Source organism: Sceloporus undulatus, chromosome 4, assembly GCF_019175285.1.
Source record: "Sceloporus undulatus isolate JIND9_A2432 ecotype Alabama chromosome 4, SceUnd_v1.1, whole genome shotgun sequence".
Classification (NCBI taxonomy): domain Eukaryota; kingdom Metazoa; phylum Chordata; class Lepidosauria; order Squamata; family Phrynosomatidae; genus Sceloporus; species Sceloporus undulatus.
In genome coordinates, this window is record NC_056525.1 from 5,190,982 (window position 1) to 5,263,070 (window position 72,089).

The window sequence follows — 72,089 nt, forward strand, 5'->3', positions numbered from 1 at the left end:
GGACTACAACTCTGGAGACCGGAATTCGAATCTTTGCTTGACCATGGGAACCTACTGGTTGATTTTAGGCAAGTCAAGTCACACTCTCTCAGCCGCTGAAGAAGGCAAAGGCAAACCCCCTCTGAACAAATCTTACCAAGAAAACCCCACAATACGTTTGCTTTAGAGCTGCAGAAATGACTTGAAGGAACACAACAAATGGGAGCAGGGGTCTGAGTGCTGGATTATGACTCTGGAGACCAGGGTTCAACTCCCAGCTTGGCCATGAAACCCACTGGGTGACCTTGGGCAAGTTACACTCTCTCAGCCTCAAGAGAAGGCAATGGCAAACCTCCTCTGTACAAACCTTGCCAGAAAACCCCAGGATCATTTTGCCTTAGGGTTGCCATAAGTCGGAAATGACTTGAAGGCATTCAACACACACGCCTCTAGTGAAAAATTGGCAAGGAGGATATTTACTAGAAGATAAGTAGCTTTATTGCTTCACGGAGCTCTTTTTCCCTCTCCAAAAACTGCTGAAACAGATTATGCAGAACGAGCAAAAAATAACCAACTGATGAAACCTGTTGCATTACTTAATCTGCATACTGTGATTTAGTTATGAAATAGAAGGTATTTGAGGACAGAGTTTTGGCTCCTTAGGACAGGATAATCTACCCTCTGGATATGCATCCCCCACCCCCCAAAAAATCACCCTTTGGCAGAACTTGGAACAGTTATTTTTTTGGTCCATGAGTCACAGATTTCCCCAGCTTGTTAGGGGATTCTGGGAGTGGTAATCAAAAAAGTAATTCTGCTCCTACTTTTGTCCTGCATTGGGACATCAGTAAAGAAAAGTTCATAACAGAGCTCTGTAGCAGCCTAGGCTGTATCTGCACTGCAGCAATAATACAATTTGACACCACTTTAACTGCTACGGCTCAGTGCTATGGAATTCTGGGGCTTGTAGTTTTGTTGGATATGTAGCCTTCTCTGTCAGAGACCTCTAGTGCCACAGCAAACTACAAATCCCAGTAGTCAATGAGATGGGGCTATGACAGTTAAAGTGGTGTCAAACTGCATTACTTCTGCAGTGCAGATGCAGGTCATACAAGTGAGCCTGGCTGCATGTCACAGGTGAATGTACAGGTCTGCCATGTTAGGGCTGACTCTGAGATGGCTCTTTCATAAAGTGAGGACACTGCTCAATTCATTTTTTGCCTCACATGTCTATGTGCACATGTACACATCCACAATATATGTGCATCATATTTGTTGTCGTGTGCCTTCAAGTCATTTTTGACTTATGGCGACCCTATCGTAGGGTTGTCTTAGCATATGTCTCCAGAGGGGATTTGCCACTGCCATCCTCTGAGGCCAGGGTTGCCATAACTGTCAACCTCCAAACTGGGACAATGTAAAAAATGTAGGACAAATGTAGGACAAAATTTACCAACCCCCAATGTAGGACATATTTTTAAATGGAGGACACACGAGCAACTAAAAAAAATTAATAATTTACAAAAGCATTAATATAAATGCATGTTTCTTAGGCATGCTCAAAATGGAGGACGTTTTGGCATTATTCCTAGACAGATGGCAGAAATGTACTTCCCTTTCTGGCCAAACACACACATCCCTTCCAAAACATACACAACAGCATATTTGGGCATTTAACATGGCTTTATTTAACATGGCCTCTTGCATATTTCAGAGGCTTATTCTATAACCAAACCTTTTGGGTTTAACATTTAGCATGGGTTAACATGGCTATGCATACTGAACATGTCAAGGTGGTTTAACAAGAAGTGGATTTGCCCTCGGTTTCAGGTTTCTTTCACCAACTGTACTTCTCATGAGTACTCTGTAAAAATCAGAGCAACTGGCCATGCCTGAGAGGCTTGCTGATATCAATAACACCATCATCATCATCACCATCATTGTCAAAACAAGACAGACTTGTCTTAGCATTAAAAGCATAAAAAATAAACTAAAAACACACTTTGGAAAGTCACACTCTCTCGGCTTCAGAAAGAGTGGGCCCATGCCTCAGAAGCTGACTGATATCAATATCATCATCATCATCATCACCATCATCATTGTCTAAACAAGGCAGACCTGTCAGCATTAAAAGTACAAAAATACACAAAAAACACACTTTGGAAAAAATATACTTAGGAAATGGTAACACGCCTCCTCCTCCTCCGAAGCTTCTCCTCCTTAGAAACTCCACCTCCTCCATGAGGCTGGCCAATGGCACACTGGGGCTGGAAACAACCCCGCCCCCACTGTTCTGCCATTGGCCAGCCAGCCAAAGGGGACAAGCTCCTCTTTCGTAGCCCCGCGCACCAGCACGCAAGTGGGGCGAGTGTGTTCTGCCACCGGCCGTGGCAGCCACGTGGAGGAGGAAGAGGAGGAGGTGGGTGGCGGGCCGGCTGGCCGGCCGCATTAACAGCCGTGGCGATGGCCGCATGAGTGGGCCCAGCCAGGGAGCCGGGCCCAAACCCGGGATTTGGCGGCAACTGGGACGGGACCGTACAGGTACCACCAAAAATGGGACTGTTCCAGGTGCAGGCGGGATATGGCATCCCTATCTGAGGCTGAGCGAATGTGATTTGCCCAAGGTTGCCCAGTGGATTTACGTGGTTCAGGTGGGGTTCGAACCCTGGTCTCCAAATTCATAGTCCAATGCTCAAATCACTCCAGCCACTGGGTGACCTTGGACAAGGCACACTCTCTCAGCCTCAGAAGAAAGCAATGGCAAACCCCCTCTGAAGAAACTTGCCAAGGCGATGAGAGTGATTGCTTTTATTTTATTACATCTGAAGCCCTGAACCTGCCAAGGCTAGTCTCTGTCACATGCACTCCAGCTGTAAAGAACCATCTAGGCTTGGTGATTCACTTGTCCTGGCCACCGCACCCCTGGACCAGGAGAGCTTTTCTATGCATCCTCAATATGAGGCTAGCCTGGCACACCCCTCCCACTGGTGGAATGATGCGGCCTTGGCATGAAATGTGTAATGATTCCTGCCTGCTTGGCAGAAGGTTAGGCTAGAAATGAAGGTTGGGAGGGTGCTGTTTTGCAAGTTGCTGCCCTGTGTAAAAACTCTTCCTGCAGCTAAAAGAGAGAGCGAAAGAACCATCAAGGAGAAATGGACTAGCCTGGTTCACTCCCTGCTCTCTTAGCTTTCTGCTTGCAAGTCCATACTTGATTTGCGCCCTGTTTTCTGCTCACAAACCGTAGCTTGATTTGCTCCCTGTTCTGCTAGCTTTTTGTGTCTGCATGTCCTTAGCTTGGTTCGCTTCCAGCTCTGCTCCTTTTCTTCTTGCAAGTCCCAGCTTGGTTTCCTCCCAGCTCTGCTAGCTTTTTGCCTGCAAGTCCTTAGATTGGTTCACTCCCTGCTCTGCTAGTTTTCTGCCTCCAAGTCTTAGCATGGTTTGCTCCCAGCACTCCGAGTTTTCTGCCGGGTTTGCTCCCTGCTCTGCTAAATTTCTGCTTGCAAGTCTTAGCTTGGTTTGCTCCTTGCTCTGCTAATTTTCTGTTTGCAAGCCCTTAGGTTGCTTCGCTCCCTGCTCTGCTAGCTTTCTGCTTTCATATCCTTAGCTTGGTTTGTTCCCTGCTCTGCTACCTTTCTACCTGTGAGTCCTAGCTTGGTTTGCTACCTGCCCTGCAATTTTTCTGCTTGAAAATCCTAGCAGCTTTGCTCCCTAGTTTGCTAATTTTCTGCTTCTGGGCCATAGACCTGCTCTGCTAGTCTTCTGCTTGCAAGGAGTTGTCAGTTCATGTTTTAAAATAGGACTCCTCAGTGTGTAAACTGGATGGTGGCTTCCATTTTCCCCCAGCAGTCCTGCACCCAACAATTCATGCCTCGTTCTGCTGAAGGTGCACACTTGAACACGACCACCTCATAAGTGTGGGAAAACATCCCAATAAAATGATGGCATTATATCTGAGGTGGCATGTGAGGTGCTCTCAGGGATATTTATTTTATGGAGGAATCAGCCAGTCACAAACAAGGTGTGCGCCAATTTCCTCCTCCTAGGCCAAGTTCAGAAAGTTCCTTTTATTTATTTATATTTGAGCTGTATCTCTGTTTTGGAGCTTGGAAGTACAGTCAGCCCTCTGTATTCACAGATTCAGCACCCATAGATTCAACTTTCCATGGCTTGAAAATATTCCAAAAAGATACATATCCCAAAATGCAAACCTTGATTTTCTATAAGGGACAGCAGTTTACTATGCTGTTGCATTTAAGGAGGCTTGAGAATCCATAGATTTTGGTATCCACAGGGGGTCCTGGAACCAAAAAACCCAGTGGATACCAAGGGCCCACTGTATTTGTTTTTTTAGTCCAACTCTCGGAATCTCCCAGTCAGCTTCTGGGATTCTTGAAGCTGAACTCCAAAAATGGGAATGTGTCCAAAGTCTGGACAGAAAAGTGCATGAGAGAGAAGTCATGGAGAGCCATTGTTTGATGGAGTTTGTAGTCCGTTTGCTATGCTGCCTGGCCTGGGGAATTCCAGGAGCTGGGGTGCCCAAAAGGAACAACTCCAAACCCTGCCCTTGCAAAGTCACCCATGGCGCAAATGGAAAGATGGCTGTAGTAAGTTTCTTTACTTGTAGGCAAGAGTTGCCCGCTGGCCTGGCACTGGGAGCCCTGGTGGTGCAGTGGTTAAATACCTGTACTGCAGCCACTCACTCAAAACCATAAGGTTGCGAGTTCAATACCAGCTAAAGGGCTCAAGCCCGACTCAGGCTTGCATCCTTCCGAGGAGGTCACTAAAATGGGTACCCAGCTTGTTGGGGACAATTAGCTTACAGTTGTAAACCACTTGGACACTGTTAGTTCAGTATGAAGCGGTATATAAATGAAGCTGTTTGTTGTTTGTTCTCTCTGGCAAGTGGAGAGGGTATAGCTCTTTCCAGACCATGCCAACCAAAGGGGAATGCACTCATAGCATCTTGCCTTGCTGTGGCTTCACAAGTCACAGCTTGGACTTGTCTTCTGTCTTTGCATTCTCCTCCTCCTGGCTTGGCAAAGTTCAGTCAAATTGCTCCTCCTTGGCAGATGTCTTCATTTGGGCAAAAGCTGGGTAGAGTTCCAGTTGTTGTTGCATGCCTTCAAATAGTTTCTGACTTGTGTCAGAATAAGCTCCTGCTGTCGACATTTAAAGCCCTCCATGAGCTGGCCCCTCCTTACTAATCAGACCTTCTTTCTCCTCACCTTCCCACCAGGGCCCTCCGTTCTGGTACTCAAGGTCTGCTGTCCCAGCCCAGGATTTCCTCTGCCCCATCCCGGATTCGCCCCTTTTCACTTGCTGCCCCTCACTCCTGGAACCTTCTTCCCCCACAAGCAAGAGCCATCACTTCTTTAACTAGCTTCAAAACGGAGTTGAAGACCATCCTGTTTAGAGAAGCATTCCCAGCCATTGCATAATTGTCACTTGCTATTTGATGTTCTTTTGTTGTCTGTTTTATTGAATCATTTCCTGTATTGCTATGTACTTTATATGTATTATCCTACTAGAGAGTCCCCATCCCCACCACCACTCCCTTTATGTCGTGTCTTTTTAGATTGTAAGCCTGAGGGCAGGGAACTGTCCAATTAAAAAGATTGTATGTACAGCGCTGTGTAAATTTACAACGCTTTATAAATAAAGGTTAATAATAATAATAATAATAATAATAATAATAATAATAATAATTGTGTTGACCCTAACAGGGTGATTTCAACAGGAAGAAATGTAAAGTATAGTGCACCCCCCCACCTACGTTGGGGGTGATGGTGGTTCTAGAACAGATCCCTATGTAAGGGAAGAGCCAACTGTACTTCACTTAGGGCAAAATAGAAAAAATGAAATGCACAGATATAGGATGCAGGACACATGGCTTAACAACACTACATGTAAAGGGGATCTAGGAGTCCTAGCAGACCACAAGGTAAACATGAACAACAATGTGACACAATGACCAAAAAGGCCAATGTGATTCTGGGTTGTATCAATAGACGTATAATGTCTAGATCAAGGGAAGTAATAGTGCCACTGTAGTCTGCTTTGGTCAGGCCTTACCTGGAATACTGTGTCCAGTTCTGGGCACCACAATTTAAAAAGGATGTTGAGAAACTGGAGCGTATCCAAAGGAGGGGCACCAAAATGGTAAAGGGCCTGGAAACCATGCCTTATGAAGAGTGACTTAGGGAGCTGGGAATGTTTAGCTTGGAGAAGAGAAGATTAAGAGGTGACATGATAGCCCTGTTTAAATATTTGAATGGATGTCATACTGAGGCTGGAGCAAGCTTGTTTTCTGCTGCTCCAGAGAATTGGACCCAGAACAATGGATGCAAACTACAGGAAAGAGATTCCACAGTAAGAGCTGTTTAACATGGGAAAACACTCCCTCGAAGTGTAGTGGAGTCTCCTTCTTTGGAAGTCTTTAAACTCGGAACTTTATTGCCCACCTTTTTTCCCCATTAGGGGAACTGGAAGGGGACTCTCGGTCTCGGGGCCGCATGCAACCTGCAAAAAACAGATTTTATCACACAGCGAATCATCCTCAAAAGGGCCCCATTTCGTCCCCCGGCACCAAGCCATCCCCATTCAGTGCTGAGGGGCGCCATTTTCCTCGGTCAGAAGACTTCATTTAACACCCCTCAGCACTGAATGGGGACAGCTTGGCGCCAGGGGACCAAACGGGGCCTTTTTGAGGACGATTTGCTATGCAATAAAATCCGTTTTTTGCAGGTTGCGTGCAGCCCCAAGAGTCCCCTTCCAGTTCCCATAACAGGGGGGAAAAGTGTGCGATAAAGTTCAGAGACTGGATTGCCATGTGTCAGAAGGGCATGTGTTCCAGCATGGCAGAAGGGGGTGGACTGGATGGTCCTTGTGGTCTCTTCCAACTCTATGATTCTATGAAGTATTTAGCCCTCTCTGTGCCTCAACAAACTACAAATTCCAGGATTCAAAAATATTCAAAAATTATATACATTCCAAAAAACAAGCCTTTTGCTATTGGCAGTTCGAAGCCCAAGTGCTGCATGACGGGGTGAGTTCCTGTCACTAGTCCCAACTTCTGCCAACCAGCATTTTGAAAGCATGCAAATGCAAGTAGAGAAATAGGTACCACTTCTCAGTGGGAAAGTAACTCAGTGCTGCCCACACGACCACCAGAGCAGTCCTTGGATAATGTTGGCTCTTGGCTTAGTAACAGAGATGAGCACCACTCTCCCTACAGTCGGTTGCGACGAGGCTTCCATATCCCCGCCTGGGGCGGGACTTTCCGATTTTGGGCGGGTCCGCACGGTCCCGCCCCGGTTTGGCCCCGCCCCCGGGACTCCCCCCCCCAGCGAGTCCTGCAGGCTTGCGGGGCTTGGAGGACGACTGCCTTCCAAGCCCTAGACTGCCCTGGGGGCCCTCGCGATCACACGGAGTCCTCCAGGCTTGGCTGGGGCTTGGAGGACGGCTGAAGCCAAGCCCCAAACCTCTGCCTGGCTGCCTCCATCTCTGGGGGGGGGGGGAAATCCCGGGGGTGGGGGCAAAACGGCGATGGAGGCAGCCAGGCAGGGGTTTTGGGGCTGGCTTCAGCGAGGCCCCATTCCCTTGCCTGGCTTCTCCCGTTGGCGAAGGAGGCAGCCAGGCAGGAGAAAGAGCCTTTCCTCTTTCTCCTCCTCCTCTTCTTCTGCCGCTTTTCTTCTCCTCTTCTCCTCCTCCTCGTTTCTTTCTTCTTTCTCCTCCCTTCCTCCCCTTCTTCTTCATCTTTTTCCTCCCTCTTCTTCTCCTCCTCCTCCTCCTCCGCCTCTTTCTTCCTCCCCGTCTTCCTCTTCCTTCTTTCCTCCCTTTTCCTCCTCTTCTTCATCTTCTTCCTCCCTCTTCTTCCCTCCGCCTCTTCTTCCTCTTCCTTCTTCCTCTTCCTTTCCCTCCTCTTCTTCATCTTCTTTCTCCCTCCTCTTCTTCTCCATCTCTATTCTCCTCCTCCCCTTTCTTTCCTCCTTCGTCCATTTCTTCCCCTCCCCCTTATTACGCTTCTTTCGTCCCGCCGTTTCCGCCTCTTCGTCTTCTTTCTCATCTTCTTTCCTCTCCTCTCTCCTCTTCTTCTCCATCTCTTCTTCTCCTCCTCCTCTTCCTCCCCTTCTTCCTCCTCCTCTTCTTCTTCTTCTCCTCTTCCTCCTCCTCTGCCTTTTCCACTCTTTCTCCTCTTCAATGCCCAAATATGCTGTTTGGAATGGGGGGGGGGGAGGTTAGCCAGAAAGGGAAGTACATTTCTGCCATCTGTCTAGGAACAAGGCCAAAATGTCCTCCATTTTGATCATGCCTAAGAAACATGCATTTATATTAACATTTTTTTAAAAAGCATCAATTTTTTTGCGTGTCCTCCATTTTAAAAAAGTGTCCTACATTTGAAAATTTTATCCTACTTTTGTCCTACAGTTTGGAGGTCCAGAATTATGGCAACCCTAGTTGCGACTAGACATTCATGTCAAGGGACTATTTTTACCTTTCTACTGTATAAAGGACACCATTTCACTATGCCATTGTATTTAATAGGACCTGATCATACACTGATTTTGGTATCAATGGGTAACGGAGAGTCCTGGAACCAAACCACAGTGGCTACCAAGGGCCCACTGTAATGATCAGTTATGGTACCTTTGCAGAGGAGGACCATTGAAGATGAGCGTTTGCAAAACTAGCATTTGGGTTGGTGGGAATGTCCGGAGAATGGCTCACACCACTTTTTCATCTGGTCCTGGTGATACTCCTCCTTTTGGCCTGCCTCTGCCAGGGCGAATAATCTGCATCTGTCCTGAGCTCTTTATGCCTCTGCCAAGCATGACTTGGCTGCTGTTAGCAAAACCTGCCGCAGGAAATCCTGTATTAAAGGAGTCTGGTGCAATGTGGAGCTAGAATCCCATTAGCACTTCCTGAACCGTGGGTCGCTTCTTCTCAGTGAGGTAAAATGCAAGCCCCAGCTGTGCAACAGCTGGGCAGGAAGCAAGGCCTGTGTGTTAACAAACCTACAGTGACTCCATTGCACCCAAAGAAGCACAACTTTTGCAGTATGCTGGCTCTTTTCTGTTCCATCTTGGGATCTCCCCCGTGATGTAGTGCTTTGAGCATTGGACTATGACTCAGGCTTTGGATTCCTGCTCAGACATGAAATCCATTGGGTGATCCTGGGCAAGTCACACTCTCTCAGCCTCTGAGACAAACCCCCCTCTGAAGAAACTTGCTGAGAAAACTGCATGATATTTTTGCCTTCAGGTCGGAAACTACTTGAAGACACACAACAACAGTTGTCATATATCAAAGACATAATCCATATTTGCTCTTGTACTTTATCCATAATAACCAACAAGAATTATTTCTAGTAACATCAGAAAAGCTGCTTCTAAATTTCTGTTTAATTAACATACTCCTTCAAAATCTTCTTGAAATTTACTATTAATGCAGTAGCCACCCAGAAAACTTTCCACTTTCCCCATTTTAAAAAACAGTGTTAATAACAGAGATCACGAGGCCTGAATTTTAAACAGGGGCATGGCACAGGCAGCAGGCTGGCATCGCCAGGATTAGTCAGAGGGCAAAAATAGGCTTTAATGCGCATTTAACAGATTCCATATGATGTAAGATCCTAGGCAGATTTTGATTTTCCAAAAAAGCCCTGGTCCCAGGAGAGAAGCATTTCCTGACTGTATGGATGAAAGCGACCCTCTTCTGGAAGAAACAACACACGGCTTCAAGACAACTGGCTTCTAAAAATGCACAACTTGGCGGAAATGGACAAATTGTCCTGCCTGACAAGAGAAGGAATGATAGCAAGCTTTATTTTTAAAATGGAAAGCTCTAACAGACTATTTAAACCAAAACTGGGGGGGGGATTTATGGGTTTTAAAGATTAAAATGACAGCCAAAGGTGGCACGGATTAGACTGTGTAAAAATGTGTTATTGAGTGATATTTTCTTCACAGCTGTAAAGATTTCGACTTCAAAGTGACCATAGAAGGTTCTTTGAGGTGGAGGATAAACATTTTCAATTGGAGGCAGGGGATGATAAGAAAAATACTTAATGGAAATGAAAGATAGGTTGAATTATGTAAAGCCAATGTCCAGAAAGTAGAAAGTATTGCTTAAGGAAAAGCTGTAAACATGGAGATAGTGTTGTATTGCATGATATTGCTAACTTAGTGTATAGTAACATATATATGTCTGTGTGACTGTGTGACTGTGTGTGTATACACACACACACACACACACATATACACTGATTACATATGAATGTATGCATGTAATTACCCAATGTGTGTGTGTGTGTGTGTTTATCTATTTATCTATCTATCCTCTTCTCTTCCCTTTTCTCTCTCATTATTTTATTGGTTTGGAGCAGGGGTAGGCAACCTGCGGCCCGCGGGCCGGATGCGGCCCGGCGAGGCCTTGGGACCGGCCCCAGCCCAGTCCTGCCACCGATTGCCGCTGGGGCCTTTGAGGGGCAATTGTCTATAGAAGCCGCAGAAACATGCATTTATATTAACTTTTTTTAAAAAATCAGCAAATTTTTTTGCATGTCCTCCATTTTTTTTAAAAAAGTGTCTTCCATTTGAAAATTTTGTCCTACATTTGTCCTGGTTTATTTATATATTTAATTAAAAAAAATTTTTTTTTTAATTATTTATTTTTTGACTTCGGCCCCCCAGTTGTCTGAGGGACAGCAACCCGGCCCCCGGCTCAAAAAGATTGCCTACCCCTGGTTTGGAGGGTTTGGCAAACTCTTTGGGTATTTATTTCTATAACTTCCCTTCTTTCACTGGATCAGGAACAGACAGCAATGAACATAGAAAACAGACACAGGGGTCTATTCAGAAGTTGGGGAGCAACAGATTGGCCTAGCCAAAGTCCCTGGTCTGTTTTCAATAGCAGTTGCTGTTGTTGTTGTATACCCTCAAGTTGTTTCTGACTTATGGCAACCCTAAGGCCATATTGTGGCATTTTCCTGGCAAGTTTCTTCAGAGAGGGTTTGCCATTGCCACCTCTGAGGCTTGCCCAAGGTCACCCAGTGGGTTTCCAAGGCTGAGCCGGAATTTGAACCCTGCTCTCCAGTCAGTTTAACGCTCAAAACACTACATCATGCTGGCTCTTGATAGCGTCTTACACAGGTGTACGTTCCTATGGAGTTTATGATACTGGGGCTAATACCTTCGGCATTAATGAGAGATTAAAGCACATTTAAAACATCCCGCAAATAAAGCGAAAATGGTGAGTAATTGCGCAAATGATTATCACACTGCATGAACCAAGAGCTTTAGTTTTCCCACTCACAAAATGAAAGGACCAGAAAGGGAAGGTGTTATTCCATTTGATAACGGGAACTTCTTTTATTTGTTGTTGGAAAGACCAGTAAAAGATCTGGCAACAGTGCCTTATGCCAGAATTGCATCCCGGTTGGATTACTGTAATGCACTCTGTTGTGGGGCTGTCTTTGGAAACTGTTTGGAAACTTCAACAGGTCCATAATGCTGCGGCCAGAGTGTGCTGTTGTTGTTAACTGCCTCCACGTTGACTTTGACTTATGGCAACCCTGTGAATGAAAGACCTCCAAGACCTCTATTATCAACTACCCTTCTCAGGTCTTGCAAACTCAGGGCTGTGGCTTCCTTGATGGAGACTATCCATCTGGGCTTTACTCAGTCTGACACTACTTTAACTGCCATGGATCAGTGCTATGGAAATCTAGTTTGTTGTCGCACCAGAGCTCTCTAACAGAGAAGGCTAAATGTCTCGCAAAACTACAATTCCCAAAATCCCATTGCATTGAGCCATGGCAGTTAAAGTGGTGTCAGACTGGATGATTTCTGCAGTACGGATGCATCCCGAGTCTATGAAAGTTTAGGTCACAGCATCTTTTGCTCTCAAAGGTGCTACCAGGTCACTTTGCATACTAATATTCCAGACTAACACAGCTATGTCTCTACATTCTATTTATACATATTATTTAAAGGTTTTAATCCGAACTGTGTAGCCTGTCTACAGGATCATCACCCTCCCTTCTGAAAAGTGAGTTTATTTTTATAAGCAACCGCATCCCTCCGGCAACAAGTCACTTCCAGGATAACCTTCTGGCCGAGGCCAAAGAGGAAATTAAAACCAAAAGCCTTTTTTATTTTTAAAAACACAACTTTAATACAAATACGTTGACAAGGTTTTTGTATCTCCCTGTTCCAACTGGACAGTGGTCAGCAGAAAATAATGTACAAATGTAGAAAGACAACAGTACAAAGAATTATTATAAATATCAAGACTGGACACCTTCAATGACACAGGCATTGCCAAGAGAGTGGGGCTCAGTGTTTTGGAATACAAAGGTTTATACACAGACAAACTGACACACACACACACACTAAACACACAGAAAAAACTCTGGTTTGTTCTGCAGAGGTAGGTGGATGTCTGCATAGCTCATCATCCTATACAAATTTTGCTCTAGTCAACTGATCCATAGCTTGGAGGGGGAAACGTTCATTTTTGGACTGCAACTACCAGAATTCTGCACAGCCAGGTTGTACTTTGCCCCAGGTGGCTGGGGATTCTGGAAGATGTAGTCCAAAAAAGGCCCTTGCCCAAGCTCAGAGCCTATCACAGACCTCTATAAGTCCCCTGTCGGTGAGCATCTTCTGCACTAAATCTTGACTAGGAAAATACTCTTGTTTGGCTTTGTTCTATGTGGAACCACAGATACAGCTCATTTTGCCGGTGCATCCTTCCCAGTTCCAAAGGAAAATACACTACTAGAATGAGAAAAGTGGACAGACCTTTAATACCTCCTGCACACATCAAAAAATCAGCTAGATAACTCAAAAATCCGATGCAAACAGAGATCTTGAAGGAAGCACTGAGCAATCAAGACAAAAAAAGGATTCCTGTGTTGGAAGAGCATCAAAATGAGAGCATGTAAATTGGATCCATCTTTCAAGGACCAGGGAGGATCAGAATCCACTGTTTCCCAGCACATCATCATCATCATTATTATTGGAGGGGAGATTAGTTGCACTCTGTTCCCTGCCTCCCTTTTAGTGCTGGCTTGCAAATAGGAAGACAATATCCTTCCTCTCTTGAAAGCTTTGCACAAAGGAGATTTGGGAGCATCTTTGACAATTCAGAGGAAGTGGTGTTTCTGTTTAATGGGGGCACAGCTTTTTAAACTGCCTTCCCGTTTTAATTATATATATATATATATATATATATATGTAAAACAAGACGTGGACAAAGAAAATTACTCGTGAAAAGCAGCTGATTAACAATATTTGCAAGGCCTGTGGGTAGCTTGAAAACAAATGGATTGAGTGTGGAAACGTTACCTTTTGGGGACTACATTTCCCAGAATCCTCCAGCCAGCTGGCTGGAGGATTCTGGGAAGTGTAGTCCCCAAAAGGTAATGTTTCTAAAGTTATAAAACAGATGTTCAGGAGCAGGTCACAAGAGCAGTTGTGTGATGGAGGATTCCCCTCAATAGGCCTGGCACCAAAATCTCTTGGAAATAAGGAGTTTTTGCAAGAGGTGAGGGAAAGACGATGGGCTAGGTGGGTGATGGCAATGTTGGGGGGTACGACACATGGATGGATGGCCACCCTGGTCTCCAAATGTGGGAAACTACAGCTGCTTGTAAAATAATTTATCTATGTATCTATCTATCACATGGCCACTGCACTCTTGAGGGTTGATCTTGGTACCCTTTGTGTTCAGTATGTAGAGAGATCTTGTAGCACCTTTGAGACTAACTGAAAGAAAGCAATTGGCAGCATGAGCTTTTGTAGACTTCAGTTCTACTTCCTCAGGTGAATCTAAATGCTCTCTCTACGTACTGATTCTGCAGACTAAGATCTCTCTACATACTGATTCTACAGACTAACATGGCTGTATCTTTGAATTCTACCTTTGTGTTCAGTTTGCAATGCACCTGTCACTTTAGGGTCAGATTTTGTTGGCCTGCCTGGATCTGCTCCTCTTGGAAAACCGCCCTGCTACAAGATGCCACTCTTGGTGGGTGAGTCCACCTGGTTCTTTGCTGGATGCCAAGCCCTGGAGGTATTCCAGACAAAAAGCAGCTTGCATTCCAGTGCCTGCCTCACAATGTGTCTGATTTCTACAACTCTCTTCCCCCTAAGATTTCCCATTGTTACCCAACCCAGTTGTTGCCTTTGCTAATCCTTCAGCCTGCCATTCAAAGGGCAGGTTCCCAGAGCAAAGCATGCAAACAGGTTAACGGTTTGGACAGCATTTCGGATCCAGGGACTGTTGGGAACAGAATGCTAGAGGAAGGGACCACAAAGGCCACCAAGTCCAACCCCGCCATATAGCAATACACAACTAAAGCACTCCTCAAAGATGCCCATCCAACCTTTGTTTATGCACCTGCAAAGATGAAGAGTCCATCATCCTCTGAGGCAGTCCATTCCACTGTTAAACAGCAAAGAATTTTATCCTAATATTTAGGTGGAATCTCTTTTCCTGTAGTTTGAATCCATTGCTCTGTGTCCTAGTCTCTGGAGCAGTAGAAAACAAGTTTGCTCCTTTTCTACATGAAATCCCTTCAGATATTTAAGGACAGTTGTCATGTCACCTCTCACCAAGCTAAACATATTCTGCTCCCTCAGTCATTCCTCATAAGAATCCCCCTAATTCCTTCAGGGTTTCTCTGCCAGAGTGGCTCTGCAATGTTCACATGTTTTGATAGCTGCCTTCTTGCACACTTGAGCCATGATGCAAACTCTCTAGATCTGTCCAATACCAACACCTATTATCTCCAGGCACCCATGCTGTCTGGGGATGATGGGACATGTAACTAGACACATCTCGCAGTGGTGGGGGAATGTTAAAGAGGGAATAAATTCTAAACCACCTTTTCCATTTTATACGTACTGGTGGCCCACTTAGGATGGAAATGCCAACCTCCAGATGTAGTTGGGACTGCAGCTCTCAGCATCCATCAACAGCTATGATAGCTAGGGCTGTTGGGAATTTTAGTCCAACAACCTCTGGAGGGCCATGCTTTGTTCTTCAAGTGTTGAATGTTAATTCAAGAAGATGCTCAAATCACCTTCTCTTTTTGCAGAAGGATTTTTTCTAACCTACCTGACAAGGACCAGGTAGAAGAATGATCCCTGATCAGAATTACTGCACACACACAAACACACACACAGACAATGCTTCCCCAAAGGGACCCCCCCCCCCATAAAAAAAAAAACCATGCAACAGCTGCAAAACCTTCCCCACCACTGTCAATAGCAAAACATACACAGAAAACCATTGGGAACACATTGCTTTCTTTCCATTTATCCTCCTTTGGCTGGCTATACGTTGGATACCTTCTGGGACTCTCTGGCTTGCCGTAGTCCATACAACCACTTGATGACTCGGGCGTTGCGCTCGATGATGGAGATGCCATAGGGCATGCGCTCGGCCTGCCGCTCCTCTAAGGTGATGGCACTACGCCGGGAACGGGTCCCCTCCGAGCTGGCCGTGCTGACACTGTGGAACTTGACGGACACAATGTCCGAACTGGCCCGGGTGAAACGCTCCACTTCCATGTCCCCCACGTCCTCAGGATCCAAGCCGCAGTAATTGAAGAAACGCTCCAGGTCAGCTGTGGCCCGTGAATACCGGTCGCTCAGGTCTGATTTGGATCGGTGCAAGCAGGTCTGACGCTTGGCGCTCTCCGGCCGCAGCTCGCCGCAAGGGTTTGGGGAGTTCAGAGGACTTGCGGACAGGATCCGGGCTTGGGCCGGCGAGGTGGGGACAGGAGTCAGCTGAATAGTTGGGGTGACTCTGGCTCTCATTGCCCCACAGGGCCGGACATCCACCCTGCGCACGGCGACAGTGCTGGGGGGGCTTGGAGGAAGAGGAGGCCGAACTTTGCGACAACTTACTCATGCCTTCCGTAGGGGTCCCCTTCTTCCGGGGGGTGCCCGGGAAACACTTGGGCTCCAGCGGGCTCTTCTCCGGTTTGGGGAACGGAGAGAGGGGACTGTCGCAAAAGTTGATCAAATTGTTGAGGATTTCTAAGTTGAGGGAGGTCTTGGCCCCGCACAGGTCCGGCCGGCGCCCAGCTTGCGGGGTTTTCCGGCTAGGGGTCAGCATCACCCTCCTCACCCCTGGCATGAAGAGCGGCTGTTTGAGTAACAGAGGCCTCACTGGTTCCTGCTTGGTGCTGGCCACTTGCTGGCTCTTGACATACTTGGCCTTGTCGGCCTCCAGCCTTTCCACAGCGCTGAGCTTCTTGGTGGCAACTGGAACGCTGGCTGCCTGCCGACGGAAATATTCGGGGCCCTTGTTCAGGATTCGGAAGGGCATGGCCGAAGTGAAAGGTGCCATGGGAGCCGAAATCCCTTTCATGGTATGGCTAGCTTGGAGTGTCTCCACTGGCATGATGCTCTGGAGTGTGGTGGCCACTCACCTGGTCCCACAACGCTTCTGCCCCAATGTGTGTGTAGAGGGTTACGACGGGTCTCACATGCCAGGTTGCTTCATCCCAAATTCTGCCTTGTCAAAATCTTTCCAGCAGGAGAAAGGGTGTCTTGCTGCCCCTGCTTCAGTGGTTTGCTGCAAAGAAAGGAGGAAAAGGGGACAGATCAGTGCCGAGCCCTGGAACCACAAGCCTTGCAAGGATGGGCCTCATTCACCAGTGGTGTCTCCCTGCTACCCTTGTGCGTCTGGCTTGCTTGGCACAATAGGGCTGGTGTAGGCACTCAGGAGCAAACAAAGGCAGACAGAGAGGCTGCTTGCAGTCTGGCTTGTTGCTCTCTCTGTCTCTCACCCTCCCTCTCTGGAAAGGCAAGAGTGATGGGCTGTCTATTTCAAGGCATGGACCCACCCACCTCTTTCAAAGGGGGTGGCTCCATCAGCCAATGGGCAGCTGAGAAGGCACTTCAAATAGGACCTGTGGCCTATCACGAGGAATCAGGGAAAGAAAAGGAGGGGGAGAAAGTCACTGAATGAGAATAAATCCCAGAAGAAAGGCTAAACAGGCTTCCCCCTCCACCTCCTGACAGCTCCAGCCTCCACTTGGCTGTTATGATGCAGATTCTCTTATTCCATTTCCTTTCCTCCAACACACCACCTCCTCTTCTAGGCACAGCCTCCAGCTTCCCTTCCCAGCATCACCTGTGCTATTTCAAGGAACTGTTCAATGAAAAGATAGAGAGGCATTGGACCTGTTCTAGTGCCAAAACCCAGGAACAAACCAGGGTGCATGCTTCTAGATGCAAGACCAGCAGCAAGATAAAAGCTTTCATGACCAGCATCCATAGCTTTTGTGGGTTTTTTGGGCTGTGTGGCCATGTCCTAGAAGAGTTTACTCCTAATGTTTTGCCTGCATCTGTAGCTGGCATCTTCTCTGAATATGCCAGCCACAGATGCAGGTGAAATGTCAGGAGTGAACTCTTCTAGGACATGGCCACATAGCCCAAAAAACCCACAAAAAACTACCAGCAAGACTTTGAGGAAAAGCAGTTGCAACCACAACCTACCTGCAAAATAGTCTACTGGCTAAAGCCAAAAAGAGTCACCCCTTATGAGCTATGGAACAGTCAGAAGCCAAGTGTGGGACACCTGAGAGCATTCAGATCCAAAGTTTTTGTATATATTCCAACAGAGAGAAAAAAAGAACCAAACTTAACAATAGAACAGAAGTGTGGGATATGCATCAGGATGTAAAGGCACCTGAACAATGAGAAGGTTATAACAGCCAAAGGAGTGTATTTTGATGAGAGTGAGGGGCCATGTGCAGAAGTGCTGGATGGCCAATTCTTGACTGGCACTATTTTCATAGAGGAGCCACGTTCTTTGGGGAGCAAGCATCTCCAAGCCCCAGATGGTAGAGATCTCTCTATATATATCATCTGGGGCTTGGAGATTCTTCCTATCCAAATAATGTGGCTCCTTTATGGGAATAATGAGATTTGACCATCCAGTACTTCTGCACTTGGTGCATCACCAAAGGAGCATTTGCATAAGTCTCATTAGCAGACTGAGTCTCCTTGCTGCTGTCCTGCAAAGGACCAAATGCACAGATTGAAATGCACAAATCCAACACGCATTTGCACACACATCAGTTTGCACAGAATGAGAATTTCCCTAAACGTGTCGCAAAAGGAAAAGTATGATTTTTAAAATATATATGTTAAAAATAGCTATCTTTTTAAAATGGCTTTTTATGCTTTTAAGTGTAGGTTGGATTTTCCAATCTTGTAAGAGCTTCTGTTTCTCCACCAGGCCAAACAGCAGAAGGCAATCCATCTGTATCAAAACCTAGTTCTTCCAGTGATGGAACGCCATATTTCTCATCATGGTCATCAGAAACTGGAGTGGTGCGCTTTATTTTATTTTAATAAAGTAAATGGTTTAGTTCCCAGGTTTGTTCAGAGGTTGTTTGCCATTGCTTTTCCTTGAGGTTGAAAGTGTGTGACTTGACCAAGGTCACCCAGTGGTTTTCAAGGCCAAGCTGGGAATCGAACCCTAGTCTCCAGAGTTGAAAGACTTCCGGAAATGGAGACTCCACCATTCTCCAAGGAAGTCTATTCCACTGCTAAACAGTTCTCACAGTAAAGAAGCATTTCCTAATGTTTAGGTGGAATTTCTTTTCTTGTACAGTAATTTAAATTCATGTGATTCATGCTCTAGTTTCTGCAGCAGCAAAAACAAAACAGAACAGCAATGGAAAAAAAACAAGCTTGCTTCATTTTCTACATGACGTCCCTTCAGATATTTAGATGGCTATCCTGTAGGCTCTATTTTAGAAGCAGGCATTGGCATAATCACCTGTGAGTATTCCTTGCCTAATAAAACCCTATGAAATTAAAGGGGTCTCCATAAGTCGAAGGCATATACACACATACATCATGTCACCTCACAATCTTCTCTTCTCCAATCTAAATATACCAAGCTCCCTAAGTCATTCCTCATAAGGCTTGCTTTCCAGACCCTTCACCATTTTGGTCACCCTCCTTTGAACATGCTCCAGTTTGTCAACATCCCTTTTGAATTGTAGTGCCCAGAATCGGACACAAGATTTCAAGTGAGGTCTGACCAAAACAGAATAGAGTAACAATATTACTTCCCTTGATCTAGACACTACACTCTTATTGAAAGAGCCTAGAGTCATATTGGCATTTTTAGCTGCTGCGTCACACTGTTGACTCACGTTTAGCTTGTGGTCTACTAAGATGTGTACTGATTTCAAGCCAGGTACCACCCATCCTATATTTGTGCACTTCATTTTTCTTGCCTTTGGTGGTTGGATTGTTGGACTATGGAGGATTTGATTTGTAGCTTGGCCATGAAACCCATTGGTTGACCTTGGATAAATCACATGCTCTCAGACTCAGGGAAACCCCCTCTGAACAAATCTGGCCAAAACAACCCCATGGTAGGGTTGCCATAAGTCAGAAACGACTTGACAGCACACAACATTGAAATAAATCATACCCCCCACCCCCACCCCTTAACCTTCTCTTCTCCAGGCTAAACATACCCAGCTCCCTATGTCATTCCTCATAGGGCTTTATGGTCTCCAGACCCTTCACCATTTTGGTGGCCCTCCTCTGGACACCTCTCAGCTTGTCAACACCCTTTTTGAATTGTGGTGCCCAGAACTGGACACAATATTCCAGATGAGGTCTAACAAAAGCGGAATAGAGTGGCATTATGCTCTTATTTTACTTGCCGTCCTCTGGACACACTCCTGCTGAGAGGCAGCAGAGATGGGGTGGGCTTTACCTACAATATGGGTCAGAGAGCTGACAGGCCTCCTTGCCTGAAGGCTTAAGGAAGTCCTGGGGCTATCTCCATTTCCCAAATATGTGACAAGACCCTTTCATAGTCCTCTTGTAGGTTCTTAGCAAGCAGGAATTACCAGCAAGGGTTGCTCAAATGGTTCACCAGGGGGAGACACAGCCACAAAATCTTGCAAAGACACAACCAGACCCTCTTCAAGATGACTGATTTGGGATGACAGAGAGGAGTTTTCACATGAAGGAGATCAGGAGTTTATCCCGTGAATATCCCAGAAAAATCACGTCATTACACATAACAATTTCACATGACGTCGCACAAAACCCGCCATTAAAGTGGTCACAGAGGAGCATTAGTGTTCATCTTTTTACTGTCGGCATCTCAGCGACAATGCATTTCTGATATCACCTTATTTGCACAATTGCGTGTTATCATAATCCGCGTGACTTCATTTGCAGGATGCTTTAAATGGACTTTAATCTCTCTTTAATATTGAAATAAGCCCGTGTGATAAACCCCAGAGTGTTGTTGCTGCTGACAAGAGCAGGATATATCCTCCATCCCACTCCACAGATGGAAACTCGGAGAGTGCTTTGATCATTTCTTCAAAGAGATTGTGCCATCACTGCTACAAATATATTGCAAGAGGAAACTGTCTAACATAATGGAGATATTTTCCACAAAGCCTCAAGGGACTAGAAAAAGTGTTAGCCCCCATTTTTTCAGGGTTCCCACATTTGCAACAGCCCCAAATACCTTGAGTGCCATGCAGGAAGAGAATGCATTTTTCTATACCCAGGTGTGGGAATCGTGGCACCCTCTTCATGCTGTTGGGCCACAGTTCCCAGCATTCTGCACACTGTCAGTGCTGGCTAAGACTGCTGGGAATTGCAATCCTATACCTTGTGATGTAGGCCCATGTGCTCCCAAATATTCATCCAAAATAGATATCTGATGGTGGAAAGGATCAGAATCCTACATTTTACTACTGATTAAATCGGTATGTTAGGTTTCAAAGGAAAATGTAAGAGCAGTCCCAAAGCTAGAGAACTCCAACCAGGTTGGATTAAAACTCCCATCATCCCCAGGTTCCTCTGTCAGATTCTAAGGAAAGCTGATTTAGAGAATAATATGGCTGACAGAATCTGGGGGTTCCAGTTAGATAAAGTTTATATAATACCTTATCACTCGAAGTCTGTTGCATAAATGGTTCCCTCCATCACCTCCCTTTTAAAAAATCCTCACAACTATCCTGTGAGGCTGGTTAGGCTAAGAGACAGAGCCTTGCAAAAGGCTGGGCAGCTGAGAGGGCATTTGAAGCTGGGTCTCACCAGTGCAACTTTCACCTAGTGTCATACTTCCAGTGCCTCCAGACCCAACACTATAGCCATCTAACACCACTTTGAGTTGCCTAAATATCCTAAGGACACTAGATCCCTCTGATCTTGTGAAGCTAAGCAGGGTCAGCCTGGTAAGCACTTGGATGGGAGGCTGCCAATGAACACCGGGTTTGTTATTGCGTGCCTTCAATTTCCCACTTACAGCAACCCTAAGGTGAATGTATCATGGGTTTTTCTTGGCAAGATTTGTTCAGAGGAGGTTTGCCAATGCCTTTTCCTGAGGCTGAGAGAGTGTGACTTGTCCAAGGTCACCCAGTGAGTTTCATAGCCTGGTCAAACCCTGGTCTCTGGAGTCAAAGTCCAACACTTAAACAACTACACCATGCTGGCTGTCACTGTAGGCTACATTTCAGAGGAAGGAACTGGCAAAACCACCTCTGAGAATTCCTTGCCTTAGAAAAGGCAAGGTCTTTGGATGTTTTTAAGCAGAGGCTGGATGGCCATCTCTCCAGGTTGTTTTGATGCTGAGTTCCTGCATGGCAGAATGGGGTTGGACTGGATGGCCCTTGGAGTCTCTTCCAACTCTACGATACTATGATTCTATGAAAACCCTGTTGAAATTAATGGGGTTGCCATAAGTCAATCAGTAACTTAAATACATGCACACACAGGATATAGCACTTTAACTGCTATGGCTATATGGAATCCTGGGATTTAGCTTTTGGCAAGGTAATTAAGAGTTTGAACATTCATCTGTCCTCAACAATCTATAAATCTCAGGATTGCACAGGATGGGGGCTGCATCTGCACTGCAGAAATAATGCAATTTGCCACCGCTTGTAACTGCCATGGCTCAATGCTTTGCAATTCTGCAATGTAGTTTTGTTAGCCATATAGCCTTCTCTGTTAGAGAGCTCTGGTGGCCCAACAAACTACAGATCCCAGGATTCTGAAGCACTGAGCCATGGCAAATAAAGCCATGTCAGATTGCATTAATACATCGGTAAGTGGTATAGAAATGGACTTGCTATTGCTATTATTTCTGCAGTGCAGATGCACCCAGAATCATGGTGATTAAAATGGAATCAAACTGCTATAATTGTGCAATGTGAATGCACCCTCTTTCTCATGTTTAGATCCCTGTGATATCTAAACAAGAGCGAGCACAATATAGTGGTTTGAGTGTTAGGACTTTAAGAGGCTTGAGTTTGAATCCTGGCTTTAGTCATGGAAACCCACTGGGTGACCTTAAGCAAGTCACACTCTCTCAGCCTCAGAGGAAATTAAAGGCAAACCACAGCTGAACAAATCTTACAAGGAAACCCTGTGATATGTTCACCTTAGGGTCCCCATAAATCAGAAATGACTTAAAGATACACAACATCACAACATGGAAAGGAGAGAGTAGAGCTAAGGACAACCCTGCTGTGAGCTGAATGTCAAGGAGGAATCTTTTGGATCACTTCGCTTAGTAGGAACAGTACAGTCAATGGTTAAATGATGTTGATTTTGGCACTCCGTACTATTAACTGACTTACTGGTATGTCTCGTTTTTGGTTCCAGCTTTCGAAATGCAATAAGTCAACTGTAACATGAGTTTATGCCATGATGTAGCAGAACTGTGATTATGGGAACCCTGTTTATTTGTTTTGCAAATTGTTTTGGGCACAATAGACTGTGTCAAATGTGGTATACAAATAAACCACATGGTTTGTAAGAATTCCCGCAACAGGAAAAAAAGCACACTCATGAACAGATAATGAGGATATTTTTAAAAGAACCAACTGTCCAGGTGGCTTTAAAGAAACAACACTTCTTCCCTCCCATACCGTGAATAGGAGACATGCATTTGGCCGGTCACAGCATAATAATAATACTGTAATAATAATAATAATAATAATAATAATAATATTTGTATCCTGCTCTTTTCCCAGAACGGGAATTAATTTGGTGGTAATGGCAAGTTACTATCTCCCAGACTACATCTGCACTGTAGAAATAATCCAGTTTGACACCACTTTAACTGCCATGGCTCAATACAATGGAATTCTGGGAAGTGTAATTTTGTGAGACATGTAACCTTCTCCATCAGAGAGCTCTGGAGCCACAACAAACTACAAATCTCAGAATAATGGCAGTTAAAGTGGTATCAAACTGGATTATTTTTGCAGTGCGGATGCAGCCTAGTTGAGATATTAGCCTACCTTACAAGATTGTTATTAGGCTCACCAAGATAAAGGATGAGAAATGCTCTGCTAACTTGAGCTGCACTGCATGAGACTGGAGGAACTTGGAGGAATTTTAAAGCAATGAAACCACCGAGAAACTCTTCAAATTCTCGGCTCAGACTGGCCTGATTTCACATCCTTGGCTGCATCCGCAGTGCAGAAATAATCCAGTTTGACACCACTTTAACTGCCATGACTCAAAGCTGTGCTCTGTCAGAGATCTCTGACAGAGAAGGCTAAATGTCGCACAAAATTACAATACTCAGAATTCCATAGTATTGAGCCATGAAAGTTAAAGTGGTGCAAACTGGATTATTTCTGCAGTGCAGATGAAGCCCTTGTCTTGGGAAGGGCCACAAGTAGGTCACAAAGACAACAGCCATCTCTATGTGCTCAGTGAGATCCAGTGTGGTGGAGTGGTTTGAGTGTTGGACTAGGACTCTGGAGACTAGGGTTCAAATCCCGGCTCTGCCATGTAAATCCATTGGGTGACACTTTCTCAGCCTCCGAGGATGGCAATGGCAAACCCCATCTGAAGAAACTTCCCAAGAAAATCCTGTGATAGGATCACCACAGAAACAACTTGAAAGCACAAAACAACATGTACTCAGTACAGAAATACCCCAGTTAACAAAACCCCAATAAAGAAGATCCTTGCTAACATTCCTCAGCCACCATTCATCCTTGTCCTCTCTCCAGTTGGGTCTTTTGAGCAACATCAGCATTGGGAAGATGGTGAAAGGGTGCTGGAAAATCAAAATGCACAAAACCTATGATGCACGTTTTCCAAGCTCCACTGGCTTCTTCATTGGACAAAGGTGCTTGAAATCATACATGAGAAAAAAATGAACAAAGAAGCTAGTGGCGCTTCGAAAGCTTCTGACCTGCATTTTGTTTTCCAGAATTGCATGGCATTGAGCCATAGCAATTGAAGTGGTGTCAAACTGCATTAATTCTGCAGTGCAGATGCAGCCCTATCAACAGAGACAGTTTAGCTGGTCCTAAGATAACTTGAAGAAGAGCGAATATAAAGGCAGAAAATGAATGGAGGAAATCTGGCAACAGCTGCTGCAAGGGAGAACCAGAGAATATAATCTGAGAGACTCAGATAGCAACACATCTCTGTCTGAAGAATGAAAGGTGATATGATTCGTCCGTCTGTAAATATCTGAAGGGATTTCACACAGAAGATGGAGACAGCTTGCCTTCTGCTGTTCCAGGGATTAGAACACAAAGCAATGGGTTCAAATTGCAAGAAAAGGAATTCCATCTCAACATTAGGAAGAACCTCTTAACTGTAAGAGCTGCGTGAAAGTGGAATAGCATAGGACTGTGGAGGACTCTACTTCTTTGGAGATTTGGTCTGAGTGCTGGACTATGACTCTGGAGATCAGGGTTTGATTCCCAGATCAACCAGGGAAACCCACTGGTGACCTTGGGTCAGTCACACACTCTCAGCCCCAGAAGACCCCATAATAGGCTGACCTTAGGGACGCTACAAGATGGCACATAACGAAAACATGTAAACACAGAGCTTGGAGGTAATTTTATACAATATTTTAAAAATAATTTTGAACACAAAACAAAGTTTGTGTACACTGAACAATGATTCATTGGTGTTAGTATCTCAGCCAGCCATGACAAAAGTTTTGGGGTTTGGACTCAGTATTTTAGATTTTGGAATTCCGGATAAATGAGACTCAACCTGTACATTTAAAACATGATTAAAAACATACAATTTAAAAAAAACAACCCAATGTTCTGCCTAATGATTACTTGTAATTTGCAATGTGGATTTGAATGTCAAAGAAAGAGATGCCACCTAAACATGGGGAAGAATTTATCAACTTACAAGAGCTGTTTCAGAGTGGATTATAGACTGCCTTGGAAGGCTGTAGTAGCCTCTCCTTTGTTGTTGTGTACCTTCAAGTTGTTTCTGACTCATGGAGACTATCATGTGGTTTTCTTGATAAATTTCTACAGAGACATTTTGCCATTGTCATCCTCTGTGGATGAGAGAGTGTGACTTACCCAAGGTCACCCTGTTGGTTTACATGGCCAAGCCAGGATTCGAACCATGGTCTCCAGAGTCATTGGGCAATGCTCAAACCACTACAAGGTCTTTAAATAAAAGTTGGATGGGCATCTCTCAGGAACACTGTAATTGTGAATTTCTGCATGGCAGGGGTTGGACTAGGTGGCCTTTAGGGATATGTTTCTAACTCAGTGATTCTATGAAATCAATCCAATGGCTACTGAAATAGAAAGGTAGTAACCTACCATAAAACCAGGATAGGTTTGCCTTTGGGTTTCAGAAATGACTTGAAGGCACACAACAAGAACCATTTCCTCTTAACATCTTCCACGCTGCAAAATAGCATTTGTTATTACTTGGTGAGTAGCTAAACCCACTTCTCCTTCCAGCTGAAGACATAATCAAAGATTGCAACAGGGAAAGAAGGCAGAGATGTCATCATAGGGGTGTCTGCTGGCCCTGGGGACACGGAAAGACACAGGTAGGCGGATCCATCTCCTTCAGCCCCAGCAATACTGTAAAACTGACTAGGGAAAGCCTTCCCAAGGTCAGGCGATGCCATTGCAACCTGGTTTCCCCCCTTCTCTCTGTTAATTTATTAATTCAACTATTGTTATCCCACTTTATTATCATCCAGGGCAGCAAATTGATAAAAACCAATATAAATGTTTTCACTGTTGCGTGCCTTCAAGACATTTCTGACTTGTGTCAACCCTAAGGCGAACCAATCATGGGGTTTCCTTGGCGCAATTTGTTCAGAGGAGGTTTGCCATTGACTTCCTCTTTGGCTGAGAGAGTGTGACTTACCCAAGGTCACCCAGTGGGTTCCACAGCCAAGTGGGGAATCGAACCCTGGTCTTCAGAGTTGTAGTTCAAATTGTTGTTGTTGTGTGCCTTCAAGTCGCTTCCGACTTATGGAAACCCTAAGGAGAATCTATCATGGGGTTTTCTTGGCAGGTTTTTTCAGAGAGGGTTTGCCAGTGTCTTCCTCTGAAGCTGAGAAACAGTGACTTGCCCAAGGTCACCCAGTAGGTTTACATGGCAGAGGTAGGATTCGAACCCTGGTCTCCAGAGTCATAGTATCTATATGGCGGGTTCCACACTGCCAAAAAGTACGTCCTTTCTGGACGCCCCTAACCCTAGTATGTGCCGAGCACGTACAAAATGGCGGTGCCCATTCTACATGGGCACCGCCATTTTAACATAGCGGACGCTTAGCATCCGCACGTCGCAGGATGGAAATGACACCGCAAGTGCACCATTGGCGCCTTGTGGCATCATAATCACGCCGCAAAAAAGAACCCGCTTTTTGCAGGTTCTTTTTGCTGCGCCAGAGAATTGCATGGTTTGTCCGCTGCGGTTGCCTGGCGCAGCAAACACCGGCACTGGCAGACCGCCCTTTTGGGCGGTCTGTAAAGCGCTTATGGCACCTAAAAGTTTTTCCTGATATAACAGGAAAATTCAATGTTCTCTGCCTTAAAAAGGAGCTGTTAGGTTCACACAGGACAGGGGCAGCTGAATCACAAGATCAGTTACTTTGCTGCCAACAGAGCTTAAATTTTATTACTGGACTTTTATTGCTCTTTGTCTTTAGTCCACACATGGCTAATAGAGGGAATAGCCTCTCCCTGCATCAAAATCTCTTAATGCCATCTTAACTGACAACGTCTCAGACAGAATGCAGGTCTGTGACTCTGAACATCATCACCATTTTTTTTCCTGTGTGATTTTTAAAAAAACATCTAGGTGATCATCTGTCAGGGCTGCTTTGATTGTGTATCCCTGCATGGCAAGGGTTGGACTGGATGACCCTTGAGGGTCTCTTCTAACTCTAGTATTCTATAATCTTTGCCTTTTGAAGAAGCCAGTAAAACTTTGAAAGCCTGCATGAAACATTTTATGCTTAGGATTTGGCAAAGGTATCGCTGTTTGTGGATTTTGTAGTGACTGCTGTGTCTTGAAGTCATTTCTGACTTATGCTGACCCCAAGTTAAACATATCATGGAGTTTTCTTGGCAAGATTTGTTCTGTGCGAGTTTGCCTTTGCTTTCTTCTGAGGATGAGAGAGTATAACATGTCCAAGATCACTCAGTGAGCTTCAATGGCCAAGCTGGGATTCGAATCCTGGTCTCCAGAGCTGTAGTCCAACGCTCTGTGTGTGTTAAATTACACACAAGGGCTTTAACATTGCACCATATGTTGCAGAAATACTAATCCACACAGGCAGAAGAGTCCTACATTAGCACTTCAGAAGATGCATGGGACTTCAGGGACAGGGCATAGATGTCAAATGTATATGTATTGTTGCTAAAAATATAAATTGAGCTTTCAGGTACAGTACAGTTGTGTTTGCAAGATGCCATTATTGTTAGCCCCTGGTAAATGTACATAGGCACACCCTTACATGACCTGTACCACCTCTCATATTTACCTACACCTGTTGTTGTCGTGCGCCTTCAAGTAATTTCTGCCTTATGGCAATCCTAAAGCTTGTTGTCCAAAAGGTGTCTCTCTCTCTCTCTCTCTCTCTCTCTCTCTGTGTGTGTGTGTAAGCTATAGGATCACCTTAGGGTCAGCATAAGTCATAAATGACCTCAAGGCATGCAGCAACTACTACAAAGCCAAAATCCACAAAATCGCAGGCTTATCTCAGCAAGTTTTTCTGAGGAGGTTTGCCATTGCCATCCTCCGTGGCTGAGAGAGTGCTGCCTGCCCAAGGTCACCCAGTAGGTTTTCATGGCTGAGTTGGGATTCAAACACAGGCCTCCGGAGTCATAGTCCAGCATGCAAACCATTACACCACGCTGCCTTACCTGTGTGATGAACCGATAAAGGAACAGGAGACCTCAAAACAGGATTGAAAAATGGGAAGCCTTGTGCATGCATAGACTGGCAAGACCAAGCAACTGGTGAGATGCAGGCTTCAAGGAGCCCAGGAAGGGGATTTCCTGAAACTATTAATGGGAGTGGATTAACCACTGAGCTGCACAGCTTCAAAAGAAATCCAGAAAAATTCTGGTCTAAACCTCCCTGAATGCCCCAGTTAGTTTGGGGAATTCATGGGGGACTATAGGAGCCAGCATGGCAGAGTGGTTTCAATGTTGGACTATGACTCTGGAGACCTGGGTCTGAATGCCGGCTTGACCATGGAAACCTGTTGGGTGATTTTGGGCAGGTCACACTCTCTCAGCCTCAGAGGATGGCAGTGGCAAACCCCCTCTGGAGAAATTTGCTGACAAAACCCCATGATAGGGTCGCCCTAAGTTGGAAACGACTTGAAGGCACACAACAACAACAAAAGTGAAAAGGTAACTTTTCCAAGATCCACCCTTCCCTTTCTCCTAGCCAGTACCTGCTTGTGACTCCATGACTTTAGGAGCTGAGCTGTGATCTGTTACCTCCTCCTCATTCCATTTTCATCTTGGCATACTCTCATCTGCAACCAGTGCTGATGTAGGAGAGACTGGTACATACTGGTCTCCAGCAGTTTGGAAGGGAGGCTCAGGGCCTGACTATGTTGCAGATGGTTTTTTTTCCCCTTTATCATTATTGTCTGTTACTTTTCACATCCACTGTAAAATTGGTTTCAAAGGCAATAATGATACATACAATTGTTTCGCTCTGTGGATTTCCATAACTGAGCAGGGATTCGAACCCTGGTCTCCAGTCTAACCCTCAAATCACTACACCACGCCTGCTCTCAGTGGCATCATGGCTAATTCTAGCACTGTTCAGACAGAATGGTAAACCTATCCTAAAACCTTTTACCTTGAAAACCAGAAGATGAGATAATCCCAAATTCAACAGGAGTGTGATGGAAGATGAGAATCCCAGGCCAGACAGCTACTGGGGAAGAACAGAGGACAAATACAAGCAGTGCTGGGTCTAATGACACTGAAAAGATGTTTAGCTGCTGACATGCTCAGAAGTGAAACAGAAGTCCAAAGCTGAACAATGTACATTGTTTTCTTGTTGTTGTTGTGTGCCTTCCAGTCATTTCCGACTTATGATGCCCCTAAGGCGAATGTATCATGGGGTTTTCTTGGCAAGATTTGTTTAAGGGAGGTTTGTCGTTCCTTCCCTCTGAGGTTGAGAGTATGTGACTTGACCAAGATTACCCAATGGGTTTCTTGGCTGAGCGGAGAATCAAACCCTGGTCTCTAGAGTTGCAGTCCAACACTCAAATCACTATGCCATGCTCACCCTCTATTATATATAGTAAGAACATGGAATGTAAGAAACTTGAATTAGGGAAAGTTAGTTGGACTACAACTCTGGAGACCAGTTTTTCATTCCCTGCTCAGCCATGAAACCGACTTGGTGACCTTGGCCAAGACATATGCTCTCAGCCTCAGGAGACAGCAATGGAAAACCTCCTCTAAACACATCATGCCAAGAAAACCCCACACCTTAGAGTGACTATAAATCGAAAACAACTTGAAGGCACACAAGAAGAACTACTACGAGTAAATTGATTCAGTCATTTACAAGCCCACCTTGAGTTGCAACACCTGAGTAAGGCAGTTGATGCTCTGGGTTCTAGGAGGTTTCTCATTCATAGGGACGACATAAAACTGAAGTTGATGCCAGCACATAACAATAACTGAAACAATAATTGCGGACCCACCGTGGTGATGTGGTCTGAAGTCTGAATAATTGGCAAGGTCACCCCCTGGGCTTCCATGGCTAACCAGGGATTCGAACCCTGGTCTCTGGGAGACTCAAGTTCAAATCCCTATTCAGCCCTGGACACATCACATGCTTTCAAACTCAAAGGAAGACAATGGAAAACCTCCTCCAATTAAATCCTGCCAAGAAAACCATAGAATAGGATTGCCATAAGTTGGGATTGACTGGAAGATACGGAATGACAACTTGAAACACCAGCACTACATTCCAGAATTAAAAGATGCACCTTCACCCACACAACCAGGGATGGGGTCAAGACCATAACAACACACACCTCACTATCTTCTTGCTTATGTCCTGTGCCCGATATAGCCTTCCCCTGGAGGCCTCCAAACCAGTTAGACTTGTTACCAATGGAGCCCAAGAAGAGCTCACGCCATGGGTGGGAAGGACAACTGTTCTTTGGAAAGGAGTAATTACAGAGCTCAACCAGGTTCTACATGGGACAGAACGGAGCCAAGCTTCTTAAGGGAAATTACTTATTTATATATCAGTTGCAATCATAAGAATTAGGGACTTTATTTCCTTATGGTTGAAGAGTATTCCATGCCCAATTTCCCATGGAAACAGAAGGTCCCCTTTGCATGCTCCAAATCCACAGATGATGTGCAGAGAGGTAATGATAATAAAACCCGCAGATCTTGTGCAGAGAGATCATGCGCAACCTCCAGAATTTCAGGTCTCTCTCTGTGCATGGCTTTTCCCTCTTTCCCTTGCATGCTCCTGGATGATGATTGTGCAAAAAGGGTGCAGGACAGGTGAGTCTGAAATCCTGTCCTTTCAAAAACCCACTGTTCCGAAACTGGAATAAACAAGATTAATTTTGCTGACGCAACCTTCTCCTCCGCAGAGGTCTGCTTTAATGAGCTGAAATCTTTTGTACGTGGGTTTTGGGTTGCAGGTGAATGGATTGCTTTTGTTTTTAAATGAAAAGGAAACTGAGAGGTTTCAAGGGCATTTTGGAAGGGCAACGACGGGTGTCACCCTAGATCCTTCAACTGTCCCAGTTTGGCAGCAATAATCCTGATTAAACTTTTACCATCCCACTTTTTCAGCTGCTTTTAAAATGTCTCAGTTTTTCTCTCCTCCTTCCAATTTTCCCCTTTGTCCTCAGCATAGTTCAGTTGCTGCAAACAGTACAAAATGCAAAAAGTCATTTCAAATCCTTAAAGCAGACTTCCGTGCAAAAGGCCTTCAAGAGACCAAGGTTTGAACTCTGGTTCTGCCATAGAAACCCACTGGGTGACCTTGGGTAAGTCACACTCTCTCAGAGGAAGGCAATGGCAAACTTCCGAACAAATCTTGTAAAAAACAAAACACAAACCTTTCTGATATGCAGAGAGGTAATGATAATAAAACCTGCAGATCTTGTGCAGAGAGATCATGCGCAACCTCCAGAATTTCAGATCTCTCTCTGTGCATGCCTTTTCCCTCTTTCCCTTGCATGCTCCTGGATGATGACTGTGCAAAAAGGGTGCAGGTCAGGTGAGTCTGAAATCCTGTCCTTTCAAAAAACCCACTGTGTTTTCTTGACAAAGTTTGTCTTAGTATAGCCATAATTTGGAAATGACATGAAGATGCACAACAACAACATCTCAACCTGGACTGTACAAACTGAGGTCTCATTTGTGTTTGTTTGGTACCTTCAAGTCATTTCTAACTTAAAACAACCCTAAGATGAATCTGCCACGGGGTTTTTCTTGGCAAAACTTATTCAGAGGGAGTTTGGTCTCACCTCCCTGTGAAGCTGAGAATGTGACTTGCCTAAGGTCGCCCAGGGATTTGAACCCTGGTCTCCAGAGTCGTAGTCTAATTCCCAAACCACTACACTATGCTGCCTCTGTTGGGATGAGTACCTAGTCCTCATTGTTGTGCATTCAGGTTTCCTGAAGGACCGCCTCTCCCCGTATATTCCGCCCCGCACCCTCAGAAAGTCTGGGCAGCATCTACTGAAGGTGCCTGGGGCTAGATTATCCTTCACTACACGGAGGACATTTTCCACTGCTGCCCCAGCCCTTTGGAATACGCTGCCCACTGAGCTCCGCTCGACTACTACCCTGGCCCAATTCAGGAAGGACTTGAAAACCTTCCTGTTCCAACAGGCATTCCCCGATTAAGATCCTGTGGGCCTCCCTCCTCTTCCGTGGCCAAGAGGTTGGGCTATGGGGCTTTTTTTTTTGTCTGTTATTTTTATTGCTTTGATATGTCTGTATTTTATAATGTTTTATTGTACTGTTGTTTTTAACCTTGTTGTAAGCCGCCCTGATCGCAGGAAGGAGCGGGATAAAAATAAAAACTTTATTTATTTATTATTATTTGTGCACCCTCTCCCTATATATGTCTGCCTGATGAGCAATCCATTGTCTAAAGATTTGGGACAGGGTTTTCTCTACAGTGGCACCCTCATTGTGGGATAATGATGATGATGATGATGATGATGATGCCCTCCCCTTGAGGGCCCTAAGTAAAATTAGCATTTGGCACCATTCTGGAATCTGGTGAAAACATGGCTCTTCTTACAATGTTTAGACATCTAATGATTTCTTCCATAACCAGCATAGATGTAGAGCCAGCGTGGTCTAGTGGTTTGAACACTGAACACTCTGGGAGACCAGGATTCGAATCCCCACTAAGCCACGGAAACCTGCTGGGTCACCTTGGTCAAGCCACACACTCTCAGCCCCAAAAAGCCCTGCGATAGTTTTGCCTTAGGGGTACTGTACATCGGAAATGACTTGAAGGCCCACAACTCAGCTTGTAGGCACCCATGATTTTGAACAGCTTTGGCTTCTCCCAATTGCTAAACACGTTTTTGGAATGTTTACGTTATTTTTGCCTGTTTAATAAATAAAAACCATTTAAAATTTAAACTATGATTGCAACCTGCCCAGAGGTGTTATGAGACCGGGTGGGCCAGAAATATTTTAATAATAGTAGTAATAATAATTGTGGTGATAGTAGTTGCCGCCGCCAGGCAGTTTCTAAATCTTAAATCTATATTTAAATTGCATGTTTTTGTAATCACACCATAATTTTAATGATTTATTTAGTACTCATCTCACTCAGTTTGGAAAACACAGTGTCTGCAAGAACAATAAAGGAGGAAGAGGAGGATACTGCTCACACCCAAAGTACCTGAACTGGCAGGAAGTTTAATAAGTTGCTTAGGATGGATAATGAGACACTTCTTTTTCTGGTCTTTGCAGATTATATCTTTCCCTCCAGTTCCTGTCCCTCTAGTCTCAGCCTCTGCAAACTCACAGCCAACAGATACTCCTAGAAGGCAAAGAGAAGGTAGGGAGAAAATCCAAGTGCTTCTGCAATGTCTGCGGAATAAATGGCCTTCCTGGAAGGCAGGTCTGGAAGGATCTGGGTGGATGATTACAAGGGCAAAGGACCAGAGATACTGGCTTCCCAGTTCATATACATTTATTTACATTCCTCTCCCACCTTTTGCCCCAAAGACTGGAGACAAGCAGCAAAACATCTCTTATGACGAGCCACCGGCTGCAACAAAATGTTGCTGGACAAGCGCTTCAATGCAAAGTGCCAGTCAGCCATGCCTTTTCCAAGGCATGAGCCTTCAAGTCGTCTGTCGATTTATGACAACCCCATGAATTTCATTGGGTTTTCTTAGGCAAGGAATCCTCAGAGGTGGTTTTGCTACTTCCTCCTCTGAAATACAACCTGCAATTCCTTAGCGACTTCCCATCTGAGTCCTAACCAGGTATGACCCTGCATAGCTTCCAAGATCAGGCAGGATGTGATGCATTAATATGCTACAATAAACGAGGTTAAAGGTGCCACGAAAGCCCCTTTTTCCTTCCCTTTTGTCCCTTACCTAGAAGAGACGGGCTGAGAATTGTGAGGCCTTCTGGATGATAGGGACTGTAACTTGAAGCATTCCTCACCATCAGCCAGGGTTGATGTAGTAGAAGCACAAGGAGGGCCAGCAGAGAAATGTAACTTCTTTTAGGCTTGGTTGATGAGGCTGGGAAAGATTTCCTCAGAAGACAGGGCTGACCTAGGATTTATCATCCTATGGCAGTGTTGGCAAACCTTTTAGAGACCAAGTGCCCAAACTTAAACATGTTCTGGCACTGGGTGTTTTGCGTGTTAGAGAGGACACATGTGCCATTGGTTTGCCATCACAGTCCTATGGCATGGAAGCCAGTGATGCCACAGGCTTTCTTCCTTTTTCACATTTTGCTTCCCCCTCCTCACTGGTTTTCTGAGTAGAAGGCCCTGGGAAGGAAAGGGAAGAGATCAAGAATCAGAGCCCTAGGATGATAGAGAACAGTGGAAGTATTTGGTCAAGGGGACAGAGGAATGTGGTCAGGCTTAGAGAAGAAGGGCTATGACATGGGATAGAGAGCAGCCAACTTTGCCCATCCCAGATGCATCAGATCGCAACAGCCATCATCCCCAGCCCCCTCGCCAGTGGAGTCCCTAGGGTTGGTATCACTCAGCATGGTTACTCATAATGTCACATACCTCCATTGACTCCCTCCCATACCACACCATACAGAGTGCATAGCAATGTTTCTTGTACCTAAATATGACTCATAAATCATAATTCTCATCTACCACTGAATGTAATGGCATGAGTTGTGCCATAAAACTAGTAAAATTAAAATGATTAAAATTCAATTACACTATGATACACACAGCCTAAATGAACATAGGTTCATGTGGTCAAAGTGAACATTTGATAAGATGTGGTGTTTTTCTTTAAAATATTAAAATATAAATTTTAGCAATTTTTAATTTTTTAAATTTAATTTAAAAGGAGGGCTTCTCCTCCCACTGAGCATCACCCACATTCACACATCTCTTTAGCATTTTAAAAGGATAAAGGTGAATGCCACAGCCCATTTCTTCCAAAAGGCAGATGTTTAGGGACCAATGGTGTTACCCCACATTAGGATGTCACTGTCACTTGGTGTGGTCCGCACTTCTCACACACTCCTAATTACGCCACTGCTCCTTACTCATTTGCCATAGCTGCTGGGGATGGTAGATGTTGTGATCCAACACAATGTGAGGGTGCCAAGCTAGGGAACTCTAGTCCAAAGGAACATTGAGAAGGCCTAAACCCAGGAGGCTGGAAGACGAAAATCAGGAGAGAGAACAGCAGGAGAAGAAAGCTGCACACTGCAGGGAAAAGGAAAGACATTGTGGTGTCCATAGTACAAGAGCTTTTATTGTACAGTAGATCCTTGGTATCCACTGGGGTTTAGTTACAGGACCCTCTGTGGATATCAAAAACTGTGGATGCTCAGGTCCCATGAAATACAATGGTATAGCAATTTGGTATCCCTTATATAAAATAGAAAAATCAAGGTTTGCTTTTTGGAATGTATATATATTTTTAAAATATTTTCAAGCCGTGGATGCTTGAATCCATGGACAAAAATATCCACGGATATAGAGGGCTGACTGTATTTGTGGCCCTTTCCCTCTTTTCTTTAATGCCTATTCTAGCAATGTAACATTGCTTATCATGTATCTATTGTTCTTCTTTGTAATGCCTTTGAAGAAGTACATTTCAAAGGCATTACCCGATGGGTAATTTTTAAGAGTCTGATCAATTCCTTGCTCCTTTCCACAAAACCTGTCATTAATTTTCTGATTCTTGCAGCCTTCCTTCTTCTGTTTTCTCAACTTCCCTCTCTGGAGTAACCTGGGTGAGTCCTTTTCTCTCCCAATATAACCTACCTCACAGGGTTGCTGTCAGGATAATACTGGGGGATACACGGAACAGAATGGCATACTTTGAGATCCCAAATAAAAATAAGCTAAATACAAATTTCACAAATCCAGCCTCTAGAGCTTCTTAGCCCTAGCCACAAAATGCCTGCAAAGGGAGGTTCACAAATGGTTTTGCAATCTTGAGCGGTTACAAAGAAAAAATCTCTGACAGCTTCACATTCAAATGGGATGCTTGGATGGTATTTTTTTTTTAAAAAAAAAGGGTGATGAAATTCCTTTTGCAAAACATCCAGAGACTAAGATCAAAGGGCAGTGCCAAAAATAAAATTGAATAAAAATCGAATTAATAAATATAGGCAGAGTGTATGGAATTTCAGTTTGCAGGAATCTGTGTTCAGATCCCTGCTCAGTTTTGCAACTCCCTCATCCCCATTTCTTAGCACCTGCCTAGGCTGCTATCCCTTTGCAATTCCATTATACTAAGGGCATCCAAAAAACCAGAGGGCAATGGCACCTTAGATAGGAGCTATCTGTTAGTACTAACTGTCTATGAATTTGGGGGGTATCTATATCTATGTCTGGAGAACCAGTGTAGCATAGTGGTTTGAACATTGGACTACAATTCTGGAGAGCAGGGTTTGAATCCCTGCTCAGCCATGGAAACCCAGCAAGTGACCTTATGGAACTCAGACTCTCTCAGCCTCAGAGAAAGGCAAAGACGATCTGAACAAGTCTTGCCAAGAAAAACCTGTGACAGGCTAGCCTTATGGTCGCCGTAAGTCAGAAACAACTTTAAAACACATAACAGCAACAAAGGTAAACTTATCACAGGGTTTTCATGGGAAGATTTGGTCACGGGGGTTTGCCTTTGCCTTCCTCTGAGGCTGAGAGAGTATGACTTGCTCAAGATCACCCCGTGAATTTCCATGGCCCAGTGAGGATTTGAGCCCTGGTCTCTTCTCACTGCCCAACACTCAACCCACTACTCCTGACTGGCTCTCCCTGGCAATTTATTTATTTATTAAAAATGTTTTTATCCCACACTTTTATCATTGGTTCTGAAAATGGCAAGCAAATACAACTCTATAAATAGTTTCAACAAGAGATGGGTTAAAACTAACAATATAAATTTCACCAGGGATGAATACAAGATACTATATGAGAGTGCCAGCATGGTGTAGTGGTCTGAGCGTTTAGACTGGCACTCAAGGAAACCAGGTTTTGAACTCCTGCATGGTCATGGAAACCCACTGGGTGACTTTCTTCAAGACACATTCTCTCAGCCTCAGATTAAGGCAAAGGCAAACCTCCTCTGAGCAAATGTTAACAAGAAAACCCTGCCATAGGATCACCATGAGTCAGAAATGACTAGAGGGCAAGTAACAACAAAGTACAAGCAGGCAGGAAAAAGAAAAATGTAGAAATATAGGATAGCTGACACCTGGCTTGACAGCAGTGCATGTCAAAATGATTTAGGGGGGTCTTAATAGACCACAAGCTAAAAATGAGCCAACAGTGTGATGCAGCAGCTAAAAAGGCCAATGCAATTTTATGCTGCATCAAGAGGAATGTATTGTCCAGATCATGAGAAGTAGTCTGCTTAGTCCAACCTCACTTGGGATACTGTGTCCAGGCAAGGATACTGACAAGCTGGAACATGCCCAGAGAATGATGCCCAAGTTGGTGAAAGGTTTGGAAACCCAGCCCTATGAAGAATGGCTTAGGGAGATGGGTGTGTTTAGCTTGGAGAAGAAAAAATGGAAAGGTGGTATGATAAGAATCTTTTAATACAGTGGGACCTTGGTGTTCACTGCAGTTTGGTTACCCTGCCATGGATAATAAAAACTGTAGATGCTCAAGTCCCATTAAATACAATGGCAGATTTATATAAAGTGGCAAAATGAAGATTCGCTTTTTGGAACTGATATATTTTAAAAATATTTTCAAGCTGTGGGTGCGTGAATCCATGGATAAAAAAAATCTGTGGATATAGAGGGCTGACTGTATTTCATGGGATGTCATATGGAAGATGGAGCAAGGTTGTTTTCTGATGTTCTAGAACAGTGGTGGCGAACGTATGGCATCAGTGCCAGAGGTGGCAGTCAGAGCCCTTTCTGTGGGCACACATGCTGTCGCCCCAGCACAGTTTGCCAGAGTTTGTTACTAGAAAGCCAGAGGGACATGGCACTTTGTGATAAATAGTGGGTTTTCGGGTGCTGTTTGGGCACTCGGTCTCTAAAATGTTTGCCATCACTCCTCTAGAGACTAGGACATGGAGCAACGGATTTCAACTGGATAAAAGGAGAGTCTATTTAACCACTAGGAAGAACTTCCTGATGGTAAGAGTGGTTCAACAGTGGAATAGATTCCCCCAGAACAAGGTGGGTTCTGTTTTTTTGGAGGCCTCTATGCAGAGTTTGGATGACCACCGTGCAACTGTACTTCGGCTGTGAATTCTTCCATGGCAGAGCATTGGTCTTAGTGATCCTAGGGTACCTTCCTACCATATGATTCTACAATTCTAGACAGATACACTCATAGATATTGCACCATCTCACCTTAAATTATGGAGTTAAGCTTGAGTTTCAGGTCTTTGGAAATAGTCTTCCCATGTCTATCTCACGGAAACAGTTGTGTTAGTCTCTTGCAGCATTAAAAAGAAGAGGAAGCGGAGGGGAAGGAATGTGTCAGCACCTTTAAGACTAACTGGTTTTTATTTTAGCATGAGCTTTTGTGGATATAAACCCAAGTCTTCAGATGCAGTACAGAGCAATATATTAATGCTTCAGGAATAAGGCATATTTAACTATAAAGGATATTTAAACAGTAGGCCTGGATATCACCCTATATTGCATCTGAAGAAGTGGGTTTATATCCATGAAAGCACTTGTTAAAATAAAAACTAGTTAAAGGTGCTGCCACATATGTATATCTGGAGTATTGTGTAGTGGTTTGAGCAATGGACGATGATTCTGGAGATCAGGGTTCATGTAAACCCACCAGGTGACCCCGGACAAGTCACACTCTCTCATCCACAGAAGATGGCAATGACAAGCCCCCTCTGAAGAGACTTGCCAAGAAAACACCTTAGGGTCTCCATGAGTCAGAGATGACCTAAAGGCAAACAACAACAACAAAATGAGTACAACAACCTATTTTGGAATGATGAGGATGTATGTGAACCATATGGCTAAGGATCCTAAACATAATTTTATTAACAAAACAACAACAACAACAAGCAACTAAGACATGTAATTCAGAACATCCTACCGGTAGAACAACATCACCCCACAGGTAATATATATCTGGCACCCTGTAAACATTAAAACATCGTTCATTAATAAAAACCTCTCTGGCTGTGCTCACTACTCCAAATGCAAAGCTTGGAAAAGTCGACTTGGGTGGAATACAATCCCCCCCCCCCAGCAAGTGTGGTCACTGGCCACGCTTGCTGGGAGTTTTTGTAAGAGCCCCAAAAGTCCATTTTCCAAACTCTATTAGGATGCATAGAAGTAATAATGTAGAGATAATAATCTTAAGTACTGTACTGTAGCTCCATCCTATGGAATTTTTGTTGCTGTGTGCCTTCAAGTCATTTCTGATTTATAGTGAACCTAAGGCAAACCTGTCATGGGGTTTTCTTACCAAGAAGGGGTTTGCCATTGCCAGCCCCTGAAGCTGACAGAGTGTGACCCAAATGGGTTCCCATGACCTAGCAGGGAATCAAACCCTGTCTTCCAGAGCCATAATCCAACACTCAAACCACTAAGCAAAATTACAAATCCTAGGATTCTTCAGGATGGAGCTAGGGCAGTTAAAGTGGTGTCAAACTTCATTATTTCTACAGTGTAGATGCACCCCCAAATACCTGCAAATATGGGACATACCTGGGAATGTCTCCTCCGGAGGCCAACCTGCCCAGAGACAGGAGACTTAACTAGCAGAACATTTAATGGGCAAAAGTGTTTTCTTTGGTCTTTGGAGAGGTTGACCCAATGGCGCCTGCTTCCTAATCTGGCTGCCCCAGAGTTGTTTGGATTTCTGCCCCAGCTCCTTTTGCACAAATAGAGAAGAAGAAGGAGGAGGAGGTTTTATTTCTGTGCCAGGAAACTTTTTCTTGCAAAAACAAAAAGGCTGTTAATCAGTAACATGGCGTTCAAATGAACTCCTGTCGGCTTGATTCAAGAGCTCCCTTCAGACTTTGTTGTGCATGTGTGTGATTTTTATTTTATTTTCATTTTCTTGTACAGTAGTTTAAAACAGCAGAGGAAGCCCCCACATGCTTCCGGATACAGAAGATAGGAAATAAAGAAAACTTGCAGACGTCCCCCAGCAGCCTATATAACTTTATAAAAGGAGCACAAAAATTGAACAGCATGGCATAGTGGTTTGAGTGTTGGTTCAATTGCCTGCTCAGCCATGAAACTCCCTGGGTGACCTCGGGCAAGTCACACTCTCTCAGCCTCAGGAGAATGCCATGGCAGACCCCCTCGGAACAAATCTTACCAAGAAAACCCCATGATAGGTTTGCCTTAGGGTCATCATAAGTTGGAAAGGACTTGGAGGCACACAACGACAACTAACTCTGATGGCACAATGGGACCTCCATGCTCAAGAGCAGTCTAACTCTTGCACCAAGTGTGTCTGTGAGAAAACAAAAAAGGCCACACTGCCTTTGTGTATTTTTTGCAAGCTTCTCAGAAGCATCTAAATATTTGTCTTGGGGGAAGAAGAAGATACCAGATTTTACTGGACTGAGAGGAAAGAGCCCTTGTTCCCATTTTTACTATCAGCTCAAACCATGATGCAATCACAAAAAAGGTCACACCGCCTACATCCGGACATTCTTGGCTTCAGGGAAGATCAGAGAATGTCCACAAGCAACTAATAGGTTATCAGTTGACAATATCAGATGGTCATATCAATCTATCAATCCTAAGGATGACAGCCAAATGAGTTCCCAAGCCGCTCTCTGTTTTCTCCTTTACCTTCATGTCTTCCCATATGATGCAGTTTTGCTGTCTCTCTGAAAAATGTTAAGATCAGGGCCACCAAATGTCCTCCTTGTCCAGGGCATGTCCTACATTTCAACCTTCTGCCCAGGAGGCATTCCAAAGTATCCTCCATTTTCAGTATGACCAAGAAGCATGAATTGATCTTGACATGCATGTTTTTAGCTTTTATTTTGAAACAGCCTACGTTTTACGGTGCTTAGTCGTCCTTTGCGGTTAGGACATCTGTTCAGCCTGGTTAAGATCCCACCTTGAAAAGTAAGTGAGGAAACCTCCTGTGGAATCTTCCTCATCACAGAGTCGGAAGAGACGCCCAAGGGTCATCCAGCCCAACCTGCTTCTGCCATGCTGGAAGACACAAGCCAAGCACTTCTGAAAGAAGGCCATCCAGCCTGTTGAAAAGCTTTCAAAGAAGGAGACTCCATTGCCCTCCAAGGCAAGCAAGCCAGATGTTTATGGGGTGCACCAGCTAGAACAACAAGCTAAGAACTTCTGCAAAATTTTCTCATTGGAAAGCACAATCCCATACCATGCAGAAAACTCTATTCATACATTTAATCACTCCTTTGCATTTCATAGTCTGTTGCTCATCTCTTTTAACACTGGAGTTTCTCACATTGAAATGCAACTTCTCTCAGGCTCAGTTTATAGGGCTGGGAAAGTTTTCCTGGGAAGCCAGGGCTGGAGGGATCAGTAGAATTTCTTGATATGGCTTTCCACCTTATGCCTCATAGAAATGTAGAATGGAAGGGATCATTCAACTTCATAATATTTCTCTGCAGGACCCCCTTGTTGCCTCTACTACACGGGTAAGAATCCTGGAGCCCCCCAGATGTTGTTGGACAGCAATTCCCATCAACCCTAGCCAGCAATTCCAAACAGTGAGAAATGTGTGGAGCTGCAGTCCCTACCATGAGGAAGGCCACAACATTCTCAGCCCTTCTCTGCAAGGTACATGACAAAAAGAGATGGCAAAAGGACTTTCGTGGCACCTTAAACTAAATTTATTGCAGCATATAAAGGCACCAAATCCTGCCTGATCTTGGAAGCTAACCAGGGTCAGCTTGGGTTAGTACTTGGATGGGAGATGGCCATGGACTAGCAAGCTCTGCAGACTCTAATTCAGAGGAAGGAACTAGCAAAGCCATCTCTGAGCATCCCTTAATTAAGAAAACCCTACGAAATTCATAGGAGTCTATAAATGCCGCCTTGAGTCCCTATACTGGGGAAAAGGCGGGATATAAGAAAATAATAATAACAATAATAATAATGTGACAAGAGACTGACACATACACAGAGGAGTTTATCACACGGGAGGATTTTCTCTTAATTTCGAATGAAAAGAAAGTGGGGCCAGAATGCATAAATTCGCATGTTCAGCAAATTTACATGAATTTTAATTGCGTTCGAACTGACTTCCCATTGCCCAAAAATAGCTTGCAATTGCCCAAAATTGCGTGTGGTAGTCTATCACGGAATAATGTGGAATCCCCTAATTGTGTTTGGACTGACTTCCCATTGCCCGAAATTGTGTGTGGTAGTCTATCACGCAATAATGCGAAACCCCATGATTGCATTCAGATTGCCTTTGGATTATACTTCCAGTTTCCCTTGTCTGATAAACTCCACACTCATGCCTAAGTACCCTAAAGGCACCAGATCCTCTTTCATCTTGGAAGCTAAGCAGGATTCGCCCTGGTACTTGGATGGGAGACCACCAGTGATATATTTAGTTATATTTCAGAGGAAGGATCTGGCATAACCACCTCTTGCCTATTCCTTACCTAAGAAAACCTTAGGAAATTCATGGGGTCACCAAAGGTTGATAAGACTTGAAGACACCTACACATAGATATGCCTGAATATCTGAAAGGCACAAATCCTGTCAGATCTTGGAAGCTAAGCAAAGTTAACCTTGGTTAGTACTTGGATGGGAGACTGCCAAGAAATACCAAGTTATATTTCAGAGGAAGGAACAAGCCAAACCATCTATGCATATTCCTTGCAGAAGAAAACCCTATGAAACTCATGGGGTCACCACAAATTGACAGGGGACTTATACTCAGGTGCTTAGATACCCTAAAGGCACCAGATCCCATTTGATTTTGGAAGCTAAGCAGGTTCAGCCCTGGCTAGTACTTGGGTAGGAGACAGCCAATGAATATCAAGTTATATTTCAGAGGAAGGAAGTGGGAAAACCGCCTCTTGACTAGACCTTGCCTAAGAAACCCCTAGGAAATTCATGGGGTCGCCATAGGTCATCAAGACTTGAAGACACCTACATACTGACATGCCTGAATATCCTAAAGGCACAAATCCTGTCTGATCTTGGAAGCTAAGCAAGGTCAGCCCTGGTTAGAACTCAGATGGGAGACCACCAAAGAACACCAAGTTATATTTCAGAAGAAGGAACTGGCAAAACCTCCTCTGACTATTCCTTGCCTAAAGAAAAACCTAGAAAATTCATGGGTTTGCTATAAACCGACAGGCCAATTTCACACTCACACAAGCTTTCTGGGTCTAGAGCCTGTTTTCTTCAAAGGCAAGGAAAGCTTAGGGGGACATAAATCAGCCAAGGAGTGTTAAAGGAGCCCCAAAACTTGAGTTTCCATTCAGTTTCCCATTGCAACCAATTAGCGTTTGAAAATCCAGAGCCAGCACTCTCTGCCAGTTGGATTTCTGCCAGCCACACTGCTCTTTCAGACTTTCTAGATTGCATCCACACTGCAGAAATCATCCAGTTTGACATTGACATGGCTCCATGCTATGGAATTCTGGGATTTGTAGATTGCTGTGGCACACCATAGCAAAGCTAGAACCCCCCACTCTCTAAACCTCAGAGGAAGGCTGTGGCAAAGCACCTCTGAACAAACCTTGCCAAGAAACGACAAACAAGAATAAAAAAGCAAAGCTGTGGTTGCCAGAACAAGGTACTGTACAAAAATCTCAGAATGCCATAGCATGGAGCCAGGGCAGTTAAAGCGGTGTCAACCCGGATCATTCCAGCAGTGTGGATGCACTCTACTGGACTGATTGCGGGGGACAGGTCAGAAGAGAAGCCTGGCAGCTACTAAAAGAATAATGAGCTGAGAGTCTAAAAAGTGAGCCAAGGCACTTCTGCCCAGTTTGCCCACTTTGCCAACTGGTGGGCCAGTAATAGAGGGGCAGCGATGTGCAAATAGGCCAAGCTTGCTGGCATTTTACCTGTTCCAGTGCCAAGGCTGGGATGCCAAGGAGCGCTGCTTCTGTGTCCTGAAAGAGCCAGCTGGCTTCTGCTTTGCAGCTTGCAAGCTCTGCCTTGCCAAACCCTCCCAGCTCACCTGAGGCCCAGGTAACCTCCTTGCGCAACTTCCTGTTGACACTCACCTGGGGAATTTCCCTACCTGCAAGAGCCCTGCACTGCATTTGTTTTGTCATTTTGTGTGTGTGTGTTTAGATATATGCAGTGCATACACTTTGCTTGTGGTTGTCTTTAGATTTAGTTAAATAGATTTATTTATTTATTTATTTATTTATTGAAATCATTTTCATTGTTTTGCTGTCTGCAATGCTAGATGTTTGCATTAAAGGCACATTTCATCAAGGCAGGGGACGGCAGCATTACTTCTTTGCTTTCCTTTTAATTTATATCCTGCCTTTCTCCCAAAAATGGGACTCGAGGAGGCTAACCCCATCTAGAAAATAAGACATACTAAAAACAGTACAAAAGCATATCCAGTCTGATATGTAAGATGTATAAAAACAATGTATGACGTTAAAACACTAAGTATTAAAAATATTAAAATGTATGCAAAATGCATTTTCGTCCACATGAAATTCTGATTAGGGGCCATTTTATTATTTGATTATTTCTTTTATTATTTATTATCATATTAAGGGACAGTTTTCTCATTTTACCTCCTGCCTTCTAACTAAACCCTTATTCTGCCCCCTCTCATGAAATCTCATTAAGTCTTCTTTCACATGTTGTCTAGCCTTGCCAAAAGTGAGAGACTGAAAATAATTCACACCTAGATATATGGCCACTTTTTTGTGCCTTCAAGTCACCTCTGGATGTATGGTAGCGTGGTGTAGTGGTTTGGGCGTTGGACTCCAGCTCTGGAGATCAGGGTTTGAATCCTGGGTCCGTCATGGAAACCCACTAAGAACTCAAATTGCAGCAACTGGAGTAAGCTGAGGATGAGTCACACTTTGGGCAGGTCACACACTCTCAGCCAAGGTGACCAGACATCCTCCTTTTCCAAGGCATGTCCTACATTTCAACCTTCTGTCCCAGAGGAATTTCAAAATGTCCTCCATTTTGAGCATGACTAAGAAGCATGAATTTATATTTATATTAACATCTTTAGCTTTTATTTGGTAATGTCTTCCTTGAATGCCCTCTATTTTGCGGTGGCTTGTCCTCCTTTGCAATTAGGACTTTGGGTCACTCTGCTCTCAGCCCCAGAAAACCAAGTTGCGACTTGTAGGCCCACAATAACAACAGAAATCCCTGGATTCAGCAACAAGTCCTGGAAACAACATGAATTTCCCAGGACCTTCTTAGACAAGGAAAAACCTCAGAGGTGTTTTTACCAGTTCCATCCTCTAAAATAGAGCCTACAGCACCTGGTATTTTTGGTGGTCTCCCATCCAAGTATTAACCAGGGCGAACCCTGCTTAGCAAGATCAGATGGACTCTGCTGCCGTTAGGGCCCCCAATGCAGCTTTTTGTTGTTGTTTTGTGCCTTCAGGACATTTCCGAATTATGGTGCTCCTAAGAAGGGGTTTGCCCTTGCCATCCTCTCAGGCTGAGAGAGTGTGACATATCAAGGTCATCCAGTGGCTTTACATGGCCAAACTGGGATCCGATCCCTGCTCTCCAATGTCTCAATCCAACGCTCAACCCTCTACGCCACACTGGCTCACACCTTACAACCATTTTTTAAAAAACAGTACAACCCTGTAACTATTAACACAGGGTTCAGGTTTTTTACGAAAAAGAAAACAAGGTAGAAACGTAGCAAAAATGGTGTTAAAATCCCTTTTCTAACATTGCAGAGGGAGACACGTGCTCCTTGAAGTACTTTGCCTGCCTCCCTTTGTCTGGAGGCCTAAACTGTATTTCTCAGTGCTCAGCAGAGATTTTAACTGATTGCAACGCTAGAAATTTGAAGACTGAAGAAAAATTTCATTGGAGGTGGTGAATTATTATTTGGATGAGATTATATGCCCTCATTGTGCCCCTTGCAGCTATATCTCTGATTTGGAGATAATGTCGTCATTCGCCGCTTCTCTGTAGCTATTCCTCTGCTCACACCACTTTTGGAAACCAGTTTGCCCTTTCCCTTGGCAAGGAAATAGAGAAATGGGGTAGACCCAGATTTTGCAGCCAGGGTTTTGCAATATTTGCAAACTGTGCCCTCCAACATTTCACAGGTGAAAAGCAGACACAGGTGGCTAGCCAACATCAGAGTGTGGTCACCGTCAGCATGTAAAAAATTATAAATGACAGCACTGGAGCCATGACAGTTATAGTGGTGTCAAACTGCATTAATTCTGCAGTGTAGATGCACCTAGGAGGGAGCTGTGAAGTCTTCCTGGCCTTTTTAATGGTGTCATTGTTAGTTTACTGTAGGGGTCTTAGAGTTCTGCTTTCACTGTTCCCGGGAATCTTTAACCCAAACCTTCTTTGTCAGAACCATCAACAGCAACTACAACATTTAAGCCTCACTTAAACCCACTGGTGACTTTGAGCAGGTCACACTCTCTCAGCCTCAGAGGAAGGCAATATGAACCTCCTCTGAGCAAATCTTGCTCCTGTGATAGGTTTGCCCTTGGGTCGCCATAAGTCAGAAACAACTTTAAAACACACAATAACAACAATCCCTAGATTCTAGAACCAGGCTTCAGTCAGTCAATCCTGGGTTGCTAGGGGTTGGGGGGGGGGGTCTTCCCTTCTTGTTTATCCTGGAGGGATAGATTCCTTCTTGTGTCTGATGATGGAAGTGATGGGGTTTGCCAGACAGGGATGACTTGGGTGGGTGAGTGGTTGCATCTCGCCAGCCGATCTGACTGCCCCAGTTGCAAGCCTTCCATTCCTTCTCTGGCTGATGCATTCAGACAAATTGAACATTAAAAGACAGACGGCTGCCCCCTTCTTTTGGCTCTGCTTCGCCCGGGGAGGATTGCAGAAGCTGACCTAGAAAAGAAGCAAGTGCACGAAGAAGAGGAAGGAGGGAGGCAAAAGAGAGGGTTTGGGTAAAATTCTATAGATTTTATCATTTACAAAATTGTGGTTACAATCATGGCTCTATTATTGTAGAACCCTAAAGTTGGAAAGGACTGCAAAGTCCAATCCCCTGCCATGCAGGTAAATACAACTGAAGCACGCCAGAAATACAACCAATCCAAACTCAGAAGACCTGCAAAGAATGTGCATCAATTGTCTATTCCACAGTCAAAGAATAGTTCTTACAGTCATGAAGTTCTTCCCAATGCCCCTCTTGTTGTGCCCCTTCAAATCATATCTGACTTATTGCGATCCTAAGGCAAACCTATTATGGGGTTTTCTTGGCAAGTTTCTTCAGAGGGGGCTTGCCATTGCTATATAAATGTATTATAAGTTGATAACAATAGAAACAGGGAGGACAGATATATATTTATGGTGTAGTGCGCATGGAAGAAAGAAGCAGAAGACATTTGTGGATCATGGTGACTGGAAGGAATGGCTTGTGACAGCTCTCCCCAGGGAGTCCAAAGTCACAGCAGGCGGCAGGGACTAGATGGCTAATCGGAGCATGATGGAAACATGGCAAGGAAGCAAAGGCACTGTTACTACTAGAATGCCACATTCATTGGCACAGGTGAGCTCAACTGCATGACCTATTTTGAATGCCAAGGTGGCTTCTGCTGCTGGACCAGGGAGCATAAGAAGGAAGGTGCATATGTCCCAGGTGCCCTGATTTGGCAGGAACTGTCCCAATTAATCCTCTGCTGTCCCACTTTTTCAACTGTTTTCCAAATTTCCCAGTTTCTCCACTTCTCTCCTTTGTCCTCAGCTTACTTCTGTTGCTGCAAACTGAATTCAAAGTGCAAAATGAGTTTGCATTCCACTCGGCAGGGGGGAGAGGAGAGGAGGAGGCCAAATCATGCCCTTCTCAGGAGGCTTGGGCAAAAGCAAACTGCTGCAACCTCTCCTAGCTTGTTAGTTCTTCCTCATCAATGACTTTTTGCCATCTTGAACACAGTCTGATGTTCTAGGCTACATGTGTCCCAGTTTTCATCTGTGGATGTTGGATGGCATGAAGGTGCAGAAGACATGAACTAAAGAGAGGAGTGCTGGTTTGGTGCACTCCAGTGGTGTAGAGGATTGATCCTCCAGGACTTTTAGGTGATCAGGGACTGCAGCATCATCTGCCAACCCCATTATATGCCCATCCTTCCATCCCTGTATTTTTAGGCCATGCCCTTTCCCCAAACTGGGACCCATGCTGGCTTACAGAACAGAAAAAATTACCAATCAAAACTCACATGGCTAAAAAAGCATGCAAAAGGCTGCGATTAAAACTGTGTTGAACAACCAAATTCAAATAATATCAAACCCTGTTTGCTCAGGTTTTTTTGCTTTGTTTAATGAATATGCTGCTTTTCTTACAGTATGGGAACCAAGCCAGCAGAAGCTGAAGCAAAACGAAGCCGGTACAATGTATGGTGGAAAAGTTTTTTTAAAAAATTAAATAAGCAGCCCTATTAAAATGTTAAATTTGCTGTAATTCACACAGAAACTGGAGGAACAATGGCTTTGACCAGCAATAGTTATTAATATAAGCTATCCCTGTTGTATTCCAAAGTATTTTGGGGTGGTTTGGTATCAAGTAGCCTAGATCCATTAACTTTAGAAAAGACCTACTCTTTATGGATATTAAAAGTGCTAAAATTCGTATCTTTAAATTGTTGTGTTGGAGTCTCCTTCTTTGGAGTTTTTTAAACAGAGGCTGAATGGCCATCTGTCAGGGGGGCTTGGATCGTGTATTCTTGCATAGCAAAATGGGGTTGGACTGGATAGCTCTTGGGGTCTCTTCCAATTCTATGATTCTATTGTTCTATAAGCATGCAGTCCCACCAATGCAAAAAGGCAGTGCTATGGTAAGTCATACCCAGCTCAGCCATAAAACCCCATTGGGTGACCTTGGTCAAGTCACACACTCTCAGCCTCAGGGGAAGACAATGGCAAACCTCTTCTGAACAAATCTTGACAAGAAAGCCCTATCATTGCTTCAGCTTTGGGTTGCCAGAAGTCAGAAATGACTTGAAGGCACACAACACACACACACACACAACACACACACACACACACACACATGCTGTGGGTCTTTGGTTTGCAATGAATGAGGGTTTTCAAGAAGGGAATCCCACCTGGCCTTGCTAGGAATGAGATTGTGTGTGCGTGCTGGAGGAAACGTTTCTAGATTTTTTAAAAGAAAAACAACAACTCTCCTTTTCTTGCCAACAGAGCTCAACCTCCCAGCCATGCGAGGACCCTCGGCACACGCCTCACCCCAAGATGTTGCTGCTCCTGGCAAGAAGCCAGCCTTGGCACCAACCGACAAATGCCCCTCATCATTCCTCCTCCCTCCCTGCCTGAGAGTTGTACAAATAAGTCCTTTGTCTAGCAGTGCAAACACAGCACATAACCGTTATCGTGTGCCAGGTGCATTGTAGGGGTGCCTCCAAGGGAATAAATGGAGGAATGAGGTGTGTTTCCAAGCAGAGAAGAGAAAATTTTCCAAACACTCCTCCTCTGACCCATTCTTTTTGCAGTGATACAATAAAATATGAACTAGGCCGCTCCGTTTGCAAGAACAGAACAGGCCATTTGATTTTCCTGCAGAAGGGGTTGACTGGTGACTTCTTAGCTGTGGTTGAAATGCAAATCCCATCAGCCAAGGTCTCAATATGGATGAAGGGAGATGCTGTCCAACCATTTCTGCAGGGACAGGCATTGCTCAACACTGCTACAAGGGTCCTTGAGAAGGGAAAATACCTTACTACACCATATCATGTGCCTATTCCCTCCAGATATGTTGGATAACAATCCTATCATCCTCAGCCCTAGTGTTTGTGTTGATGGGAAGTGTAGTCCAACATGTCTGGAGGGAACCTGGCTGGGTAAAGTTGGCTTCTGGATGGGAGTGCATTCCTCTGCAAAGGGAAAGTTACATTTTCCGCATTTGGCAGTGGGTCAGACTAAATGACCCTTGGCTCCCCTGCCAACTCTGTGATTCCAATGCTCTGGGGTCTTCCAGGAAAAAGTGTGCTTTTTCCATCCTACCTGTCATGTTGAGGGTGCCAGGAGTAGTTTCTGCAACATACTTTCCCTCTTTTAAACTGCTGTTTAGTCTGTTTCAGCATTAAACAAAAGGGGGGGGGGACAAAGGAATGAAGCCGCACCTTTGGAACAAGCTGACATTTTATTGATTTATTATGATTTATTGTAAGATTTAGCAATGAAAGGCAAAGACCTTCCTATTCAAACAGGTCTCCACTCTTTAAATGGTTGTGACAGAAAAAAGATGAGCAATGAGCATGCTCTTTTTAAATATATAATGCCTAAGAAAACCTTATGGGGTTTTCATATTCATGAGGTCATTGTAAGTCAATGAGTCACTTGAAGTGTGTGGATCATGTGTTTTTAATTGTTTGAAAAATAACCTTTCATCTTAAACTATGGATCCCTGGATTACACAGGATGGAGCCATGACAGTTAAAGCGGTGTCTACAGTGCTGATGCAGCGGAAGAGAAGGAGGTGGAGGGAGAACCATGGATGTTTTAAAAGCAGATGAAAAAATTGCATGACAGAATATTAACTGGGACTCTCCCTGCCAAACTGAGACAGTTAGAGAGCATAGAATAGCAGTCTTTATGTTTGTGCAAAGAAACAGCCGTGCAACCTGGGACCCTCCCAGACAGGCCAAACCTCTGACTCAAAGATCTTTCCCAATCGAAGAAACATCTTTGTCAGTCCCTTTGACGAGAGCTGAAACGTCAGCCCTGGAAACCAGGGTTAGGTGGGACTGATAAGTCATGATGGTGCAACAGAAAGCCACAGACCAGAGGAGAACTCCTATGGGGCTCCATGGAGGAACCTTAACTTTAATCCCAAAACTGATAGTTCTTCTACAATGGGATGAGCCACATGGGGCACTCATTGGAATATTACCTTGTTTTTCCTATTGACCTGTTTGCAAGATTTTAAAAGCCATTCGGCCTTTGCTTGCAGGTCTTCAGATAGTTCGTGGTCCAGAAATGCCTGAACACTGATTCTGAACAAGTATAGACAGAATACAGTTGGCCCTCCATAGCCAGGGATTTTTCACCCACAGATTCAAGTATCCACAGCTTGAAAATATTTGAAAAATATATAAATTCCAAAAAGCAAACCTCGATTTTGCCATTTTATATAAGGGACACCATTTTACTATGCCATTGTATTTAATGAGACTTCATTCCTTTGTTCCCCAATTCGTTTAATGCTGAAACAGACTAACAGGCAGTTTAAAAGAGGGAAAGTATGTTGCAGAAACCACTCCAAAGAGGGTCCTGAAACCAAACTCAAGCAGATACCAAGAGACCGTTGTCTGTTGTTTTTGTTGTGTGCCTTCAAGTCATCTCCGACTTATGACAACCCTGAGGTGAGCCTGTCATGGGGAGTTTTTGGCAAGCTTCTTCAGAGGAGGCTTGCCATGGCCATCCTCTGAGGCTGAGAGAGTATGACTTGCCCAAGCCCACCCAGTGGGTTTACATGACCGAGCTGAGATTCAAACCCTGGTCAGCAGAGTCCTAGCCCAGTGCTCAAACCACTATGCCAACCTGGCACTCATCTTTGTCCAAACCTCTGCTAAAAGCTGACATCACTAAAACCATCCAAAATGCAATTAGTTGCCTAGCCCTGCTGCAAAGGTTCCTGAAAGAAGCAGCCTTAGGACCTGAGTGCTATGGGTAACTGCAGTGAGCATGTAGCCACCCAGCAGATTTAACTGCCACGAATCCATCCCACAGAATCCAAGGACCTGAAGCCTAGTGAGGCACTTACTCTGGTCTATCAGAAAGTTCTGGTGCCTCAACAAAGTACATATCTCAGGACTCTGCAGGACGGAGCCACAGCAGCGAAAGTGGTGTGAAACAGCATCAATTCTACACTGTAGATGCATCCTGAGCTTGGGAAAGTGGGCACTCCTTTGGACTCATAGAATCATAGAACCACAGAGTTGAAAAAGACTTCAAGTGCCATCCAGTCCAACCCTCTGCCATGCAGGAAGACACCCTTAAATCATTCCCAGAAGAGGGTCATCCATCCTCTCTTTAAAGACCTCCAAAGAAGGAGACTCTACCACCCTTCAAGGGCATGTGTTCCCCTGTTGAACAGCTCTTACTTTCAGGAAGTTATTCCTAAAGTTGATCTGGAATCTTTTTTCAGGGCTCCTATATACAGCCCTAAAGGGCCAGCCTGCAGCCACCCCATCCTCAGCTGGATCGGAGCCGTGACAACCTCATGCCACAGCCCTGATCCAGCCTTCCGAGGGTGCAAAAAAAAAAGCTGCTAAAAGCAGCTCCTTTTTGCGCCCTTGAAAGGGTGCCATAGCTGTGGCAGCGTGGCTATATGGCACCTCTTCAGCACTGTGTCATCCGGACGTAGCTCTGGAGGTGCATCATGATGCCGCGTGCCATCTGGAATGGTGCACAATGTCAGGGCGCCCTGGGGGTTGAGTTGGGCGTGCATCCTCAAGACGTTGCACCCTGTCTTTGCCCCCAGGCTGGCCTTTCAGGCTGATCTGGATAGCCTCTTCCTGTAGCTTGAATCCATTGCTCCACATTCTAGTCCCTGGAGCAGCAGAAAACAAGCTTGCTCCATCTTCAGTATGACATCCTCTCAAATATATAAGCAGGGCTATCATGTTCCCTCTTAACCTTCTCTTCTCTAGGCTGCATATCCCCAGCTCCCCTCTCATAGGGCTTCATGGTTTCCAGACCTTTCACTATTTTGGTGGCCCTCTTCTGGACACACTACACCTTGGCAACATCCTTCTTGAATTGGGATGCCCAGAACTGGATGCAGTAATCTAAGTCTGACCAAGGCAGAAGAGAGTGGCACTATTACTTCCCTTGATCTAGATACTGTATTTAATTGAAACAAAAATCCACCAAACAATAATAGCTTTATTGGCCAACCGAAATCCACAATATAGATATTACTATACCAATAAAGATATCAGTGTTTGGTGGATTTTTGTTTGAATTTACCAAATGGCTAACACAGCTTACCCCTGCATGTTTTCTATATTTTATTGATGCAGCCTAGAATGGCATTGGCTTTTTTAGCTGCCACATCACACTGTTGACTCAAGTTCAAGTTGTGGTCTCCTAGGACTCCTAGATCCCTTGTACTTGTACCCCAACTCACAGAATCCTCAGCCATACAGCTTGGGTCCTTGTGGTTGGGGGATTCATACAGAATATAGCCAATGTAATTATGAGTTTAGGTAGTGTGATATCATATATTTACATTTTGTCCTTTTTATGATTTGATAGAGCATGTGAAGAAAACCTTAAGGTGTGCACAGGTCAAAATACACCAGGCTTTTTCACTAATGAAATGACCAGCTTTCTGAGAATCTTGAGCTGTGTATCAGGTTTCTTTGGTAGAATACAATGGAGAGGGCATCATGGCGTAGTCGCATTTGAGCATGGCTATAACTAGTGATGGGCAGAGCTCAAGGATGTTGCTATGGGGAAGGAGACAATGGCATTGCCCTTAAATAAGAATTCTAACCCCCACCCATGAAATTTTATTTCAAAATTAAATTTTGTGTTGTGTACCTTGCAACTTATGGAGACCCATGGGGGATCCTTGGCAAGGTTTGTTCAGAGGAGGTTTGCCATTTTCTTCCCCTGAGTCTGAGAGCATGTGACTTGCCCAAGGTCCCCCAGTGGGTTTCATACTGGTCTCCAAAGTCATAGGTCAACACTCAAACCACTATGCCACACTAATCAAAATGTACAACTAATGTGGTTATTTCCCCTCCTTTTGTGTTTTTGTTTTCCTGCTTTTTTTAGACGGAAACTTAACATTTGTTACACTGGAACATTTGCCTTTGAAGGTAAATAAATTTGAAATTCAAAAAGAATCATTAATCTAAATAAATAACAGTCGTCATCATCATCGTCATCATCATCATCTTGGGCTGCATCTGCACTGCAGAAATAATGCAGTCTGACACCACTTTAACTGTCATGGTTCAATCATATACAATTCTGTAGTTCTGTAATTCTGATCTGTAATTTTGTGGGATACTCTTTAGTGGGATACTTTGGCTCCACTTTAAGCGCTGTAGCTCCATCCTATGGAATAAGAGGATTTGGTCTTCAGCCTTCCCTGCCAGAGAGCTCTGGTGCCCTACCCAATGACAAATCCTAGGACCCCATAGCATTGAGCCATGGCAGTTCACTTGGTATCAAACTGCATTATTCCTGCAGTGCAGATGCAACCTAGTGAGGATAGGCAGTTGGGAGAGCTGTTCTATCCCTGGTATTGTCATCATCTGCCCCTCCATCTGAATGTTTTTCTGCAGAACTGACAGTCAACCATCTGAAGGGCTTGACCTGATTCACCTCAAACTCATCCAAGGCCCTTTCAAATTGCATCACCCGGCTGTTGCTGGTATTGCAAACTCTTGCGCACAAAGGACAACTCGGAACCAGCCGGCTGGTCCCTAAAGCATGCCGAGGCAGATCCTACTGGAAGTGGGTGGCAGACAGCTTGGAGCCTTGATGGGGGACACCCCACAGCGAGGACACAGCTGTGCCTTCCAACGATGGGCCACCTTCCGGCACCCAGACAGGTGGAAATATACTCTAATATATCAAGCTCAGGCTGGGCTATTTTGGAGCAAACAGGTCCAGGCATGCATATTTTGCTTGACTAAACTTGGCCATGCTCCCTATCTTATTTTATAGAGATCGAGCTGCAAACACACACTAGCTCTGGCTTCTCTGTTTTCAAGTTAACCTTAGGACTTGTGAAGAGTGGTTCTTGGAGCATTGTGGCATGTGTCTTCCTCTGTGGGTGTCTTTCCACAGAGAGGGATACCACTATTTTAGCTTGCATATAAATATAATACAGGTTGAGTCTCCCTTGTATGAGATGCTTGGGATCAGAAGTGTTTTGGATTTCAGAGTTTTTCAGCATTAGGAATACTCCTTTGTTGTTTTGTTGCATATCTTCAAGTCATTTCTGATTTAGGGCAATCATGGGGTTTTCTTGGCAAGATTTGTTCAGAGGAGTTGGAACGCCTTAGGGAGCTGGGGATGTTTAGCTTGGAGAAAAGAAGGTTAAGAGGTGATATGATAGCCCTATTTAAATATTTGAAGGGATGTCATATTGAGGAGGGAGCAAGCTTGTTTTCTGCTGCTCCAGAGACTAGGACCCAGAGCAATGGATGCAAGCTGCAGGAAAAGAGATTCCACCTCAACATTAGGAGGAATTTCCTGACAGTAAGGGCTGTTCGACAGTGGAACACACTTCCTAGTGGAGTCTCCCTCCTTGGAGGTCTTCAAACGGAGGCTGGATGGCCATCTGTCGGGGATGCTTTGATTGTGATTTCCTTCATGGCAGGGGGTTGGACTGGATGGCCCTTGCGGTCTCTTCCAACTCTATGATTCTATGATTCTATGACTTTGACTCTGTCTTCCCCTGAGGCTGAGAGAGTGCAACTTGCCCAACATCATCCAGTGGGTTTACATTCCCAACCAAGATTTGAACCCTGTTCTCCAGAGTCTGAGCCCAACCCGCAAACCACTAAACCATATTGACTCTTGGAATACTTGCATATACATAATTTCATAACTTGGAGATAGGACCCAAGTCTAAACATGACATTCATTTTTGTTTAGTATACCTCTTAGACACATAGCCTGAAGGTAATTTTATACAAAATACTTTTAAATACTTTTGTGTATGAAACAAAGTTTGTGTACCCTGAAGCACCAGAAAGCAAAGGTGTCACGATCTCAGGCCATGGGGATAATTTTAAAATATTTTGGATTTCAGAATTCTGGATAAGGGAAAGCCAGCCTGTAATATTTTAGCCTGAATTAATAGCGTCTAGTCTCCAAGTCAAGGGAAGTGATAGTCCCACTAGATTCTGCATGTTCAGACCTCATCTGGAGTATGGTTTTCAGTTCTGGGTGCCTCATTTTAAGAAAGATACAGCTAAGTTGGAGTTGGTTCAGAAAAGGGTAAAAAGGATGATATGAGGTACAGAGAACAAAACCTTGAATCATAGAATCATAGAGTTGGAAGAGACCGCACGGACCATCCAGTCCAACCCCCTGCCATGCAGGAAATCCAAATCAAAGCATCCCCAACAGATGGCCATTCAGCCTCTGCTTAAAGACCTCCAAGGAAGGAGACTCCACTACACACCTAGGAGGAAAGGTTAAGGGAGAATGTACAGTATACTTATTGCTGGTAGACACCAGCAGAGACAGCCAGCTTCAGGGTGGCATGAGGGCATGGCGTCTGCATGTCACATACCCCGACTCTGCCCTCAAGCCACATGCCCAAACAGATGGTGGAAGTATTTTAGCATTTCGGCTGTGCAGCGTTTACACACTCTGTGCTGAAGAAACACTGAAGAAGCATCGCTGTAGCAACAAAAGCGCCCTTTCCCTGGTGCTAAAAGGAGCAGCTTTCTGCTGCTTGTTTTTCACTGGGAAAAGGCCAGATCAAGGTCATGGCATCTGCAACTCAGATCTGGTGCACAAAGGGGTGGCATGACGCTGCCCCTTTAGAGCCGTCTGTTTTTGGCCGGAGTTAGGTATTTTCAACCTAGTGAAGAGAAGACTGAAGGAATCCACCTCGATCCAATACAGGGAGTGGCAGGATACAAATCATCATCATCATCATCATCATCATCATCATCATCATCATGGAATCATAGAATTGGAAGAGGATTCATGGGGCACCTAGTTGAACCCCCGGCTCATGAGGGTCCTGTTTCAATACCTCAAGACTGTCACGGAGAGGATGGGGCAGGCTTGGTCCCTGCTGCCTCAGAGCAGAGGGCCAGGTCTAATGGTTTTAAGTTATAGGAAAATAGATTTCGATCAAACACAGTTGTCCCTCAGCATTCACTGGGGTTAGGGGTGAAGGACCCCCATGAACATGGGAAAAACGCAATTTTAAAAAAAGCCTATTCTTTTTACTTAAGAGAATACTTCTCTAGGAATTTCCAGTTCCTCCCATGCAACTCCATGGTCAACATCTGCCATAAGTTGATGGCAGAATCGTGCTGGAGGACCTACAAATGCTTAGAGAAGTCTTTTTCTTGGAACTTCTAGGTGCTCCAGAACAACTCTATGGTCAACTTCTGGCAGAGTTGCACCGGAGGACCTAGAGATTCCTAGAGAGAACAGATTAATCAAAACCACAAATAATCACATCCGCAAAAGTCAAAGCTGCAAATGTGGAGAGCCAACTTTATTTGAAGGAACGTCTTTATTATAAGAGCAGTTTGACCACAAATGAATGGCCTAGAGAAGTGGTAGGATCTCCTTCTCTGGATATGTTTAAAAAGAGGCTAGACAGCTACTTGCTGGGGATTCTGGAGCTGGCAATCCTGCACTGGGCAGGGGTTTGGGTTTGATGGTCTTTTGGGATATCTTTGATGGCCTTTTGGGATTCTATGATGTCTGTCAAGTGAGTCACACTTGCCACAATATCCTCCTCCCTGCCATCTGTCCATAAGACGGCCTTCCATTTCTCTCCTTGGAGTGTCATCTGGGATTGGGGAGAATCTCAGCTCTTTCTCCTTTCTTGGATATTCCCCAGGAGGTTCTGTTTGCTGATGTTATCCTACTAAAGCCTTTTTGAAGGTCTTGCTTTCTCCCCCACTTTTTAAGACCTGGGTTTTTATTTTTTCTCAAAAGTGAGGTCATAAAAGAAGGCCCCTCTGCATTATCAGCAGGGCCTATAGAAACTTCCAAGGGTATGACTATTTTATCGGTGTATGAAAGGAGAAAGGTGGGTGCGTCAATTTATTACTCTGTTCCAAGTCACCTTGAAAAGCACCAACTTCTCACACATCACACACATCTTCCTTCCATGCATCTTATCTGGGGGGGTTAATACTTGACACTTAATTACAGATAGGCTAGTTTCTATAGGTACAGCCAAAAGCTTAACCCTTTCTAGGCATCTCTTTTTGATTCAGTTTTGAAAAATAGGCAATTACAGTATTATATATATATATATATATATATATATATATATATATATATATATGGAGGTTAAACAGTGCTGGACCAGGCCATACAAAGTCAACTGATTACCTTTTGACATTTCTCAGATGAAAATTGATGATGGCAAAATGTATTAATGGTGAAGAACATACAAGCAAGGAGGGGTTGCAGCAGTTTGCTTTTGCCTCAGCCTACTGGGATGGGCAAGGCACAGTTTGCAGCAACTGAAGGACGAAGAGGGGGACAAAGGAGGGAAGAGAAGAGAGAAAGTGGGTCCTCTGAAAAGCAGATGAAAATGGGAGAGATAGTAGACAGAGAGAGAGGCTTCAATTTGTTGCCAGACCAGTCCCAAATTCTGACCTAGTTCTTACCTTTAAAGCCATTGATGCTGTTGGTGTTGTTTGTTGTGTGCCTTCAAGGCATTTTTGACTTATAGCAACCCTAAGGTTAACCTAACCTGGGATTTTCTTGGCAAGATTGTTTCAGAGGAGATTTGCTATTGCCGCCTTCTGAGGCTGAGAGAGTGTGACTTGCCCAATGTCACCCAGTGGGTTTCATGGCGAAGTTGGGAATCAAACCCTGGTCTCCAGAGTCATAGTCCAACACTCAAACCATGGCTATTGTTATTATTTAGAGAGTCAGTGTGGAATAGCGATTTGGCTCTAGCACTCTGGAACACTAGGATCCAAATCTGACTTGGCCTTGTAACCTTGGGCAAGTCACACTCTCTCAGCCTCAAGGAAAAGCAATAGAAAATCCTTTCTGAACAAATCTTGCCAGGAAAACCTTGCGATAGGTTCGCCTTAGCTGTGTCATAAGTCAGAAATAACTTGAAGGCACACAACAACAACTGTCATTGTTGTTATTGCTAGGCTTTCTTTTCTCGAGAGTTGGACTCAAACCAGGGCTGGCGGTGGTTCCACCTGTCCTGAACGGAATCACGCTTTCCGTGAAGGACCCTGTACGCAGCTTGGGGGTGCTCCTGGACTCGTCGCTCCACCTTACATCTCAGGTGGATGCGACGGTCAGGAGCACCTGTTATCAGCTTTGGCTGATACGCCAACTGCGTCCCTACCTCGACCGGGGAGACCTTGAAACTGTTGTACACGCCCTGGTAACCTCTAGGTTGGATTTCTGCAATGCGCTCTACATGGGGCAACCCTTGTACCATACTCGGAAGCTGCAACTTGTGCAGAATATGGCAGCCCGTCTGGTCACTGGCACTGCCAGGGCCAGTCATATAATACCTGTCCTTAAAGACTTACATTGGCTGCCTATTCGCTTCCGGGCGCAATACAAGGTGTTGGTAATCACCTATAAAGCCCTAAATGGCTTGGGCCCAGGGTACCTGGAGGACCGCCTCTCTCCGTACAATCCGCCCTGCGCACTTCGATCTTCAGGGCAGCTACTGCTAAGAGTTCCAGAGGTGAAATATAATTCCGCCTCTAGGAGGGCTTTCTCCATCTTAGCCCCAAACCTCTGGAACGCGCTGCCCTTCGAGCTCCACTCAGCCACCTCCCTAGCCCAATTTAGGAAGGGGCTAAAAACCCATCTATTCGAACAAGCCTACCCCTGACCAGTAATTCCCCCCCCCCCCCGCGCGTCAGCATTGTATGCCGGCATGATAATTTTATTATTTTTATTGAATTGTTTTTAATGTATTTGTGTGGTCTTTTGATTAATTGTATGCTATTGGATGCTGTTCACCTCCCTGATTTTCAGAAGGGCGGTATACAAATAAAATTTTATTATATTATATAACTTACAAATTGTAATAATTGCAATATAATGAAAAGCATACAAAAAGTCAGCATTAAAAGGGAATTAAGCTGTCAACAATAAAACAACTTAAAGCTCACACTTTTAAAGATAACAAGAAAGCAATTAAAGCACAGGTCCATGAAAGTCAGTTCGGCAGCTTCTTAAAGCTCTTTCCTTTAAAAAACAAACCCAAACACTGCAGTCCTAAAAGCCTTGTTGTGTGCCTTCAAGTCATTTTCAGTTTATGGCGACCCTATCATTGGATTTTCTTGGCAAATTCTTTCATAGGAGGTTTGACCTTGCATCTGAGGAAGCGGACTGAAGACTATGAAAGCTCACGCTGCCCATTTCTTTCTTTCAGTGAGTCTCAAAGGTGCTGCAAGATCTTTGTACGTACCGATTTTACAGATTAACATGGCTATATCTCCAAATCCTGGCCTTCCCCTGAGTTGGACTCACCCAAGGTCAGCCAGTGGATATCAGAGCCAAGCCGGAAATCGAACCCAGGCCTCCAGAGTCGCAGTCCAAACCACTCAAACCACCCAGAATACGGTAAAAGAAAAATTAAAAGCAGCTGGAAAAGTGGGATGATCGAGGATTAACCCGGACAGTCCCTGCCAAATTGGGACAGTTGAGGGATCACAAATTGCTCCTCCGGGAAGATTCTGGGAAAGGACATTTTTCAGGGGGTCTGGGAAAAAGTGTGGTCCAGGGAGTTTGGAAGAATTGGGGCCATATGTGGCCCCACAACCACACTTTACACGCTTCGGAGAGTGGTGGAGTCTCTTTCTTTGGAGTTTTACAAACAGAGGCTGGGTGACTGTCTGTCAGATGGGCTTTGGTCATGTATTTCTGCATGGCAGAAGGGGGTTAAACTGGATGGCCCTTGGAGTCTCTTCCAAGTCTATCATTCTATGATTTACCCACCTTAACCTAACCTTAATGAATTGACTTGTCAACCCTGGTAACAAGTACTGGGGATGAATTACTCCTCCTTATTTATTTGTTTATTTATTATTAATTTTCCAGGCTCTGTTGCTTCCTCTTAGAATGCTTTGGGACAACCTGAGATGGTTTGCGCTCAGCATAAACCTAACTTGAACCACAATCCCATCCACACTTACCTGGAAGTGTTCTAGGGCCTGGGATCTGCCATAGCTGCCTTACTGTGGCATAAGTGTTTAGTCCCCAATACATTTTTCTTTATATACACATGGGGCCCTTTCACGGCTTTATGACTTTAAAACCCATGATGCAGTGCTGCTGCAAGTGAAACATGTGTGCATGAACATAATCATCCAAAATCCCCAAAACAGTGATAGCTTTATGGGGCCAATCTAAATGCACCAAACACATCATGCAAGCTTTCAAAGCTCCATTGGCTTATTCAACAGGCAAAGGTGTTAATAATCATACAGGAGAAAGAAAAGAAAAAGGTGGCAATGTTAGTCCTAGCCCTGCATTTTGTCAAGATGTTGTGGGTTGTTGTACTCAGTTCAGATTGTCTAGAAGGGTATGCATACAGGTGGGCCTCTCCTCCTTCTGGCCATGTGGTTAATGGGAGAGTCTTAAAGTCTAGGAAATAAACTTTAAATTCCATTAGCAAGACAAAAAACAAACAAACCAACTTCTGCCTTTGAGGTCTAGTTTATCTTGACTCCATCTGAACAGAGGACAACAACTACAACATCTTAACAAAATGCAGGCTTATGACTAATACGGTACTGTGATTGTTGTTCTTTCTTTCTTTGGTATGATTTTTTAAAGATTTTTTTAAATTATTATGCGTAAACAACTATATACAAAACATGTCACAACAATAAAGCAAAATAAAACAATTCATCTCACAACTTTGAATTGTGCTGCAGGTCTCCTTCTTGGGTTCTGTTCAATTTAAGTGGTCGTTTTAAAGCCCAGTTATGTCTTTGTATAAATCTAGTCTAGAATGTCTGACGAAAAGTTCAGATGAGATAGAGGTTGTCTTCTCTTCTTTCTGTCTTTGTTTACAAAGTCAATGATTTCTAACACCTTTGCCTGATGAAGAGGCTGGTAGAGCTCTGAAAGCTTGCAACACGTATATTATGCATTTTGGTTGTGGATTTTGGATGATATTGTGCTTTGCTATATGGCCAACACAGCAACCCCTGGATATGTTTTATGCATGCACAAAAACACCCATGACCTTAAATCAATGTGAGCAATTGAAATGAGCCTCCAAGAACTAAAGGCAAGATCTAATTAAAAGGAAGGGGAAAATACCGCAATAAATAATGGTGCGAACAGAAGCATCGGAAATTCATTTAGGCAAATGAACTTTCCATGGATTATTCTTGAGAACGCAAACCTCCTTCTGTGGGCTTCAGGGGAAGCTTTGTAAAAAAAAAAAACCAGGAAAGTGGCGATAATCTTTGTGGGGAAGGGACCTCCCTTTTGCCATATTTTGAGCTTGTTCCACAGCCGTATAAGATCAATTTTCCATCTGACTTGCAAGTCATTAAGTCAGAGCTCACCCCAATGAGCTGCAGCTGGCTTGACCTTTCTTTTGTCTCCGGCCCAGAAATTAAAAACAGCCAGCGCAACTTCTACGCAGCTTGACGAGGACGTCACCAGAGATGTGTTATCTGGCCTCCAGGAATCAAGCTGTCTTAAAATAACACAATAAAGTCTCTGCTTCTTCCAGTCCATGAGGCAACTTTAAAAAATGTGAACTGTTCATAATTCTTGGAACCTGTTTCTCCATGAATCAGCAAAGCACCATCCTCTTGGGCTGATATTTACTGGAGTCAGGTCTCTTGAGTTTGTTTCCAAATGTCATTCCTCACATTGCTTTGGATGGTTTCTGGCTACATTTGCAGGCTGCCTGAACCGAAAAGGGTACCTCTGTTCAGCATGACAGGCCCACCCTGGTTACTTCTCTGATGGAGTATGCCCCAGGATGAAAAGTATTTCTGTTTTCTCCAAAGAACAACTCCAGCACAAGTTTACTTGAAATTGAGGGGAACTTGCAATCAAGAGCTTTAATCATAGAGCTTTTAAAACTTACTTTTCAGACCACAAGCTTTAAATTCACCCACTACATAGATTAAAATGTCCAGAATCCCCAACCCACATGGCCTCTACTGGTTGGGTATTGTGGGAACTGCAGTACAAATGACCATGGTGCCAAGTTCTGAGCCAGTGTTCATGAAGTCAAAGCATTAATGTTGTTCCAGTGTCCTCTCATCTTCACACTAATCTGTCCTGCCAAGCTGCATTAGACACGTTCCGAGATTAAATGTTTCATTCCCATGTACAAAGAACAGGACCTGGAACAATGGATGCAAGCTCCAGGAAAAGAGATTCCACCACGACATTAAGTGGAACTTCCTGACAGTAAAGGTTGTTCAATAGTAGAACCCATTCCCTTGGAGTGTGGTGAAGTCCCCCTCCTTGGAGGTCTTTAAGCAGAGGCTGGATGGCCACCAGTCAATGGGGATGCTTTGATTGAGAGTTCCTGCATGGCAGGGGAGCTGGGCTGGATGGCCCTTGGGGACTCTTCCAACTCTATGATTCTATGATTCTACTTTGAAGGTCCCATATTTTCTCATCCAAGAGAGATCTCCTTCCATACCCGAAAGGCAGCCCAAATGTCTTTTTGGGCAATGATTGCAACTGGTCACATTTCATCTGTCTACTTAACACACACACACACACACACACACACATATATATATATATATGCACAAAAATGCAGGAAAACTCCAGTCACTAGATTGGCATCCCAAACTATGTACAGAATTCACCAGGATGTCATGAGAAAACTGATAAGTCATTCAAAGTTGCCATCAAAACCTTAGCTATGAGCTATTTGGCTGTTCCATGTGTTGAGACATACTTGTGAGCCAAAATACAAACTACAGGAAAAGAGATTCCACCTAAATATTAAGTGGAACTTCCTGACAGTAAGACAGGAGAAGATGATGCCTTGGGGAGTGATGGAGTCTTCTTCTTTGGAGAACAATGGCTCCTTTTCATCCTGGAGAGAAGTGACCAGTGGGGTCCCACAGGGCTCTGTCCTGGGCCCAGTGCTATTCAACATCTTTATCAATGGCCTGGATGACAGAATTGAGAGCATACTTATCAAATTTACAGATGACACCAAATTAGGGGGAATAGCTAATACCCCAGAGGACAGGATCAAAATTCAAAATGACCTGAATAGACTTGAAAGCTGGGCCAAAGCTAACAAAATGAAATTCAACACGGAGAAATGTAAGGTATTGCACTTAGGGCAGAAAAATAAAATGCACAGATACAGGATTATGGGGGACACCTGGCTGAATGAAACTACATGTGATTTAGATTGTAAGCCTGAGGGCAGGGAACCGTCTAACTAAAAAGATTGCATGTACAGCGCTGTGTAAATTTACAGCGCTTCATAAATAAAGGTTAATAATAATAATAATAAAAGGGATCTGGGAGTCCAAGTAGACCACAAGTTGAACATGAGTCAACAATGTGATGCAGCAGCTAAAAGGCCAATGCAATTTTAGCCTGCATCAATAAAAGTATAGTGTCTAGATCAAGCAAAGTAATAGTGCCACTGTATTCTGCTTTGGTCAGGCCCCACCTAGAATATTGTGTCCAGTTCTGGGCACCACAATTAAAAAAGGACACTGAGAAATTGGAGCGTGTCCAAAGGAGTGCAACTAAAATGGTGAAGGGTCTGGAAACCATGAAGCCCTCTGAGGAGAGTAAGGGCTGTTTGACAGTGGAACAAACTCCCTCGGAGTGTAGTGGAGTCTCCTTCCTTGGAGGTCTTCAAGCAGAGGCTGGATGGCCATCTGTTGGGGATGCTTTGGTATGGATTTCCTGCATGGCAGGGGGTTGGACTGGATGGCCCTCGTGGTCTCTTCCAACTCTATGATTCTATGGTTCTATGACTTTTAAACAGAGAATGTATGGCCATTTATCATAGGGAGTACTTTGATGTTGTTTTCCAACATGGGAGGGGGTTAGACTGGATGACCCTTGGGAGTATCTAAAAAGTCTATGTTTCTATGTTTTTAAAATGTTCATCCACAGAGAGTGCTCAATGACTGTACTGAATGGGAACATTATACAACTAAACTATGGCACCAAATGTGTAAGTGAGTGCAGACCCAAATGCACGCATGTATTTATTTATGTGCAATGAACAACAAATGACTATGTATGCACCCTTCACGTCTATATGCATCCATGTGCAATGTAAACTCATGAAGATTTTGTACCTACATCCTGAGTGGTTAAGATGCCAGTTCTGATGATCGTAAAGTTGGAGGTTTGGCAGTTCAATGCCCAAGTGCTGCATGATGGGGTGAGCTCCTGTCACTAGTCCCAGCTTCTGCTAACCTAGCAGTTCGAAAGCATGGAAATGCAAGGAGAGAAATAGGTACCACTTTGGCAGGAAGGTAACAGCAATTGGTACAGTCATGCTGGCCACACGACCACTGGATTCGTATTTGGACAACGCTGGCTCTACAGATTAGTAACGGAGATGAGTACCACTCAGTATAGTCAGGTATAATTAGACATTCATGTCAAGAGGCTACCTTTACCTTTAGATATGTCTTAAACTTGTACTGAATCCACATCAGACAAAAATGTCCAAACAGTTTGAGTAAGGTACCAACAGGATTCCATTTCCATCCGTTGCTAGAATATTAATTCACAAGTCTGCTTTAGCTTTCAGGAACCTGGAGACATTACTCCAGAAAGAGTATCTCACTTCTGGCATTTTTATCCAGGATAAGCCACTTACCACCAGTATCTGGGAAATGAATATTATTAAGCATAACAACTGTCCTGATTTAACAGAAACAGCCCTGATCAGTCCTTTGCCATCCCACTTTTTCAGCTGCTTTTAAAATGTCCCAGTTTTTCTCTCCTTCTTCAACTGTCCCCCTTTGTCCTCCATTTACTTCAACTGCTGTAACTTGTATTCAAAGTTAAAACATAATTTGCATTGCAATTAATGCAGCATGGGGAAGCTATTCCCAGTTGGCTCAGGCAAAAGCAAACTGCTGCATCCTTTCCTAGCTTGTGTGTTCTTCCTCATTAGTAATTTTTGCCATCTTGACCCCACTGTGATGTTGCTTGGCCATACATGTCCTGAATTTCATTTGGGATGGCCCTGGACATCTATTTCAGCACTACCATTCCACAGAAGGGGTCAAGGAACTGCACCCTATGGGGACCATGCAGTCCTTAAATCCTATTTTTCACCCCTAAAGCCCCCTGCCAGCTGAAAGAAATTAGGTTGCAGAGCATTTTTCAGACAGTGAAGAAAACCACCCCTAAATATTTAGAGCCAGTGTGGTGTAGTTGTTTGAGCACTGGAGATCAGGGTTCAAATCCCCATTTGAGCTCCTATCGAGGTAGTGTGGGGCAGGGGGAGGCATGGCGGTGGGAGAAGGGACTTGCGTTCCAGGGGAAGGAGAGATCGATGCATCATATCTATCTCTCCTTCCTGTCCCCCTCCCAACCTTAGGGACCTGAGGGTCGCTCCAACCGTGCCACAAACCCTGTCGCTGCTCCTGTGCAACGCCAGATCAATAAACAACAAGACCCACATCCTCCACGACATGTTGGAGGATCAAAAGTGTGATCTGGCTTGCATTACCGAGACCTGGCTTGGGCCTGAAGGGGATGTTGTGTGGGCTCAGGCCCTGCCCGCCGGGTTCTCGGTGAAGGACCAGCGCAGGTTAGGTGGGCAGGGGGTGTGTGGCCTTGATACATAGGAACACCGTGCCCCTCACCAGGAACCACATCCGACAGACATCCTATATCGAGTGTATTTACCTGACCCTAAAGGCTAGGGACAGTCTAGGGATTCTGCTGGTGTATCGGCCACCCCGTGCATTAGCGGACTCCCTTAACGAGTTGACACAGCTGGTCGCTGAACTGATGTTGGAGACGCCCAGGCTACTTGTCCTGGGTGACTTCAATATCTCCCTCACAACCAGCTATGTTCCATCCGGTGCGGCTCGGGAATTCATGGATACCATGACGGCCATGGGCCTGTCCCAGCTGATACAGGGTCCTACGCATTGTGCGGGTAATACTCTCGATTTGGTCTTCTGTTCGGATGCGGAAAATCCGTGGGCGGAAATAGTTAATGTTTCCCCCTTGTCATGGACGGATCATTTCCTGGTAGAGGTGAAAATCAAGGTCTCTACCCAGATCCCCCCCGGGGGTGGTGGACCTATTAGGATGGTCCACCCTCGAAGGCTGATGGAACCTAAAAGGTTCCAAGAAGCTTTAGAGGGGCACATGGTTGGAAGTGACAGCGATTCTGTTGATGCCCTCACCGGTATCTGGAATACCGGTCTCTCTAGGGCTATACACAGCATCGCTCCCAAGCGCCCTCTCAGGCCTGCTTCCAAGTGTAAGCCCTGGTACACAGAAGATCTCCGGGCAAGGAAGGGGGAACTGCAATGGCTAGAGTACCGTTGGCGGAAACACCTTTGCTTAGACGACAAGGCTCTCCTAGACCAACTGTTAAAGGACTATGGAGAGGCAATACGAGCAGCAAAGAACTCGTTCTATGGTGCTCGTATTGCGTCCGCAGAGTCACGTCCAGCAGAGTTGTTCAGGGTGGTCAGGGAGCTGACTCAGCTCCCTCCCGCCCTGAACCAGATCCTTGAACCTTCTAAGGCCTGCTGCAACCAATTTAATAACTTCTTCGCGGATAAAACCTCTCGCATAAGCGAAGGTCTTAATGCTGACATTCAAGCAGAACCTAGAGTAGAGGTATCCAGAGCCTCCGTGGACTCTATTAAACTGGATCGGTTTGAGTCGGTGAGTACCGAGGACGTGGACAAGATCGTCGGAAGTGTTCGGAAGACAACCTGCTCCCTCGATCCCTGTCCCTCGTGGCTAGCGGCCCAGGGGGGACCGGCGGTAACTTTACTGTTATGCCGGATCATTAACACATCTCTGAGGGAAGGGCAATTTCCATCAGAATTAAAATCGGCCATTGTAAAACCTATATTAAAAAAGCCCTCCCTCGACCCCCTGGTACACAATAATTATTGGCCAGTTTCGCTGCTGCCATTCTTGGGTAAGGTGATCGAGAGGGCGGTTGCGATCCAGCTTCAGACGGTCTTGGATGAAACGGATTATCTGGACCCATTTCAAACTGGCTTCCGGGCGGGTCACAGGGTTGAGACGGCCATGGTCGCCTTGGTCGATGATCTCCGTCTGGGCATCGACAGGGGAAGCGTGTCCCTGTTGGTGCTCTTGGACATCTCAGCGGCTTTCGATACCATAGACCATGGTATCCTTCTGGGGCGCCTGGCAGAGGTGGGAATCGGGGGCACTGCGCTCCAGTGGTTCCAGTCCTACCTCTCTGGGAGGTCCCAGATGGTGCAGCTGGGAGACGTGCGCTCCGACGAGAGGCCCCTTAAAACCGGGGTCCCTCAAGGAGCCATTCTGTCTCCCATGCTATTTAACATTTACATGAAACTGCTGGGAGAGATCGTCCGGAGACATGGGGCGCGGGGTTATCAGTACGCTGATAACACCCAAATTATCTTCTCTATGTCTCCGACTGATGCAGTGACTGTGGATGGCGTCTCTCCTCTCAAGGCCTGTCTAGAGTCAGTAATGGGCTGGATGAGGAAAAACCGACTCAAGCTGAATCCAGAGAAAACGGAGGTACTTGTGATAGGTTCCCCTGGTCCAGGAATGGCGGTGGTTCCACCTGTCCTGAACGGGGTCACGCTCCTTGTGAAGGACTCCGTACGCAGTCTGGGGGTGCTTCTTGATTCGTCGCTTCACCTGACTGCTCAGGTGAATGCGATGGTCAAGAGCACCTGTCATCAGCTTCGGCTTATTCGCCAGCTGCGTCCATACCTGGCCCAGAGGGACCTAGAAACTGTTGTACATGCTCTGGTAACCTCGAGACTGGATTTCTGCAACGTACTCTACATGGGGCAACCCTAATACCAAACCCGGAAGCTTCAAATGGTGCAGAACATGGCAGCCAGGCTGGTCACTGGCGTTTCCAGGGCCAGCCATATAACACCTGTGCTGAAAGATCTCCATTGGTTGCCCATCCGCTTCCGGGCTCAATATAAGGCGTTGGTGATTACCTATAAAGCCCTAAATGGCTTGGGCCCAGGATTCCTGAAGGACCGCCTCTCCCCGTATATTCCGTCCCGCACCCTCAGAACATCTGGGCAGCAATTACTGAAGGTGCCTGGGGCCAGGCTTTCCTCCACCATGAAGAGGACATTCTCCATCGCCGCCCCGGCCCTTTGGAACACGCTGCCCACTGAGCTCCGCTCATCAACCTCCCTGGCCCAATTCAGAAAGGATTTAAAAACCTTTCTGTTCCAACAAGCATTCCCCGAATAAAATCCTGTGGGCCTCCCTCCTCTTCCGCGGCCAAGAGGTTGGGCTAATGGGGCTTTTAGCTTGTTATTTTATTGTATGTAGTTGTTTGATGTTTTATTGTATTGTATCTATTTTGTTTTAATATATGTTGTGAGCCGCCCTGATCTTGGGAAGGAGCGGGATAAAAATAAAAACTTTATTATTTATTTATTTATTTGGCCATGGAAACTGACTGGGTGACCTTGGACAAATTGCACACTGGATGGAACTATGCTATACAAATAATTCAGTTTGACATCAGTTTAACTGCCATGGCTCCAACCCATAGAATCCTGGGATTTGTAGTTTTGTGAGGTAACAGCACTCTTTAGCAGAGAAGTCTAAAGACCTTGTAAAATTACAAATCCCAGGATACCACAGCATGGAAATACACCACTTGAAGTTGTGTCAAATTGCATCATTTTTACAGTGTAAATGCACCCACTCTCAGCCTCAGAAACCGGTGATAAGTTCGTCTTTGTTGTTGCTGTTGTTGTGTGCCTTCAAGTAGTTTCCAATTTATGGTGACCCCAAGGTGATCCTATCATAGGGTTTTCTTGGCAAAATTTGTTCAGAGGAGGTTTGCCATTGCCTTCCCCTGAGGCTGAGAGGATGTGACCTGCCCAAGATGACCCAGTGGGTTTCATGGCTGAGCTGGGAATTGAGCCCTGGTCCCCAGAATTGTAGTCCAACACTCAAACCACGATGCCACTCTGGTTTGCCTTAGAGTTACCATAAGTTGGAAATGACTTGAAGGCACACAACAAAATCCTCCCATCCCCTCAGACTCCCATTACCTTTTGGGGGGCTGAAAACCAATCCCAAATGGTGACCAGAAATGACAGAGCATCACTTATAATGCACTGGAAAATGCCACTAGTGCAGCTAGAGTTGCAAGATTGGAAACTGGAGGGGCTCTTGTACCTTTTAATGGTTGTACAGAAGAGGGATTTCAGCAGTCAGGTAACAAGCTATACCTGCTGAAATCCCCAGTTCGACATAACTATTAGAGAGACAGAATTCCTTTCCAAGTTGCAATCCAGCAACCCTAGACATGGAACCTCAGCCCCATCCAAATCACATCCCTTCTAGGGGTCTGATATCTGCAAAGTAGGATGCATTGCAGCCTCCTCTCGCTCCATAGACAGAAGCCAGGCTGGACTCAGAGGCAGACACAAAGGATGCTGAAGGTTCCCTTTGACAGATTTGGCCACAATAGGCCTGGGGTGGCCCTCCACCTGCCTGGCCAGCTCATGAGTCCCCCAGACGTTAGGCACACTTTGCAGGGTCAAGGGTCAAGGTCTGGGCCACAGTGCCATCAGCTGACCAGGGTGCCTTGCCTCGATGACAGATGGAGATTTACTGTCGGGTTGGACAGTGTTGGGCTGGACGGTGGGGTCCAGGGCTCCCCTTGGGGCAGGACTCTTTTGTCTCTGGCGGGCGAGTGCCGCATGCCAGATTTGTACATGAGGACAGCATGCTCCCCTCCTTTGCCACCCCTTCCCCGGAAGCATCCCTTCAGCCCCCCAGATGGCTGGTCTGCCTGCTGATAGTGGGGGCTGGAAATAACCCTCTCTTTGGAGGCAGGAGAAGGCCAGGACCCTGGGGATGAGGGTCTTTTGTTCCCCTGCTCACTCCCCTTCCTCAAAAGCCCCTTTCCCCTCCGGGATCAGCAGACGCAAGCCTTTCAACTTTCAACTTGACCTGCTCTATTGGCATGGAAATCAGATGCAAATGGCACAGGCCATTTGCCTGTGCAAGAACAGGACTGGGATACAGGCCTCTTAGGAGCCCTGCCAAGGTTCGCAGCGGATATTATCCCTGGAAAAAAAATGAGAGAGCATCCATCACTTTGCAGAGAGCATTCATCCCTTTGTGGAGAGCATCCATCTCTTTGGAGTTCTTGTTGCCAGGACAGGTCACCCCCTGAACAAGAAAATAGCACTTTTGGCTTCAATAAATTTTGATTTAAGAAATAGATACAGGATTCAATTAATCAATTGCCTTTATTGCAGTCAACAGACTGAAGGCAGACATAAAAGTCAATCAGTACATAATAACATAAAATATTTGAGCAGACATATAAATACAATATTACAATTGTACAATGAATTCCACTTAAAAACAAGTTCCATATATATAATTGCAACATCAGAAACCCATATTACCCTTTTTTCCATAAGGGTTTTGTCTAAATTATTTTACTTCACTTTTAATATTTGTGTCACATTACTTTCTAAGTCATAATGGCAGAAAAAATGAACTTTGCAGCTTCCTCAGCAACTTTTCTATCATTATCTGCTAATAGGAACTTCAGATAGAGGATTCAACATTGAATGAAAACTTATTAAATATCAATGTGTGAAGGAGAGGTGAGAAGTTTATGCTGTACTTTGTTATAATTAATCGTACTATTATTACTGTTCTGCATGTACAGTATATAGAACACTGTTTGCATTCCATTAAACAACAAAGAAAATGGTATGATTAGGTAATCGAGGGGAGAGTGTCTAAAGATGCGCTAGTCTGTACAGAAGGATGAAGAAAATGGAAGTCAGCTACAAAGGTATATTCATGTAAATGTGATTGCAAAAATATGAATGATGTAAGACTGTAAAGAAATTTTATTTTAATAAAATTGTAAAAAAAATACCAAAACCAAAAGCCCCGAACAAGGAAATAGGTAGGAGAACCCTTGTTTGTTTGGTTTCTTTGCTATTTGTTTGCATTGGGGACTGGGTGAATCTCTGTTTAGATTTGGCAAAGCTCCCAATTTTAAGGTGCATCACCCTTCACCCATACTAGAGCTCTCTAACAGAGAATGCCAAGCCTCTCCCCAAACTACAGATCCCAGGATTCCACAAAATGGAGGCA

General features: G+C 44.7%; 1 protein-coding gene across 1 annotated transcript; it reads right to left on the reverse strand.

Moving 5' to 3' along the window:
* Positions 1 to 13,357: 13,357 nt before the first annotated feature.
* On the reverse strand, positions 13,358 to 39,817 carry FAM110A (family with sequence similarity 110 member A). The gene is given in 6 exon segments (XM_042463704.1): positions 13,358 to 15,857; positions 15,859 to 16,569; positions 30,325 to 31,177; positions 33,186 to 33,326; positions 33,892 to 34,295; positions 39,650 to 39,817. Coding segments are annotated over 2 exon segments (1,074 nt in total). The 5' UTR covers positions 16,396 to 16,569; positions 30,325 to 31,177; positions 33,186 to 33,326; positions 33,892 to 34,295; positions 39,650 to 39,817; the 3' UTR covers positions 13,358 to 15,320.
* Positions 39,818 to 72,089: the final 32,272 nt, after the last annotated feature.